Raw genomic sequence first — 72089 nt, forward strand, 5'->3', positions numbered from 1 at the left:
CACGTCCATAAAGAATATTATCTTCAAGAATAGAACATTCATTATTCTCAATAATAAATGAAAAATCCAGCCAAGTCTAACATGGGAATAATATTCGTCACAATCGAGGGAACAAAATAATAATTATTTCAAACAATAGTCTTGCCCGTAGGCATATGTAAATGAAATGATTCTACATCTTCAGCAGCAACTCTTGCTCCATTTCCCATCAGTAGAATCACCTCCTCTTCCTCAAGAGTCCTACTTCTCCTTGGTCCCTGCAATAAATTGCAGATATGAGAACCACAGGCGGTATCTAATACCCAAGTAGAAATGACATATTCACTTCTATCATGAACATACCTGAATCAGAAGCGGTAGTTTCACTACCCTTCTTCTTCTTCAATTCTGCAAGGTAAACCTTGCAGTTCCTCTTCCAGTGCCCCACCTTGTTACAGTGAAAGCAAACAACTTTGCTCTTGGGGTCTTCAGCTTTTGGTGGAACCGGCATTTTCTCACCTACTTTCTTCTTCTTGGAAGAATTCCTCTTCCTTTTCTTAGGATTGGAACCTTCACCAATTAGAAGAACAGAACTCTTCTTAGGGGGGAAATTCGATTCCGCAGTCTTCAACATGTTGTGGAGTTCAGGCAGGCTGACATCCAACTTATTCATGTGAAAGTTCACAACAAACTGCGAGAACGAACTCGGAAGCGATTGCAAGACCAAGTCTTGGCTCAGCTCCCCATCCATGGCAAAACCAAGTTGTCCAAGACGTTCAATCAAATTGATCATCTTAAGTACATGGTCATTCACAGATGATCCCTCAGACATCCTACAACCGAACAACTCCTTTGATATCTCATATCGAGCTGTCCTCCCTGCCACATCATACAACTCTTGTAGATGCATGAGGATAGTGTGAGCATCCATATGCTCATGTTGCTTCTGTAGCTCAATGTTCATGGAAGCTAGCATGATGCATTGAACAACATTTGCATCATCTATCCACTTGCGATACACAACGTGTTCATCATTATGTGCATCACTAGCAGGTTCAGTAGGCTTAGGTGAGTCAATCACGTATTCCAGCTTCTCAATCCTGAGAACAATTCTCAAGTTTCGAAGCCAGTCAGCATAATTAGGACCAGTCAATTTGTGAGCATCTAGTATGCTCCTGAGTGATAGTGCAGAAGACATAACGTACAAAGTAAATCTGTAAATGATAAACACATAACAACACTTAGCAAATATTCGATTTCATTTCAAAACACTATATGAATCGGGTCTTTATTCATAAGTTCTGTATGAAAGTTTAAGTAGGCAATGGACATGTATACAAGTTACATGGAAATAAAAATGTGATTAGGCAAAATATGAGAATCGAACACAGATACCTGAGACGATAAAAGATAAACTGTATCTCATGAAATTTGCAACCGGGCCTTCTTATGGATAAACAAATGTTAATAAAAATGTATAAAATATATAAAGTTGTGAGAGCATCTTCAATTAGCCGACTAAAATGATTAGTTAAAATAATATAAAATAAATATTGACTAAAATTTGCTAAATATGTAAGGTGTTGTTCTCCAATAGAATTAGCTAAATTGGTTGGCTAAATAATATTGTATTATTTTCAATAAAATATTTTTGACAAAAAATAAATTTAAGTAAATTAATATTAACACTAATTAATCTAAAAATGTGGTCATATCAAGAAATTGTAAACCTCAACTTTTAAATTTATTATTGATGACTATAATTGTATTATGAAAAATATATTATTATTATAATATTTTTTTTAAAATTTATTATATATATAAAATTTATTTGTTGGATAAGATATTTTATTTCACTTAAAATAACTACATTACCCCTCATTAATAAATACAAATAATTGTCAAATTTAATATCATGTATTAATAACACCCAAATCATTATTACTCCTTATTAATCAATACCAATAATTATCGTATTTAATAACATATGTTAATTACACCTAACTTATTAATATTAATAATTTTATATATGTTACCATTTATTATTGAATATTAACAACACATAATTAGATATCTAATATTTTCATATATATATATATATATATATATATATATATATAGGGTCTTACTCCATTGAGAACCTTTTTTTGGTGAGATATGAGATCTAATATCAACCACAAAAATTTAAATATATTTTTAATCTAGACCATTCATTTTAAATCTTATCATCTTCTCCAACCATCATATCTTCCATCTTCTTCTTTCTACTTACCACCCACAATTATCTCCAACCACCGACAACCACCATTTCTGGCCACCACCACCACCGGTGACCACCCCTATCTTCGGCGATCACCAGAAAATCACCACCGGAAAATATAAAATCACCACCTTCAAATCAAAGATCACCACCGGACTACAAAAAATCACCACCGAAAGTATAAAATCACCACCTCCACACTAAAAATTACCATCGGAAAACTAAAAATCACCACAAAAAAATAAAAATTGCCACCACAACCACCCCACTGCAACTTTATCCAGCCATGCTCTGACCCCCAGATTAAAAAAAATTCACTAAATCAAACTATCAAAACCACCACACTACAATCACACATGTCTGTCATATACGATTAATCATTGCAATCAATTAGAAAATCACCGAATATCAAACTGAATCACAAAAAATCCTTAAATCTGAACAGTAAATCAGCAAATCGCCTCCGTTTAGAGCTCGAGCAGAGCTTTAAGGGCGTCTCGATCGCTACAGGATTTCTGCACATCAATCTCTTTCGTCCTAAGCATCGTCAACGATTTAATTGGAGCATACCGTCTTGATTTGAAGAAAAGTGTTGATGATGGCGGAGGTGATATAGATGTGTTGCTAAAGCTAAATGTGGTGTAATGGTGATCGATGACAGGGGCGGGCGGAGGGGGGGGAGAGAGAAGATCGTAGATCCGGTGCTTTTTCCGGCGACGGTGGTGACCAGTAGTTGGCGGCGGAGACCGGTGGGGCTGATGAGGTAGGGGTGGGTGAAGAGAGTGTGTTGGATGAGAGAGATTAAAGATAAAAAATAAAGTATAAAATATAAAATGGGTGGTTGAGATTTAATGTTGGGATAAAAATTTTGTGACTGAGATTAGATCCCAGTTCTCATTTTAATTGAGGTTCTCATTTGAGCAACTCCCTATATATATATATATAAATATTAGTATATAACCCGTATGATGCACGGTTGTTTCTATCATATATATTGTAAATTTTAATTTTGATTATACCTCTTAAAGAGTACTATTTTTTATAATTTTAATATGTTGCCGGCAGGATACGAACCTTATTCCTCTTACAAAGTGTGTGAGGTTTAGTTTTGGTACTACAAAAATAGACTAGATCAGTTGGTATCCAATACATTTTTTTTAATTAAAAACCAATGTTCATGTTAAAAATTAAATCTAACTCTAAATTATTTTGAATTACTATTAACCATCTATAATGAAAATTATTATTAGAAATTTTATTTGATATTATAAAGGTAAAATATGAATATTGATATATTCGAAATAATAGTCTGCACAATAATCGTTCTAAAAGGTATGTTGTGTATTTTTTGACGAGGTGAGATTTCACATATGTGAATATAGGCGGATACCATCATTTTGTAAGGTTGGATCATCAAATATGGAAATGTAACATTAGAAAAAAAATATTCAATTGAAACTGTAGGGGTAAACAACCCTTAAAATATATTAAACATCATTATGTATAATAAGAATAAATCTAGCGGTCAACAACGACCAACAACCAAACTTTCAATGTTTCGTCTTTAATATAATAGTATAGATAGGAATATAATATAAGTGTCCTATTTTAAATATAATAAAATTGATAGGTGATTAATTTTAGGTGTCTTGTTTTAAATATAATATTAAGTGTCATAATATAAGTCTCTTATTTTAAGTATAATAGAATTGATAGGCGAGTAATTTTAGGTGTCTTGTTTTAAATATAATATTAAGTGTCCTATTTTAAATATAATAGAACGATCAACAACCAACAACCAAACTTTTAATATTTTATTTTTAATATAATAGTATAGATATGAAACAAATTTATATATTAAATTTATATAAATATGAATTTAATATATATATATATATTAAATTCTTATTTTTTTCTGAAGACTCAATATGAAACAAATTTATTTTCAACAAATAAAATTAATATGTAAGATAATCTGAAAACGACAATGTTAGTGTATCAAATATTAAATCCAAGAATTATAAAAGATATTCTCATTGTAGACTAATAAAAGAGTGGGTTGTGAGGGGATTTTATAATAAAGTTGAGATTCTTATTATATGGCCAAATTGAATATTAACTAATATTGATTTAAAGATTTTAAATATATATATGATGAAATATTAAAATATCAAGTTCATTGCGGTTACAACAATGCTTTACAATAGTAAGATGAATCATATTTCTTATATTATCAGTTTAAAGATTTTTTTCAGATGTATAAATAAAAGATTTATAGGATTACTGCAGTGTTATAAAAATTGGCAATTTTCCCGTCAAAATTTGACGAATCAAGTACATGATTTGAGGCTGTGGAAAAGGAAGAAGAAATATACCTAACCTTGAGTTGATAAAGAGCGGAGATTTTAAATGATGAAACCAGACGATCGCCGATTGAAAACCGGAAAGATAGGGAAGAAGACAAGGAAAATGAAGAGAGAATCGTAAAGATTATTAAGACTCTTATTATTTTAATGAATAATGCACACAAAACAATGTTATAACTTGGTATGGATGTACAAATGACAACGTGACAATTTTACACATCTCAAGTATAATTATTTTACTTATATATTTTAAAAATATATAAAAATATGTCCGATTTTATTCCGATTTAACATTATGATAAATTTCTGATTTTTGATAAATCGCAAATTGATTTTTTAAACCGATTTATTCCAATTTTCAATTTTTATAACCATGAATTACTAACCTAATTATTAATATATTTATCATAGAAAATGAAGTATATTGAAAAATGTATTCATATTGTCAATTGTACAATATTATATATAATATGTTCGTTTTCATATTCAATCATTACATTTTCTGATAAGAAAAGTAAAAATTACCTCATATTCATCGTATTACTAATTGTACCATGTAAACAACTGTAGTAACTCTTTAATTAACTCCGTAATATTTCTTTCTTACGATTTGTCTCTTATGAGTTGTAATTATTTTTATGAGAAATGTGTGCTTTCATTTGTATTATATTTTGATCGTATATTTTGATTTTATTGCCGCACATTCAATTCATTTTAAGAGAAAACACGTTAATTATGTCATCGATCTCAATTCCGAGAAGAGAGATATTTAGTTAATCGATCCATCATGAAGCAACATGAATATATTATTAATAATTTGTTAGATATGAATACAACACAGAGGGGGGTGATTGTGTTTTGGCTTAAATGGTTACTTTTTTATCGACTTTGGTTTTAGCAGTTGGTTGTTATCAATGATTTTGTAGAATAGATGTTAAACATAAATAACAATGCAAATATGTAAAACACATATCTTCAAAACTCACTTAATTTTATATTAAAAATCAAGCAGTGTTTTGCTACAAAATCTCTAAGTTCTTGGTTTAGAACTTAGCTTCTTTCTTGAGAGAGAATACAATTTCTAATCTCAATTCTTACAACTGACTAAGGACCAGTGTTCACTTTATAACTCAGTTAACTGCTGGTTTACATAGTGTGTAATAAGACATGCTATTAGCTTTTCTAAACTATCACTTGTCATTTCTATTTATAGAAAAACAGATCTTCCATTTCTGGCTTAGCATATCTTTAGCATCCCGTGTTCACTTTAATCTTCCTTTGTCAGTTAATCTTTACCATTAATCTTGCACATCTCTCAAACTGCTTTTTGTAGACTTGTCAATCCAGCTGTGTGAATTGTTTGTTGATTTGTAACCTTGGATATTGAACTGTTCTGCAATTCTGTACTTAGAGAAATTTCTTCACTTCGAGATCTCCAATTAAGCTGTAGAGAACTCGACATCTTGATAGGCATGTTGGCTTGTCGATACCTCTGAAACTTCATTGTTGACTTGACTTATCGACAACTCTGAGTTCTCTAGTGAATTTTGGTTTATCGATAACTCAGAGTTCTCTAATGGACTTTGGCTTATTGATAACTCAGATTTCTCTAATGAATGTATACTTGTCGATATCTCTGAGTTCTCGAATGGGTATCTGACTTATCAATATCTCCAATAGCATTTCCTGAGTTCTCGATAGACAATTCCTGAGTTCTTGATTGGTCTTTCTGAGTTCTCGATAGGTCTTTCTAAGTTCTCGAATGACTTCTCTATAACACTAATTCTGTGACTTGTAGAGATCTTGACTTAGAATGTTTTCCACCAAACAGAATTATTCAACTCCAAGCTTCTTCATAATTCTTCTGAGGCATGACCTTCTTGATCTTCTTCCAGATAGAATTCTTAGGCTTGACACTGTTTAGGGAAAAATGCTCCAGTCTGCTCCATTTACATTTTACAGACATTAAGTGTTACAAGTATAAATTACAGATTAAGGTTACAATACAACTTACTTAGGGTTGACCCCAAGCTTAACTGATTGCTAATGACATTGTCAGCATCAGTAATCTTTGACATCATCTATTATATAACTGATTGATAATGACATTGTCAGCATCAGTAATCTTTGACATCATCCATTATATATTACAATCTCCCCCAACTTGTTCATTATGAAATTATGCACAAGTTCTGGTTGATGATGTCAAAACTTTATCTAAATGCAGAACCCAAGAACCCAATTTTCCCATCTGATCTTCTTTTGTGAGTTGCATTTAGATTTATTCTTCCTTCTCCCCCTATCAAGAAAAGAATATTATTATCTGGCAACATCCATTAGCTGTTTTGGCATTTAGATATATTCTCCCCCTTTTTGACATTATCTTCAAGAAGAAAGATCCAGCTAGATGCACATTGTTCAAGCTTTTGTCAATGCTCATGTAGAACACTATCAGCAGCTTCAAGTTTTAGTGAAGTCTGTAGGATGAGTTTACCAAGTAGATTAGAATAGGAAAAACCTAAGCTCTCTGATCTTTTGAATAAGTAGTCTCACTACTTCTCACTGTACTTGTCTCATGACTTTTAAGAGTCAGAGTTACCTCACAAGGATTGCTAAATCCATACACTAATTATACCTCTCCTTTTGCTAGGAAGGATCCTGCCTCTCTTATTCTCTGTTTTTCACTCAATCATTTCTCTTATCCTCACATGAAAGGCTCAAATGTTGTTTGTCCTACATAAATAAGAGGTGGCTGAGAAGAGTTAATCTGTGATCATATGATTAGAGGAAGGCCATATAGGGCTAATCATACTCATTTCACCAGAAAAATGAGTACATAAGCATCTATGACTGGGGTCACAGTTTGACTCACAGATAAATCTGTGATTTTGACAGTTGTTGTTCACCACATGTAGTGGGAACCTCCATTAGAATTGGAGAGGATTTGACTGTGTTACTGTCATGTACAGCAGCCTCAAACCTTTGTGCACCTTGCAGAGCACTGTCACATAAATGTGATGAACTTGTCTCTCCCATAACAGGGTCATTGGCAATTGTACTCCTAGCTTCAACTCCCAAGGCAATTTCAGCTAAGGTTTTGAGGGGAGTTGTTCCTTCTAGAGGAACCTCCAATTGAATTGGAGAGGATTTAGATAGCTCTCCCTCAAGAGTACTACCCTCAAACCTATTCATTTGTGAAGATGATTGTGCACATGAAGGTGCAAGAGTGACCATAGGGTCTTCACTAAAAACTGATGAAACCCCTATATTTTGTATGGTGTCATCAAGATCTACCCCAGCTAGTAGCCTCTCACCATCTAGATGTTGGTTCTGGGTGGTGATCACAGTTTCATGAACCATGTCACTTGAGTGTTGGTGCACTTGAGAATCAGATTCAAGTGCTCTATATGATGAAGAAATTTGAGAAATTAGAGAGGTTTGCTCAGTTATGAGTGCCTTCCTTCGAATAAATGAGCGCTTCAACCAGTTGATCCATATAGAAGAGCTGCAGGGTTGAATGATTTCCTAGTATATCTTTGTACTAAAAATATTAACCTTCTTTTTGTCCTTACCTTAGAATTTTATTGAAGGATTGTGCAGTTCAATTGAAGTTTCTAGGACAATAAATAGAAAATTATACTTTCTAATAATGCACATTGAAACTTAAATCAACAAGTACTTAGAATTTTGTTGTTTTCTAAAGCAGAAAGTCAAGTATAGTAGTTGTTTTCATTTGAGATCACATTGCACGTTGGGAGCCAGTATATAATTTCAAAAGATTTTGAAGTCAAACAATCAGGCAAAAGAACAAATATTAGAAGCAAATGCACAAAGTCTTTATAATTTGACAATATTTAAATTTCACACAAGCAAGGCCTACTGGCATAGTCCACATCTTTACCAGTCTGATATGCAATCTTTGCATAATTGATCATCTGTTTTATTAGCAATTTTCTATTTGCACTGCATCATTGTACACGTTACATGTAAAATAGAAAGCAGACGGTGTAAATCACTTCCCAAAAACAATAATGAACATCAATAAACAAGAATGTGAGCATGGTATTGAGTAGACAGGAGTTACATGCCAGTGTATCTAATTTAGAAAAGAGAATTGCATATTGTTGGGTATGCTGTTATCACCTTCACCGCCTTCTCCAGCATCAATTTACCGGACATGAGGAGGCCTTTGCAATATACGGCTAGATACAACCCGGAACGTTACTCCCCTTCACTCTGCCCAGGGTCCTTCAAGATATAAATTTAGGAAGCTTTATAATAATATCACTGTTACATTCTCAATATATTTAATCTGACATTTTGGAGTTGTGAAAGGAAATTAGTTCTTTATCTCTTTTCAGTATTTCTGAACTTTTTGTAAAAAAAATCTATTCTCAGATGACGAAAAAATCTGCTCATCATCCTGTGCTTTCTGATCGAACACGATTATTTGGTTTGATGAAGAATGCGATGGTTATTACGTTTTATGCGAATTCGTCAAACTGGAACTACGGCCTTCTTGTGAGGAAGGGGAGAGGAGGGGAATGGCCTTTTATCGCCAGGTTATTCCCTAAACCTTAATTTTATGAATTCCAGTTAGACAAATTATTTTTTGAGGTTTCTTTCTAGTAAGACAATATAGCTCAGTGAAAATGGTACTTGGAACTGAGAATGCTTGTGCACTTGTAAATGAGATTGCATTTCCATTAAATTTCGGGAAAAAACAGATCACATGACAAGCTCAAAGGCTATTACATTAGACATGATGTTTCATTGTGGACATGAGCATTGTCACTGCCTCTCCCACGGTCAAGAATAGAGTATCTGGTTTCATTAGGTCACTGGTGTCATCGGATCGTTGTAATTTCTCCATCACCTCACCGATTGGATTGACTAATACAAGCTGTAGCACACAAAAGTTTTTAAGAAGAAAAATGGTATTAGTAAATACTTTGAGCAAGAATTTTTTCTAAAGAACAGAAAAAATAATCATTGAAGAGAAAAAACTTGATGACTTGCCTCCAGGTTTTTCTTGTCGAATACCCTCCTTAAATCCTTGAAGAATGAGACTCCACTAGTATCAATGGCACTTACAGCTGAAAGTAAACTTATCAGAACAATGCATTCTAGAAGAAAATGAAAATATTCTGAAGATGCTGGATTGTAGGATCGCAGATAAGTATTACAGAAAGTAATGTAAGAAGCCATATGGTAACTTGGACGTACCAGACAGATCTAATATCACAAACCGGAGTTCACAATGTTTCTGAGTTTCATCTTCTTCTTCGCAATCCTCTATCCACCGTGAAATCCTACAATATAAGAAAGTAATGTCAGTTTCAAAGTTACATGACATTTGAAATTAATTTAAAATAAATATATCTTGAACATGACATGACTAAGTAGTATTGAAATATTCCATGAAAAATTCTAACCTATCATTTAGATAGGTTATGTTGGCAAAGTTAATTGGAGCTTCAATGCTTAAAATCAGAAATCCAGGGATTTTGACTGCTTCTTTGTACTGGTGTATGTTCCGGAAAATATCTGAACCCGGAATGTTGCCAAACATCACTATTTTAGGTCTAGTAATTTGCAAGAGCACCTTTAGTACAGAAATTCCTACCTGATATTCATCAAGACATTTTAGTACTATTTCATGTAAAGCTCATTAGGAATGTAATGCCAGAAAAATGTCTACAAATAAGGTGTATATAACTAAAAAAGGCACTTACAGCAATTGCTAATCCGTCCTGAACAGAAATAAGAATAACACCTAAAAATGCACATAGCATCACAATAAAATCATATTTGTCGATCTTCCATATTTGGTATGCAGCTGGAATATCAATGAGGCCGATAACTGCAGTGACTATAATTGCTCCCAACACAACATTTGGTGTGTAACGGAATAGTGGCATCAAAAAGAGGAGTGTCACCATAACTGTAACTGACATAACTATGTTTGAGAATGCAGATTTTGCTCCGGCATTGTGATTAACTGCTGATCTAGAAAATGCCCCTGAAATAAAATTTGAAGTCCATTAAAAATTTAGGAACCTTATGCTAAGTTCATTTCTCTGTGACAGTGATCACATTCTTTTTTGCACTATCGCTGACTGATGGGCTTATATGAAGTAACTATCAAGATACCTGTTGTAACATAGCAGGAAGTGGAGGATCCAACCACATTCATAAGGCCAATTGCAATCATTTCTTTGTTACCATCAACTTGATAGTTCTTTAGAGCTGCAAATGTTCTTCCTACCGCAATACCTTCCTGTTTCACATAGTAATTCAATCGATTTAGACACTTAAGAATATGGCATTCATATTTACAAACTTATTTATGGTGATAAACATGTTTGCATGATATTTAAAAGATAAAACTCACAGTAAGAGAAAGAATCCCAGTGATAAGACCAGTTTTCATGACCAAACCAAGGTGGCTTCCATGAAATTGCAGCATGTTCCATGATGGAGGGTTTAATCCTTTTTCTAAATTTCCAATCTGAAAGAAAAAACAAAGAATATATATAAATTTTTTTATCAAATTTCAGCAACACAACAAAATGAAATAGTGGAAGGTCTGAGAAACTTACTATGCTGACGCCATGATTTTGAGCTTTGAATGCAAAAACAAAGAGGGTGGAGAGGATAACTGATAGAAGAGGTGCTCCAGCAGAAATCCAAAATAATTTTGGCTTTTTTATACTCTGCATTCACAAGCTCTGTCATCATCATCTTACCATTCATTAAAAAAAACAGTCACTTACTTATTTGTGTTGTGTTTTTCATCTGTAATCATCATCCTATCAAATATTGCATCAACTCCAAATCTTGTTATTTTTACCTCAACGTCCTGAGTATATAATCTATCTAAAACAGAAAAGGATATTACTAATTTTACTACAAGTTTTTACTATTGGAGGCTGGATCTAGGAAGAGACGCGAAGATAAATATCCTCGCTAATAATTGAACCTAACCTAAGAAATAGTATGGAATATGTCCTTCTCAATACAAGGAACCTTGAGAAGTTAACATCAAACCTAGTAACAACTTAATTTATAGAACCTCTGCAAAATTAGTAGTGAAGAGAATAATCATGGTTGATGTTGTGGTGGAAAAGGCTGTTTCTGTAAGTTTTCTTTCTCTTTCAGATAATTAAGTATGCATATTAACGTAAAGGATGAATTGAAGTACATGAAGTATAATACGTAATCAAAGCTTGACTAATCATGTGACTTTATGAGAACAGGAGAGCTTGCAGATGATGTACGTATTTATTACTTGAGATGGCAAAACTGATCATCATATTCTTGTATGAGCTATATTGTGTAATGTAGACAAATATCAATATGAGCTCTATTTAAGATGACAAGATATATTTAACAAGAACATAATAAAAAAAAGTATATAGATCATTCATGTGTTTATTTTACCATGATCAATATGTGTTTATTTAACAAAATGAATAATTTATTTTGGGTGCAATGACAAAATAAATAATGCACGGCAGTGATAAGAATATGTGTGAAGAATAATTTAAAGAATAGGAAAATTACAAACAAAAAAGAGATGAATAAAGGAGAGGATAACATACAATGTGTCTGGTTACTATAAGAAACACCAAGAAACAAAATCCCATCAGTATGGTTTGCCATGACCACTGCACACATTCCAATACAAATAAATGTTTGAAACATTATTTCAACTAATTAATCATATAAAGTCAGAATAATTGAATCCATTTGTTAAAGGTGTCTTTTTCCACTTGTAACAGTTTTAGATTGTACTGTAAGTGATCATTTGAGGTTAAAAAATAGTCAACAGATGTGATTAATTGGTCCAAAACTGTCAAACAATGGACTTGTACTGATACTAACCTCGTCTGTTTCACGGAAAACAGAAGATAAAACAGGAACCAAACCCATTTTTTTGGTAAAATGTGTTATCCCAAGAAGGCTTTTCAGCTGCTGGAGAGACACTATTATAGCAGCTCCAGCCATGAATCCGATTAGAGTAGCCTTTGACAGAAAGTCTATTATGAATCCAAGCCTGCATCAAATTTATGTAAACGTAAACATACGAGTCTTGTGTACTGGTACGACAACTTTTACATCTATGATAATTTGATCAGGAGTGAAAAATGATCTTGGTTATTATTAACCTTAAGAATCCTAAAGAGGCTTGGAAGAGACCAGCAAAGAAAGTTGATGTGAATGCTAATTGAAGAAATAGAACTTGATCTGTGACAGGGTTAACTTGTTGTCTAAGCATTGATCCCATTACCAGTGAAGCTATTGAAACAGGGCCTACTGCAAGATCTCTTGAGCTCCCAAGGACAGCATATATAAGAGGCGGCACAAAGCTTGAATCTACAAATATTTTTAACTCATCATACTAATTTAATGAAAAACACAATAAAATTTTACTTTGGAAATCAAATACTTGCATAGGCACTTACATAGACCAACAATGGGAGGTAGATTAGCAAGCTTTGCATAACTTATTCCCTGAAATACACGACAAAAAAATCAGTAACAATCATAAAAATCTATGTCGGAAAAATTTATGGTGTAGTTTGGTATAGGTAGCTAGGGACCTGAGGAATGGCCAAGCTAGCAATAGTGAGGCCAGCAACAATATCTGATTTGAAACTTTTGAGAGTATATTCAGGACCCCATTTGAGGATGGGGAAAGCATATTGAGCTCCAAGAATCCACTTGTTTTTCACAGACTGGCCCTTGAATTGGCGAAGAGGGTCATCAGGAAAGAAGGTTTCTTTGAGCCTAGTGTTTAGCTTTCTCAAGCTACTTATTTGAGGTGGTGCCTCTACTTTGTGCACCTCCATGCCTATCTCTACACTTATCATGGTGGTGTTATTGTTTTTGCCATTTGCTACCTCCATTCAAGTCAACAAATTTGATGATCACTATATATATGAAAATTTTGTTTTGATAATAGAGTAAATTGTAGTATGTGTATTCTCTTTTACAATATGCATGTGTATATATAGTGTGGCTGTTCTAGAGTAAATGAGAGAATCAGGGTCCTATGCAGCCAACCCTACATCAATCAGTGAGTCACAAAGGCCGCTAGCTACTAAACAAACTAGTACTTGCCACTTTCTACGAAATAGGAAAATAAAGTTGGAAAAGCAATAGATACAACTTCTCTAAATAATCTTTATGATCATATGGGCTTATCTCAAGCAATTGTTGTTGTTTGTCTGTGAGCCCGACTTCCTTTATCAATTGTTCTATGGAAAGATAGACAAGTTGCTTCAGCTTTCAAAAACACAAACCAAAAGTTACAAGAAATAAACATTCATTTGTCCAAAAAAAAGTGCAAGAATTGAGAAGAATTACTAAAGGCTGTAAGAAAATTGTTTTGATTATACACTCTATTTAGTGAGACATTGATGTTGGTCTAGTTTTTTCCTTCTTTGTTACAGACAATTCTATTACAGTACGTACTGAGATCCCAAAATACGTTAATTATGCCTCATCAAACTGTGTCAAAGAGTTAATCAAGCTTGGCATTCGATAAAGAAATTTTTGGGCATAAGCAAACAAGTAAGAGGTCGGGTCAGGGGCAATCGATTGCTATAATAATAAAAACTTTGTGCAATATGTGTACACCATAGAGTTTTTAGTGTGAATATAGGGAGACCTAACATCTTCACATACCACGTAAACCGTCTGCCGGTTATGGTGGATCATCTGTCAATAAGTAACAGGTGAACACGTAAGTATATAAAAGCACTTGTTTTAGAATTTGTTTTGGCCATAACACAGCATTGAGATGTCTTACAGATATTTTTCCCTACTTTACCTATTTGAAAATTAGGAATTTATTGCAGGTGATTTGGTACTTTTTGGCCAAAAAGCATCCTCAACTGATTTTTTTTACCTCCCATATAAAATAATGTTGGAAAATATGGGTATAAGTCTCATATTGATAAGTCATATTTTGAGTATTATGACTAAAAGATGTGTGAGATATTATGATATTCTCTTAATAATGTAAATTATTATTTTCCATTAGAATTTGGCTCAAATATTATGGCATAAATTAATTTGATTTTGTTTCAGATTAATTGATATGGTGTATGTCTTGATATATTTAATCTGATTCTGTTTCAGATTATTTATGGAATAGAGTAGCTTGCAAGTATTACACCGATTCCATAATTAATGATATTTAATTATGGAAAAGAGTAGCGCACAAGTCTATGTACACCTATATAAACACCTCTAAGGCGTTAGGGTTAGACACACCAAAAACATATTCGCCTTTAAACACAAAACTCTCTCTCTCGGTGATAGTTTCGTACCCGTTCAAGCTCGCTGAAGGTGCTCGTTATCCGTAACGCCGCCGCTACCTCGTTTTATCCTGGGAGGCTATCGACTCGCACATACGGTGAGAGGCGAAATAGCTTTAAGGAGACAGTTTCAACTGGACTTGAGGATCTCTCTTCTGTTTATATCTTTTCTTCCTCCGTTTGATTTTGTTTACTCACGCACACATTTGTTTGATTATATGTATTAATCGCAGATTGTATTCACAATCTTAAAGCTATTTATTTTATATACATCTGTGACTGATACATCTGTATCTGCTTGTTTTGTTGAGTAACAGATCGATGGAGAACCAAACTGTGAATGATTCGATGAACATGACGGCTGATCCCAACGCACAGATCACTGGATCTGATGGGGTTCACCAGCAGCCGATTAACCCTAACGCACGGATCGTACGATCTGATGGGGGTCAAACGCCTGTTGGACATGTGCATGTGGGACACACTGTCATTGGACAGTTTAGTGTTCCTCTTGGACAGATATCGGCAGGATTCACTCCTCCGATCATACCTGCGGTGCCTACTGGTGTGCATACACCTATAGTACAGACGCACGTACCATCTGTTCCACCTGTGGTGCCTGCTGCACCTGTTATGCAAACTGTGTCTGCTGCACATGCTGAAAAACCTGAGAAGTTCAACGGAACGAACTTCAAACGTTGGCAACAAAAGATGCACTTTTATCTGACCACGTTGCATATGGATCGCTTCCTTAAGGAAGAACCACCGTTGCTCACTGCTGAGAGTAACATGCAGACTGTGTATGCTGCTGATGCTTGGAAGCACTCCGACTACATCTGTCGGAACTATGTGTTAAATTGTTTGTCTGACTCGTTCTATAACGTATACAGCGCTAAGCCAACAGCTAAGGTCTTATGGGAGTCACTTGACCATAATTATAAAACCGAGGACGCTGGGGCAAAGAAGTGGATTGTTGGCCGCTTTCTTGATTATAAGATGGCAGACTCTAAGACTGTGGTTAGTCAGGTGCCGGAACTGTAGGTGATCATTCATGCTGAGGGAATGGTCATAAGTGAGTCTTTCCAAGTTGCTGCTGTTATTGAAAAGCTTCCACCTGGATGGAAAGATTTCAAGAACTACCTTAAGCACAAGCGAAAGGAGATGTCTATGGAGGATCTTATCGTTAGACTTCGTATTGAAGAAGACAACAGAGGGTCCGAGAAGAAAGTTAATGTTGCCACTGAGAAGGCAAACATGGTGGAGCATGCTCAAAGCTCCAAGCCCAAGAAGACTAATTCTAGTAAAGGGGCAAAGCTGGCACCCAAAGGAGGGATTTCGAAGTCGAAATTTCAGGGGAAGTGCTATAACTGTGATAAAGTTGGTCATAGGTCTTCTGACTGCAAGAAGCCCAAGAAGCCCAACAAGAAGAAAGAAGCAAACATGGTAGAGAATATCTCCAAGGATATGGGTGATATAGACCTCTGTGCTACGGTCTCTGAAGTGAACCTGGTCGGTTCTAATCCACGTGAATGATGGATTGATACTGGTGCTACTAGGCATGTTTGCTCAGACAAGGCGATTTTCTCTAGCCTCAAAGCTTCTGATGCTGGTGAGAAGCTCTACATGGGGAATTCATCAACTTCTACCATTGAGGGTGAAGGCACAGTGATCCTGAAGATGACCTATGGGAAGAATCTGACTTTGAAGAATGTACTTTATGTGCCTGATATTCGCAAGAACCTTGTGTCTGGTTCTCTGTTGAGTAAGCATGGCTTTCGCATTGTAATAGAGTCAGATAAAGTAATTTTGTCTAAGAGTGGTATATTTGTAGGCAAGGGTTATTTAACCGATGGGCTTTTTAAGCTCAATGTAATGTCCGTTAAGGACGATAATGAAATGAAGAATTCTTCTGCTTACTTGCTTGAGTCTCCTAATTTATGGCATGCTAGATTAGGACATGTAAATTATGACACTTTACAACGTTTAAGTGCAAAAGAATACATACCTAAATTACTATCGATTCAAAACATAAGTGTGAGACTTAAGTTGAGGCAAAATTAACGAGATCATCATTTAAACGTGTGGAAAGGAACACCAAAGTGCTAGACCTAATACATAGTGACATATGTGATTTAAAATTCGCTCCAACAAGAGGAGGAAACAAGTATTTTATTACATTCATTGATGATTGTACAAAATACTGCTATGTATATTTGTTGAAAAGCAAAGACGAAGCTATTGATAAATTTAAAATCTATAAGGAAGAAGTTGAGACACAACAGACTGAGAAAATCAAAGCGATACGAAGTGATCGTGGAGGTGAATATGTTGAACCATTTGGAGAATTCTGTTCACAACATAGTATAATCCATGAGGTCACTGCACCATACTCCCCTCAGTCAAATGGTGTGGCTGAAAGGAAGAATCGCACTCTGAAAGAAATGATGAATGCGATGTTGTTAAGCTCTGGGCTTCCACAATCGATGTGGGGAGAAGCCATCTTAAGCGCAAATAATATTTTAAATATTACGATGCGCAAGAATAAGGATGTAAGTCCTTATGAAATGTGGAAGAAAAAGAAACCAAGTTACCAACACCTGAAAGTGTGGGGGTGCCTTGCAAAGGTACTGATCCCTACACCGAAGAAGGTGAAGATAGGTCCTAAGACTGTGGATTGTATCTTCATCGGATATCCTCCACACAGCATTGCATATCGTTTTCTTGTTCATGAATCCAAGATTCCTGATATTCAAAAGAATACCATTATGGAATCAAGGAATGCCTCATTGTTTGAGACGATGTTTCCCTGTAATCCAGGAAACCAACAACCTACGACGTCTAAACGATCTCATGAGTCTGTAGATGACGATAATGAGAGTGACGAAAGTGAAGACGAAAATGTGGGGGTAGTGAGAAGGAGCAAAAGATAACGAACGGAGAAATCATATGGGTCTGATTTTATGACCTATTTGCTCGAAGAAGGTGACCCAAAAACTTATAAGGAGGCGGTTACCTCACCTGATGGGCCTATGTGGAAAGAGGCCATCAAGAATGAAGTTGATTCAATTATGCAAAATCATACTTGGGAATTAGTGGACTTGCCAACTGGTTGCAAACCATTAGGTAGCAAGTGGGTTTTCAAGAAGAAGTTGAAAACTGATGGCACTATTGATAAGTATAAGGCCAAACTTGTGATTAAAGGATACAAGCAACAAAAAGGTCTTGATTATTTTGATACATATTCTCCTGTAACGAGAATAACGTCCATAAGAATGATGTTTGCTATTGCTGCAATGCGTAATCTAACTGTACATCAAATGGATGTGAAAACAGCCTTCCTAAATGGGGACATATATGAGGAAATCTATATGGAACAACCCGAAGGGTTTGTTGTCCCAGGACAAGAAAGGAAAGTTTGTAGATTGGTGAAATCATTGTATGGTTTGAAAGAAGCGCCTATGAAATGGCATGAAAAATTTGATGAGGTCGTGCTGGCCAATGGCTTCAAAATCAATGAATGTGATAGCTGTGCCTATTACAAGGATAACGAGAACAGCTATGTCAAGGAGAATGACAATGGTTATGTCATGATGACGCTATATGTAGATGATCTACTTATTTCCGGAAGCAATGATAAAGTGATCAAATCTACCAAGGACATGTTGAAATCAAGATTCGACATGAAAGACATGGGACTAGCAAATGTAATTCTGGGAATTCAAATTTCTAGAACATCAGAGGGTCTCGCATTAAGTCAACCATATTATGTTGACAAGATCCTTGAGAAGTTTCTTAAGGATGACTTTGAGAAAGCTAGGACACATGTGGATATGACTTTGCACCTATCCAAGAACAAAGGTGTAGCTGTTTCCCAATTGGAATACTCGAGGATAATTGGTAGTCTGATGTACCTCATGAGTTGTACAAGACCATACATTGCATACTCAATTAGCAAGTTGAGTAGGTTTACGAGTAATCCGGGAGCTGATCACTGGAAAGCGATCATAAGGGTACTAAGGTACTTGAGGGGAACTCGAGACTATGGACTGCACTATGGCGGATACCCAGCAATATTAGAAGGATATACTGACGCAAATTGGATATATAGCAAGAAAGCACTTAAGTCTACGAGTGGCTATGTGTTTACATTAGCTGGAGCGGCAATATCATGGAAATCCTCAAAACAAACGGTGATAACTCATTCCACGATGGAAGCTGAGTTTGTGGCACTAGATAAATGCGCCGAAGAGGCTGAATATCTACGTCAATTTCTGGAGGATATTCCAAGATGGCCAAAGCCTGTAACTGCAATAGGGATTCACTGTGATAGTCAATCCGCTATTGGCAGAGCACATATCACGATGTATAATGGAAAGTCTCGTCATATACGACGACGACACAGTTCCATTAGACAATTGATCTCAACCGGAATTATCACTGTTGACTATATACCGTCAAAAGATAATATCGTGGATCCACTAACCAAAGGGTTATCAAGAGAAGTGGTTGAGAAATCATCGAGAGGAATGGGCCTTAAGCCTTTTGCTTAACGGCATCATGGTGGACACCCAACCATTGTTGACTGGAGATCCCAAGAACTTGGTTCAATGGGACAACTAAATCATGATGACCAAATCACTGTGGGGGTAACCCCTGGCCTGTTCCTATGATGAGGAAACAGTGAGACCCGTAAGGTACGAGGTTAAGCTTTGAGCTTTTAATGATCTTTGATGAATACATGGAGCTCAGGAGTGAACGCATGGAATTCAGTTGAGTAAACGCGGGTTACTCTATAAGATAAAGATCACCTATGTGGGAGAGAAGTGGGGCCGCTTCAAAGGAGAATTGCGAGGCACAATTCTTTAGAAACTTCTGCAGAACCAGGACGATGTTCCATGGCCAAAATGGACATACTCATGAGAGCTGAACGAGTCAGAAACGATATAGTGATAAGTATATCATCATTTACACAAACGGTCAAACAGTTCAAGGACAAGCACGTCTACTGTCTACCAGTAAAGTCGGTATGCTTACTCGAGCGAAGGTTCAAGGAGCATTCTCTACCTATCGTATGCTATATCTGATCGAAGAAACTATCACCAAGTCAAACTCCGTGTCTGTCTGTTTGTCTGGTGTGTGCTACTAAGATCACCAATCTCACCCATGTGGGGGATTGTTGGAAAATATGGGTATAAGTCTCATATTGGTAAGTCATATTTTGAGCATTATGACTAAAAGATGTGTGAGATATGATGATATTTTTTATTAATAATGGAAATTATTATTTTCCATTAGAATTTGGCTCAAATATTATGGCATAAATTAATTTGATTTTGTTTCACATTAATTGATATGGTATATGTCTTGATATATTTAATCTGATTATGTTTCAGATTATTTATGGAATAGAGTAGCTTGCAAGTATTACACCGATTCCATAATTAATGATATTTAATTATGGAAAAGAGTAGCGCACAAGTTTATCTACACCTATATAAACACCTCTAAGGCGTTAGGGTTAAACACACCAAAAATATATTCGCCTTTAAACACAAAACTCTCTCTCTCTCGGTGATAGTTTCGTACCCGTTCAAGCTCGTTGAAGGTGCTCGTTATCCGTAACGCCGCCGCTACCTCGTTTTATCCTGGAAGGGTATCGACTCGCACATACGGTGAGAGGCGAAATAGCTTTAAGGAGACAGTTTCAACTGGACTCGAGGATCTCTCTTCTGTTTATATCTTTTCTTCCTCCGTTTGATTTCGTTTACTCACGCACACATTTATTTAATTATATGTATTAATCGCAGATTGTATTCACAAATAATCACAAATAATGAGGCTAACATTTTATCAGTGGGCAAAATCTAGTAGTACAGAGTTAAACAGAGTAAATGTATTATCAACTGTCCCTGCTCTTCTCGGTCTTGTAAACCAGTAAACATGGTGCCAGTGTTGTTAGAAATTAATGCAAATTTTGGAAACGAAGATTGAAGTTTGGCAAGAATATTCCGGCAAATATGCCTTCATTGAGCACTGGTACATTTCCCTAACATAATAATGAACATATCATATTTAACGCCAATGTCAGGGATGAACAAATCTAAAAGTGCACTGCTAGAAGTAAAAGCCTACTCTGCTTATTACTAACGCACTGCTACCACCTGCTTCCTAGTTTTTATAAGAGTAAGAAACACCACGGGCGGCACTCGGTTTAAGTCAATTTTGACTTAAAACCCGCAACAACTTATTATTCGATGAGCATCTGTTTACCCAACTTATAAGTAGAATTTATACAAGTCCAACACCCTCTTAATAGATTCTTTATAAATATTATAAAATATTAATTATTACTGATTAAAGACATAATTTTGAATTTGAACTCCAACAGTAAATTATAATAATAATAATAATAAACTAGTTGATAACCCGTGGGAAGCACGGACCCAGAATTAAAAAATAATAGTATCACATTATTATTTGCATAAAACTGAACTCATAACTCGTGCAAAATATAGATCTAAATATAATAGATAAAATAATGTTAAAATATGTAGTTAAAAAAATCGAAGTTATGTGTAATTCTAAAATTTCACCGTATAGTTATAGTTATACATGCACCTAATTATTTACTTATAAAATCTGACATGTTAACTTACTAATACAAATTTTAAAGTAAACCGATGACTGGATATTCAACAACAAATAAAAATTGAAGGAAAATAAAATTTACAGAGAGTAAAAGTTAATTTTTGTCGGTTAAAATTTTATTACATAAAATTTTAAAAATAGTTATATATTTTTTTAGTGAGTACGAAGATTTGGGACCTAAACATGGTTTCATAGTTGATAGTTGATAACCCGTGCGAAACACGGGCCGAGACTAAAAATATCGAATTAATATTTGTAGAGAATTATTCATAATTTGTGCGAAATATGAATTAAAATTAATATATTAATATCAAATATTAAGATGGTACTTGTAAAAAATAGTTATTTGGTTAAAAATAATCGAATCAGTTATGAAATTTTTCACTATAATTCTAGTTTTGCATTGTTTTACTTGATAGAGAAATCTAACATATTAGTTTTATTTTTGTAAAACGAATTGTAGCTCTATCTTACGAACCAAATATATATGTTCTTTAGATAATTTAATATTAATAAATATTATTTGATAATTATCTTATAATTAGTTTTTTCAATATAGTTTATTTAATATTACCTAATTATCGATAAACATTAATTTACAAATTAAAAGTAAATAGATGTTATTAAACTTAATTTAATATTACTTAATATAATCTAAATACAACCCATAAATTTGTTATTGTTATATGTTTTTTAATTTTATGTAAATAAATGTTGTGATGGACAGTAACAAATACGATCCTTAAATAAATAATTTTCAGTTTAAAAGTTAATAACTATTACTAAAGTCATTTGATATTACTTAATTATTTTTAAAATAATATTATCCAATTTAAAAGTAAACTAACACTATGATTGACACAAACTAATAGAAAATATAGTTTACAGAGAATAGAAGTTAATTCGTGTTAATAGTTTACTTTGCAGTTAGTAGTTTTTCAAAATAAAAGTAAATATATGTTATTTTACTTAATTTCACGTAATTTAATAAATTTTTAATATAATTTATAAATAAATAAAGTTTACAGAGAATATAAGCAGTAATTTACTTGGTAGTTTGCAAAGAAAATAAGGTTTACAAAGAATGTAAGTCGATTTGTGTTAAAAACAAAGTTTATAGAGAATGGAAGTCAACTTATGTCAGGTAAGTACCAAAATTTGGTACTTTGGTACATTTAACACCAAATTATATATTGTTTCACTTATTAATAAAGAGTATAGATTTGAATGAGATATGAAAGGAAGAGAGAGAGAAATCAAATTTTTATTAAAAAAATGAAATAAGAGATGACTCGTGGTTCCTTAAAGATAACGCATGAGAGAAGTGTAAGACCTGTTGTAGTACAATTTTTTGTCATATTTCTTATATTCGGAGTTAAGAGCAACTTTAAGGGAGCTGTTAGGACTATGTTCATAAGTTATATGTTAGCAACGAACGACATATTTTTTCTGAAATTATTTTGATTTTTCGTTTTTTATTAACTTTAGTTTTAAAAAATATGTTTTCGAATGTTAATCTAATTTAAAATTCATGAATTAAGATAATTATATCTAAAATTTATTGATTTTAGTCAGTTAAGTAAAATAAATTCTGACTTATAAATAAAATTATTTAAACACTTATATAACTTATAAGTATTTATTTATTTATTACTTATAAATCACTTATTCATTTTAAATTTTAAGTTATTTATTTTAAAAGTTCCTAAACCAGCACTACATACCATGAAATGTAATAAATATTAGTGACATAATTTGCACTACAATATTAGTTCCATAATTTGCCCCCTTGGGCGCAAGCAGAAGATGTATCTGACACACGTTATTAACACATCTAGACAATACTGTAATTTATAAAGCACCGGAAACCTATTTTTCGCTACAACGTAGTTGTAGAACTTATGATTTCATATTTAACATTTTCACTCTTGAAGTACTAATTTTACATTTTCAAATCTCATTTATCCATTAATTATTTGTAGTGATTTAAAATGAATTGAAATTTTTTATGGAGGAGGTGTTTCAAGTATCACTCTTTAAGCACATACAATTACGGGTAAAAAATAACTTGAGAATGCAGGGCTAAATACTCCTATTTTCCAACATTTTATTCTGTTTTCACAAATCTCTATGCAAACTAATCATTTTAGTAGAAGAACTGGGAACGAAAATGATAAAGAAGCTGCACTTTAATCGCATATATATATTTTACATTTACTAGTTGGTAACCCGTATGAAGAACGGACCCGAAATTTAAAATAATAGAATCACATTATTATTTGTATAAAACTGAAACTAATAATCCGTGCAAAATACAAATCTAAATATAATATATAAAATGCTGTTAAAATATAAAGTTAAAAAAATCGAAATTAAGTGTAACTCTAAAATTTCACCGTACTTATGCATTCATTTAATTATTTACTTATATAAATATGACATGTTAACTTACTAATACGATTATTTTAAAGTAAACCGACGCTTGGAAGTTGAATAACAAATAAAATTGAAGAAAATAAAATTTACAGAGAGTAGAAGTTAATTTTTGTCAGTTGAGATTTTATTACATAAAATTTTAAAAATAATTGTATAATTTTCTGGTGAGTACTAAGATTTAGGACATAAACATGGTTTACTTATTAGTATAGATAATTGATAACCCGTTCTAAATATGACCATAGATAGTTGATAACCCGTGCTATACACGAGCATGAGATTAAAAATATTGAATTAATATTTTTGGAGAATTATTCATAATCCGTGCGAAACACGAATAAATTTTTAATATAATTTCTAAATAAATAAAGTTTACACAGAATATAGGTCAATTCGTACTAGTAGTTTACTTGGTAGTTTGTAGTTTTTCTAAAATTTAAAATAAATATAAGTTATTTTATTTAATTTAACGCAACTTAGTAAATTTTTAATATAATTTACAAATCGTTTAAAAAATATTTTTGTTTTATAAAGTAAATAGACAATTGGATGAATACTAAATAAAAAGAAAATAAAATTTACAAAGAATATAAATAGATTTGTATTAAAAATAAAATTTATTGAGAATATAACTCAACTTATATCAGGTTGGTACGTTTAGTACCAAATTATAGAGAATTTCGCTTATTTAATAAATAATATTGATACTAAAAAATACCCAGGATCACAGCAAGCTAAATCTTTCAATTTAGTTTGGGTTCTGGCTTAATCTTTTCTTCGTCCAAGTATAGCCTTACGCCGAGTAAAATAATTACTCTCTAGTCTGTATGAGATCGTTTACTGTTGCAATTTTATGAATGAATAATATATGTAAATAAAAATATTCGATTGCTCCAAACTAAAAAACAAATTTGGCAACGTGGAACATGGCGCTATGTCTGCTGTAACTACATGTACATTGGTGTTGTTTAGCTACAGCCTACAAGCCTACAAGTGGATTTATACACTCCGCATTTCAGTATGCTAGCCTTTAGAGTCAACTACATATTTGTCTTTGTTGATTTTCATTACTGTATGTATAATCTAACAGAATCAATGCAATGTCTAAATTGACCTCACTAAATATTATGAAATACTAGCTATGCCCTTATGCAATTAACACTACTCTTCACACTCCCCCTCAAGCTGAGCTTCTGGTGGCACCAAAGCTCCAAACTTGCTCATCAAAAACTAATGCTGCTTGACAGGAAGAGACTTAGTAAGCACATCAGCCAGCTGAAGATGAGATGGAACGTGTTGAGCAACCAGAGAACCAGACTTGAGCTTGTCACGCACATAGTGACAATCAACCTCGATATGCTTAGTACGTTCGTAAAGTACTGGGTTTGCAGCAAGAGAGATAGCAGCCTGATTATCACAATGCAACACAGCAGGTGGCAAGTTGTTAAGACCCATGTCTTTAAGAAGTGCAGTAAGCCACGTAACTTCACACGCTGTGAGGGCCATAGCTCGATATTCGGCTTCAGCCGTAGACCGAGCAACAACTGATTGTTTTTTACTCTTCCAAGTAATAGGTGACTGTCCCAATAGAACACAAAAACCGGTTGTAGAACGTCGTGACATGGGGCAACTAGCCCAGTCACTATCGCAGTATGCACACAATTGAGCAGCAGATGATGCAGCCAGCAAAATACCTTGATCAGCTGTGCCTCGAAGATATCTCAATAATTGCTTGGCAGCTTGCATATGAGAGCTAGTTGGCTGATGCATAAATTGACTTAGAATGTGCACAGCAAATATAATATCCGGGCGAGTCACTGTGAGATAAATCAGCTTTCCCAACAATTTTTGGTATGGTTGTGGATCATCAAGTACAACACCTGTCTGAGGAGTCAGCTTCAAATGACTGTCCAGTGGAATCTTTAGAGGTGTGGCTTTCTCAAGATGATACTCCTTAAGCAGGTCCATTACATATTTCTTCTGGGAAACAAAGAACCCAGAAGCATCTCTATTTATTTCTAACCCCAGAAAGTAACTGACATTGCCCAGATCCTTCATGTGGAAAGAATGAGACAACATGACTTTGAGTTTAGTGATATCATCGATGCAATTTCCAGCCAACAACAAGTCATCCACATAGATCAAAATCATAGTGATAGCAAGAGGAAAAGTATGCGTGAACAAGCTGTAATCACTTTTAGATTGTGTATAACCACCATCCAATAGTTTCTCGGTCAGCTTATTAAACCACTGTCGTGGAGCTTGACGCAAACCATACAACGACTTTTTAAGTTTGCAGACTAGAGTAGTGAGCACACGACGATCAGAATTAACACTAACTCGAGAGCCAAAGCCACTGTAACCTTGAGGGAAAGTCATATAGACATCTTCAAGTAAATCACCATGAAGAAAGGCATTAGTAACGTCCATTTGAAACACAAACCAATCATATATGGCTGAGATAGCTAACAAGGCACGAACAGTTGACATTTTTGCCACAGGAGCAAATGTCTCTGAAAAATCCACCCCATATTGTTGCTTGCAACCAAGAATGACCAGCCTGCTCTTATATCTCTCAACCGAACCATCAGGTTTATACTTAGTTTTATAAAGCCATTTACAGCCTATGCCAGTTTTACCCGATGGAAGGGGCACTATATCCCACGTACCATTCTGTTCAAGAGCATCCAGTTCCGCATTCATAGCCTGAACCCAGTGGGAATGCTGAACAGCATGTTTAAAATATACAGGATCCGGACTAGCTGTCAAGACAGCTTGGAAGCAATGAAAATCAGACGAGGTGAAAACATTAGCAGTATTAACAATATGTGTAGAATGAGCTAGATTAGCACTGTAATCAGCAAGCCACACTGGAGGTTTACTATGCCTGGAGGAACGACGAGGCAAAGATTCATCATGCCTAAAGGTGTCATGAACCTGTTCGTCTGGAGCTACAGGTTCTGAAAAATCAGCAATACCTGGGCTAGACGGAAAAGTAGTGTCATCATCAAGAACAACAAGTGTAAGAAGGGTATTAGGTAGAGACACAGGTAGAGGTTTGCTATATGTTTGGAAAGAAGCAGAGTTTAATGGGAAAATATGCTCGTGAAACTGAGCATCTCGAGACACAAAAATAAGTCGTGTAGATAAGTCCAAAACTCTGTAACCTTTTTGTGTAGGAGCATACCCCACGAAGACACCAGCAACAGCCCGTGGAGCAAACTTAATAGTGGTAGGAGTTAAAGGAGCAGTAAATGTAAGACAACCCAAGGATTTTAACTCATCATAGTTGACTGGTTCATTCATCAATACCTCATAAGGCGTTTTGAAACCAAGAGCAATGATGGGCAGCCTATTGAGAATATAAACAGCAGTCATAACAAACTCCCCCCAGAAACCAAGCTCCAAACCAGATTGAAACTTTAAAGCTCGAGCAATTTCCAGAATTTGACGATGCTTCCTTTCGACCCGTGAATTTTTTTGAGGCCTGTGAGGACACGAGGTTTGATGTGTGATCCCATATTTAGAGTAAAAATGTTTACAATACTGATCATCAAACTCAGGTGCATTGTCCGAACGGATCACTTGAATGGACTTTTGAAACTTAGTATGAATAAACTTATAAAAGGTTTTGAACTTGCTCAAAAAATCTGATTTATGCTCCATTAAGAACAACCAAGACATTCGTGTACAATCATCAACTAGAGTTAAAAAATAACGATAGTTACCTCGAGTACTAACACGATATGGACCCCATGTATCCAAGTGAACCAACTCAAATGCAGTTGAAGCATGACTGTCACTATTAGAATAAGGCAGCTTAGTAAACTTGGCAAGAGGAGAGGTAACACATACTGAAGATGGCTCACTAATCTGAGACTTAAGTGTAGATTTATGTTTCATAGTTGAATGAGAGGCATGCCCAAGACGGTTATGCCATAGCTGAAAAGAAGACTGCATACTAGCATTATAACAGCTAGTAGACCCCTGTCCTGAGAGAACTTGATAGAATCTTGTACATCAGAGGACAAATCTTGAAGATAATACAAACCTTGATCAAGATGTCCAGTTGTAATGAGCTCAGCAGTAGTATTATCAATGATATCACAGGTCAGAGGTGTAAATCGAATGTGACAATTGTTGTCTTGAGACAATTTGTGAATGGACAATAAATTATGCTTGAATCTAGGTACAAACAAGACATTACGAAGCCACAACTTGTTTTTCAGTTGCAATTCTCCAATATGACTGATAGAAGCAGATTCACCAGTAGGAAGTTTGATAACACAGTTTGCAGGTGCACAACGAACATTAGTAAGATGCGAGATAGTGGAAACTATATGATCAGAGGCGTCAGAATCCATTATCCACTTATCTGAGACTTGACTTATTACTCCACAGAAAGCCATGCCAGAAAAGCTTAAATCCAACTCATCATCCGTGTCAGATTTAGAAACAGACTTAGATGCATTAGGAAGAAGTTGAAGAAGTTGCTGCAACTGTGATTCAGTAATAGTCACTTCATTTTGATTAGGATCAGGTTCTGTATTCTGCATCACAACATTATTACTCATCCTAGAAGGAACAGTCTTATTAGACCACTTAGTTTGTGAATTGGACGATTTTAATCCTGGTTTTGATTTGTAATTACTGTGCCATTTCGGATAACCAATAACCGTCCATCACCTATCAGCAGTATGACCTTTACCATGACAAATCGTGCACTCATAAACACGAGTGTTCTTGCTGTACATAGCAGATACATCAAAATCCTGAGAAATTGACTCATATTTAAGCAACTGACGTTGTGATTCTTCCTGCTGAATTGCAGAACAAGCACTCTCAACTGTTGGCAACGGTTGCATCATAAGCAATTGACTACGTTGAGAGGCATAACAGTCATTCAGGCCATTGAGAAACTGAAATAGCTTAGCTTCTTCCTTCATTGTATGAATCGAGTCTAACAACTTAGTAATCTCAGGTGTAATGACAGTGATAGAAGGTAAGACTTTTAAAGCCTCAATTTCTTCCCAAATTTCGCTTAAAGCAGTGAAATAATTAGCTACAGTCAATTTGTTTTGCTTCGTAGCAAATAGATCACAATTCAATTTATATTTTCGTGATCCATTAGTCAATGAAAATCGCTTTTCTAATTGAGTCCAAATTTCAGATGCAGATTCAACAAACAGAATAGATTTACGAATAGAATCAGACACATTATTGTGTAACCAGGAGATTACCAGATTGTTACACGTGTCCCATTGAACAACATTCACCTCATCGGTTGTTCGCAACACCGCACCAGTCACAAACCCTAGCTTTCGTTTAGCAGCCAATTGAATCTCCATAGATCGCTTCCATGACCTATAATCAGCTGAGCCTTGAAGTTTCGAGACACTCACTGATAAAGGTCCATCAGAAGGATATAAAAATAACGGATTCTGAATATCCGCAAACGTGATTCGCGTTCCAGTCGCCATTATCAAACATCAACAAGCAACAATTACACAACGATACCAATACAACGAAGAGATCTATACACACAGCTCTGATACCATGTTGATTTTCATTACTGTATGTATAGACTCACAAACAATTTATTTCATTTTCTGTAAAATGAGAGTACACTGTTGAGTTTATACACCATGCTCTGTAACTGAATCTAACAGAATCAATGCAATGTCTAAATTGACCTCACTAAACATTGTGAAATACCAGCTATGCCCTTATGCAATTAACACTACTCTTCACAGTCTTCTCATCAGGCGAGTGTTCTTATATGCTTGACCGTTTTCTCAGATCAAACAGATCATCTTTGTACCTGGCCTGGGTGGTTATAAATTAAACTATCTCACCATGATGATAAATTCAGTTTTTCTTCTTCAAGTTGGTGTTTCGTGATTTATTGCATGGACGAACCAGGAATACAGTTTAGAGAGGACCGAATAATATTCCTCAATCGTACTATATGTTTCGCTACGATTGATAACAACAAATCCAACCAATTCCAATACCCATACCAATAACAAATATTTAAATTAAATAATGGGGGCGAGAGAACTTGAACCCGAATCCCTTCCTAAACCGAGTTCTGATACCATGTTAAGTAACCAGTACGTCTAAAATTTTAAGGTGATAAAGGAAGTTCCGAACAAGATCTTATACTTTTTAACGGTAAAACAAAAAGTTGAAAATATTCGTGAATGCATTGGTCAATGTCTCAAACATGGGTACATGACTTCTCCCAACGCGTTCACATCCTTTAAACAACACACGTGTAAAAGACTTGCATTTTCCAACGGAATTTCATAAACTTGATAGTTATAGAATCTATCTATAGTTACGATAAGTTACAATCCACTTGCCCCTTGTTATGCACTTCTTTGTTCATTGTTCAATGTAGAGACCACACAAGCATGAAAAGGAAAAGAGAATATGGATGAGGATGAGCGAAATGACATGGCTTTTATTTTTTAGTTTCCTTCAAGGCCCAAATAACTTGATGGCCCACTCTCGCGGAACAGCAGAAAAACAATTTGTCCATCATGTGCTTTGGGTGCCCATCACAATGTATATTATGATTGCCCACTCAAACTTACATTTTAATTTTAACCATCAGTTACATCTTCGAGTTGAAACTTAAACATCGTGCGAAATGAAGGCAACCACATTTTTAAACCATCAAGCATGATTGGTTTCAAATTTTCCTACTAATATTATTTTTTGTAACATCTGCGTATTTAACAACAGATTACGCAATTTTAAGTAATTCATAATTTACTATCAGAATTCGAAATAACTAAACAATTACTTCTGAATTTTGACGAGTCCTTGGACAAATATTATCAAGGAACTTGTAGAATAGACCGCGTAGTTAATAAATTTTTACATTTTTTTATTATTTAAACTAGCTTAAAACCCGTGTGATGCACGAATCGCACAGTTTTTTTAATATTATATAATTTTTTTAAAAAGTTTTGAAGTCAATTTTTAGTCTTTTCATTTAAAATTTTAAATGATACTAACTTAAAACCCGTGTGATACATGAATTTTTTTAAAAAAATATTTTGAATTAAATTCTTAATTTTGTTCATTAAAAATTTTAAATGATATGATTTCATGATATTATATTAATACACATATATGTTCATAATTTTTAAGAATATTTAAACCTAGTTAAAGTAATAATCCTGTATCGGAAAAAATATTATTGCGATACGTGAAAAAGACATTATTACTGGTTGAACGATAGAGTTTTATTGATAATTCTACGTATGTTTTAAAAAATAATATTTAAATTTTTATGAAAGTTGATTTTTAGTTCAGATCAATAGGGTATACTTAGTCTAATATTAATTTTATTAATCCCGGATCAGTGATTTACATTATTTTATTTTAGCCCAGTAGCTAATACCCCGACCAAATCAAACTAATTATTTTGATTTAATTTCAATTTTTAAGTCCGGATAAATAAAATAATTATATTTTAACTAGTCAAATAATTTTTTATTTTAGTTTTGTGTTAGTCTGGATCAAAAACGCATAATATTTTTAATCTTGGATAATTATTATATATTATTTTGTTATCTTATTTCAACAATATATTTTTTTATTGATATTTATTATTTTGTCTTAGTTTGTGTTAGACCAATGCACGTTATATCAACCAAATTCAACTAATTATATTTAGTATGTTTAAATTTATTATAGGATGTAATAACAATTAGAATAATTTTCAGTATTAATTATAATGATATAAAGTTCGATATAAAATAGAATTAAAATTATTAAAGTCGTAAAGAAGGAAGTTGACTTCCTTATCAATTAAAATTATAATTTATCGTCCGACCAATCAATCGACAAATTAGAATTAGAATAATTAAGTAAGGATAAATAAGTAATTTCAGCAAGTAACGATCGACCAGCTACCAAATTTTTAATGTTTGACTTATTATAATATAATATTGGTCGACCGATTAAACTAACTAATCAAAATTTTAATATTTCGTCTATTATAATATAATATAGATAAATATATATTATACTATAGATGTATAAGATAAATTTGTAAGGTAACAATGTTACTTTTCATTCCCTTAAAAGAAAATTTTAATATATACTTGTAACATTTTTTGCAGTAAAATATATTAATATTATATTTAGCCAAATGTTTTGCGTGAGCAAGCAGAAGGAAACATGATGGACCCTTTTTTAATTTATGGAAGAAGTATAATAGAAGTCTAACTCCCATATTGGTTAGTTTAATATCAAATTAACAAAAAAGGTAATTAAGTAATTTCAGCAAGTACTGACCGACCGACTACCAAACTTTTAATATTTTGTCTATTATAATATATAGTATAGAAATATAGATTTTTGAAAATATAGTATATAAAAATATCCACCATAATTCAAATATATAAGAATATCCCCGAAATTTAATTCATACCTCCACCACGATAATGTACGTTCATTGAAAAGTATGTGGGCAAGCAATTTCAAATCGAAATAATAGAGTTATCCGGCAAACCCATCTACTTTGTGGGAATGTTTTAGTTGATTTGATTTTGTAAAATGTAATGCATGTGGAGCCCAAAGGATAATTGTGGTAGAATCTTGATTTGAATCTTCAGTTCTGTCAAAAGAAGAAGATGGTTTCAAGATCTCCAGTCGCACTACAGCGACTCTTGCCCACTTGAAGCAGCGTAATAATCACCATAGAGTATTATTAACCACAAAAGTGACCATAGCTTGAGATTGTTAAATTCGTTTTCTTTTCATGAAGATGGTTCAGACCAATTTTTTTAGGCTAAGGAATATGGACATCTAAAAAAATTGATTTTTTTGTGAGCATATTTTTTTATATACATGAAGGAATAAAATGAAGAAATTAAAAAAAAGGCTAAAATATATATAGAAGCATGTATTTTGAAATTTTTATTCTAAAAAATATCAAAAAAGATATTTTCACATTTAATTGAAACCGATATAAAATTATCAATGCATCATTTCTTGTACATCATTCAATTTATTATTGGACAAAAACTATGAAATTCGCTTGATGTTTTGTATATTTCAGGACAGCCGCCTTGACTGTTTAACTCACTTCAACGGGGAGAAGAGGTGGCTAATGGAAGTGGTATGCATACATCAAATATATAACATGAAATGTTATGCTGTTGTGCGGGTTACTTAAGATTATAACTTATAATGAATAAGTAATTATAGGTAAATTTGTACTTACATTAATATAAGAAACAAATTTTAAATTGATCGAGATTTAATCGAAAGTTATTGGTCAAGAGCTAAACCTGACTGTTATATGTAATAATCAATTTTACGATTAAATCGACAAAAAAAGCTGATTAAAACTTGATTTTGGACGAATAAGTTTGACTTCTGCTACGTCAACTGAAACCGTCCGATTATTCTGACCAATAAACTCGACCGCTGTAAATCGACCGTTTTACAGAACGAAACCGACCGTGTCTTCTATCGGGCCCGCTTTTATAAATTATATAAGCGTTGAAAAGATTTATTTATAAGTTAGTGAAATTTACTAAATTAAATTTAATAAATAATTATTAAATAAAATAATTTTAGTTTATGAATTCTAAATTATAACAGTACTTTACACAAATATATATATATATATATATATATATATATGAAATTAAAATTAATTAAAAACATAAAACTAAAAAAGGTTTTAAAAAAAATACATCATTACCAAATTTCAATTTTTTTTTGCTGTCAAGGTTATCAAATTTCCACTTAATAATTTATAAATTATCGGTTTTCCTTATAAATTAGGTTCGACAAAAAACCTATAACTGATAAGGCCCTTGTACTAGATAAATAAAATCAAACTATAAATATAAAAAATAGAAGGAGTATTTGTCCCCAAATTTGTCTCTTTTCCCCTCTTAATATTTTTACATTTGAAGTGATCTTTGCATAGGCCAAAATATGTTTGTATCAACTTAGTTTATCATGATTGAGCATATTTTTTTATTAACTTTATTAGCACTGCTCCGTAGAAGTCACAGAAAAATTACAAATGACAAACGGACAATTTGAATCGAATTTTTAATCCATCGTCAAACCCTTTATAAACTTACTAGGTTTTGAACATTAGCAATAGCAGTTTAAAAGAGATTATTATTTAGTTGTCAATACCAGATAATATATATATATATATATATAGTAAAATTCTATGGAGTCCACCTTTAATTGGAGTCCTCGGAGTCCATATATGTTCTGCAAGTAAAATATAGCTTAAAATATTGCAAAACATATTATTTTTCGACAAACATCACTATTCTATCAAAAATCTTGTAGATTGCATACATTTTACAAGCAGAACATTGCAAAAATATATATTCTACAAAACATGTTTAGTTTGCAGAACATAAATGTTCATGTTGCAGAATATATTGCAGAACATACATATTGTACCGTAAATATATGAGATTTGCATGATTTTGTTGAAGTTATGCTATTTGTGTAACATGTTTTGCAAAATAACACGTTTTACAATATATTTTATTTGCAGAACGTAGATGGACTCCGAGGACTCCGATAAAAAGGTGGACTCCATAGAACTCAGCCTATATATATATATATATATATATATATATATATATATATATATATATATATATATATATGACGAAGCTGTCCCAACGGGGACATTTCATATTCAACGACAACCATTATTATCACCCCTTTCACTAATCAACTTTTACTTTCAAATTAGTAATTCAACCAAAAAATATTACTAGTATCACTAATTAAAGCCAAAAGTAAAAAGATAAAAGTTCATGTAGAGGGATTCAATAATGTGCAAAAGATGGAAGGTCCTCACAATGGAAAAGTGTTGTATATTTGTTCGGAAGATGCCATTTTTTTAGGAACCATTCTTTTTGCACATAATAGCTTGTGGTGGATGGTCCAAAAGTAAGATTTAACCTCTTCCGTTTGGGAGCATCACGCACAACCATATGCTCTTGGTATGGTAACAAGCAATGGAGAAGATGGAAATTGAATTGGCTACTTCAACATGTGGTCCAACTAATATGATCTATACCATATATAAAAGTTAGATAGACAAGAATAAAATGACTTCCATATTACCCCAGTCCTCTGCATGTTACATGGATGTAAGCTAACCAGGTGGGTTATTTGCAGAGAAAGAGAATGTGTTCTCTAATTCGTATGTGGGGAATGATGATCTTTGCTTTCATCTCTAGTGATTCTTTACCAGAAAATTTTATGGTTTCTAATAATTTGCCGTGCCTTGCGCTTTCAAAACTTTAACTAGCTGCTAACTAGCTAGGTTGCTTTTTCAAACTAATAACTGTACATTAGGGTTTTGTTTGGCACATGAAAACGTAATCCTTCTTACAGTTCATGCTTGTTTGCGTAGCTACTGCGACCTATATATACTGTTTTGGTTGCATGACGGATACATTTTAGGTTAAAAAGTAAACTAACTTTGCAATAATCTTGGTGCTTGATAATCCCTACTTTCTACTATATCTAACTTGTTTGGTTGAGTGCAAGAAACTTGATTATTTGTTCACCACTTCAACTTTAACTCTAACCTTCTTTTAACTTTCTCACCACTTTCGAGAAAGAACAGTTTAGGTTACAACTTTTACCAAGTGTAACAATAAATAAATTGAATTATATAGATTAATAATCAAATTTCAAAATAATGAATAATGCTGATCCAAAAAGAAGAAAGAGCAACATTTGTTAGATTGGGTATGATTGACCCCACAGCATACAGGTGCACTAGGTACGACTCCGAGTGCCGACCATGATCATAAGGATTATTCATACAACGAAATCATGCTAAATCCAATTTATGTAGGCCAGTAGTATATATATAATGGAGATCAGTTCAAGGTCAAATCTGACCGATTTGAATCCGCCCCATCCAAATGGATCGTTGTTTTGACTTGTTCTGCAGTTTATACTCTACTTTAAATTTAAATGTTTATTTTAGTTTTTATTTAGGGTGTGTATCTATTTCTCACAATATCCTAAGGGGTTTTTTCAAAAATAAAGTATTTTTTTAAAAAAACATTTTGAAAATACTATTATTTTAATACTTATTTTTTAAAATATAACTTTTTAAATTTTATTTTAAAAAATACGATTTGCAAACTCTGCAACCTATTACGCAACTTAATCACCTCTATCAAAATTACAGTTTACCGTAACCTATTATGCAACTTAATTTTAAATTTTCAAAAAATTAATTTTAAGGTTATATTAATTGCGTTTCAAGTTTTGCTACCAAATCAACTTTAGTTGATTTCAACAAAAGGAACCAACATTTACAAAGATTTATAAACAATTGATAAAGTTGCATATATTAACTTCGACGTCAAATGCAACTCTATTTTAAACAAAAAATTAAAAAAATCCGATTTGCAACCTTGCAACCACAAATGCAACTCTACTTTAAAAACAAATCAAATTTGATATTTTCGATCTGCAACCACAGCAACCACAGCAACCACAAATACAACGCTATTTCATCAAAATCAACCAAAAATAAATGTATAAGTAACTAAATCAACTAAATCTAAAATTTTGAAAAAAGTCATTAATTTATTTATTACAGGAATCTCCAAATACCGCTATGTTACTCTAAAACCGAGGATGCTCCTTTTTGAATAAATCATTTTTATTTAATATAATCTTATAATTACTAAAAACTCCTACTTTAATGCCAATTGATTGTAATTATAATTACGGATTTACCAGTGTTTATATCTTCCGGCTATTTGATTAAAACCATATTGGAGTTAATTTGTTGTGCAATATAATGGATTCGAGTTAAAATAAAATAAAATATATTATTTAACCGCGTAGAAAAAATTATAAAATTGAATGGGCTAAAATAATTAAAATCAAAATACGCAGTACAATACAAAATAATATACATTATTTGTAGGGACTGGAAATTTTGCGATGTAATAAAAAGAATAAAGTATAGTTTTGTGCTATAATTATGGTTTATGTGGATTTATGTGAATAAATTAAACTTTAAATGATTTTGTGGTTAATTGTCATTGTTGTATATTAGTAATTGGGAACGTAAAGTAACTCATTCCAGTTTGATGAGTCAGCTAAGGGATTAAGCTGTGTCATCCGGCTGTCAAGTTGAACGGAACCCGTATTAAAAGGAATGAAAGTGTTTAAGAGTGCGAATATGAAATATATTTGATGATTTTGTGAGTTTGCTTGTAATTTGATGTATGCGTGTTCAAATCTGTGATATGTGGAATTTTAAATATTTTTAAAAGGATTTATAGAAATTTGATCGAGGTGTGAGATTGGTTTTATTGTCTTTAAAATAGTCCAAGGACTTTTTTAAAAAAAAGTTGGATTTATGTTGACGTTTTGATGTTTTAAATTGATTTTATGAAATGTATTCCTATTATTGGTAATTTGTTTTTAAAATCCATTTTAAATAATCTATTTGTGCAATATTTTATTTAAAAATAAAAGAGAAGAGCTAGATTTATGTTTTATTTTATAAAAATAAAAGTTTAGTTATTTGTGAATAGTGTGGAGAGAAAATATATTATTTTAATTAGTTTTGTAAGTCAAAAATAGAAAAAGGAAAAAAGATTTTTTTTAATTACCAAAGTGCCCCTGGAATGTTTTATTTATACTCCCTCCTCCCCCCCTTTTCTTTCTTTACATCGTCTCTCTTCATCTCTCTCTCGAACTCCCTCTTCTCTCTCTTCGGTAAAACTCTCTCTCTCTCTCTCTCTCTCTCTCTCTCTCTCTCTCTCTCTCTCTCTCTCCTCTCGGTTCTTGGTTTCTCCATGGACAAATTTTAATTTTTAGCCCATATCTATTCTCCTCTAGTTATATATGTATGTATATGTGTTTGCATGTGAGAGCGTGGCTTTGGTTCGAAAAAGATGAACCCCTTTCGGGTTCTTGCTTGATTCGATTTGTTCTCCTAATCTCTTTCCATAAAATGACTGATTGATTGCTTGCATGTTGATTTTTTCTATGTTTTTAAGTTGTATCGGTGAGGTTTTGAGTTAGGGGCGAAAATCCGGCAACCCCGAACCCTGGCCGTCACCGGTGATGAACTCTGGTGAACCGGTGGTGAGCCATGATATAATAACCGAGCTCTAATAGTCCATAAACTCGATTTTTAGTATTGTATGTATAGATTTTTAAAGTACGAATGTTATTTTCGGTTTTTAAAGAAATTAGTTCGAAAATTTATTGTTAAACTTAGAAAATTTGTTGAATGTTTGAAGTTTGATTTGGGTTTAGAATAAATCGTGATTTAGAGAGTGTGTATGTTGAGAATTATGAATGCATGCTAGGTTTTGTTCAAAAAATGTGTTTGGCTTCTGTTTTCATAAAAAGAAATGGTTCAAAAGGTTGTTTATGGTTAGAATTTGATTTACAACAAGTTTGATTTGTGGAAATTGACTTTGCATGTTGATTTAATAGTTGCATATTATTTTGATGGATTAAGGCCGATTGATGCTTTGGTTTTTAAGAAAGAATTGGATAAAATTACTTGGGTTCGTAATTTTGATAACTCGGTGAATGTAATTCGATTTTAGTGATTGTGGATAACTTGTTTGAGTCGAATAACGTGATATATACGAATGTTATGATTTTGCTCATCAAGTTTAAGTCGAAATAAGATTGAGTGTAATTTAGAAGTATGCATGATAACGATAAGTGGTTGCATGATGATTTTGATTGGTTTGGTTATATTAATATGGTTCAAATTTATATAATAAAAGGGAGATACGTTGTATTGTGTCGAGCTATGCGAATTAGTGATATTTGTTAAAAGTATAAGAGTATGTGTTATTATGTGTTATGTATGATAAATGTGCTTATAAGGTAAGTTGCGATTGGGGTAAATGTTAGACGTTCTGAGAAACGTCGAGAGTGCTCGAGTATCTAATTAGGGTTTTATGTTGGATTGTAGATTCGAATAGCAGAGGCATTCAGGTTAGTAAAAGAAAAGAGGTTTTAGGTGGCAGTAGCTCGTATACCGTAAAACATGAAAGCTATTTGAGGCAAGTAACTCTGCCTTCTCTTATGATTTGAATATAGAGAAGATATTGTCAATGCCATGATAAAGTAGTGATTCTTTAAAACACTTGTGATAAACCTGTTGTTGATTTTTGAGAAACCCTGATATTATTCTTTGTAACAACTTGTTATCAATCCCTATTGATCCTTTATAGTAACCCTATTAATCCTGAAATTTATTACCTTACTCCATTACTTTGTTATCTTTTGATCTCGTGAACCTAAGAGAACGTTATGAACCTCCTTACGTAATGTCTTGATTAACCTGGATTCTTCGATAACCCCTATACCTTGCCTTTAGAACTATTCTTATCCCAAACTAGTATACCTTGTTTAACATTTTGATCAAGATCTTTAGTATTGATCCCTGTTTACTTTCGATTCGTTCACTTTCCTTGAAATCTTGAATTGAACTTAAGAAAGATTTTCGACTTGAATGAGTCCAATTGATTTCATATTCTTGGTAATGATAAAATGAACTTAGTCAACTTTTCCTACTTTCAAACCAAAGGTTTTCCAAACAAATTTCTGATAGATTAGATAGAGATGTAAGAGACTAGTGGGACTAGTCCAGTCACATAAGAGGCTAGCGGGGCTAGTCCAATATAAGGCTAAAACAATGTGTTAGGTCACACAACACTGTAGAAGGGGGTTGAATACAATGTTTAATACAATCAAATCGATTTTAAACACAAGTAACAGTAAACAGATATATTTAATAAGATAAACTCTGTTACAATGGAACTGTTCTCTCTCAGTGATGAACAAATATCACTAAGAGCTGCTAGGTTATAATGTATAATCTTCTCGATAATGATAACACATATAGTGTAAACCCTAAGTCTGTGTTTATATAGTACACAATTACAAGATAACTTCTAATTGATATGGAATATAATTTTGTCTCCTAAAATATATCAATCAGATATCTTCTACAAGTCTTCCAGTCTTCTAACTCTTTCCATGCATATCTTTTTTTATTTCGATCTCGATCTTCTACTGTAAATCAACTTCCTCTCTTATATGAAAGTCTTTTCGCACTTAAGTTCTGATATGACCTTAAGTTCTGATATTAAGTTTTGACTTCCAGTAAGTCCTGATATGTCCTGTTTGTTAAGATCTGAAAACTAAACATGAATCATATTGGACATGACATCTCAAATATATCTAACAATCTCCCCCAACTTGTAAATTATGCAAAATATACAAGATAATAGATTTGATGATGTTAAAAATATTTAAGTACAAATGCAATAAGAGTTTAACTAAATAACTAACTACAACTTACAGTCCTTGTAGCTTTTACCAATCTCACTGAGTCAATCTGAATTCATAATGATTCTTGACAAAGCTTGATATCAGCTTTTCTTCTTTAATTCTCAGGACTTGAGAGGGTATGGTCTTGACTTGCTTCATCTATTCATTCTGACTTTCAATCTGATAGATTACAGTCCTTAAGGCATAGATATGGTTTCTTTATAAACCATCATTCAGTCTTATTACCCTAGGATGAGAAGAATCTTCATTATAACATAGACATTTCTCATTCAGTAACACTTCAAGCTTAGCAGAATTCTTCTTCATTGGAATTTCACTTCCATCATTTTCAACAATATTAGGAATAAATTCTGTAACTCTTGAACCCGAAATTCTTGTTTTATCTCTGATGGTCTTCAATATGAAGTTTGACCATCTCCTGGTAATATCAGACTTTACCTCTAAAAGGTAATGAAAGAATTGAAGTTCTTTCAGTGATTTGTTCAGCACATCTGATTCTGACATCCGATATGTCCTTCCATCTTTAAGAAATAGAATCAGATTTTCCTTAACATTGTGCTTGTCATGAGGATCCAATACCACTTGAACAGAGATAACCTTATCAAGATGTTTCTATGTAACATCTTCAAGCGGTCTGTCAGCCAATAAAAAAGGATCTCTAGTAGCAACTTTAACTCTTGTTTTAATCTTTGCTTCATCAGAACCTAGTCCAACCCTGTCTCTTGGTTCTCTAGCATTTAACCCAATAGTCATGAAAGTAGACAACATTTGGCTTTTCTTTGGATCTGATGGTTTGACATTTTTCCACAGAAGTTTCTTTTTATCAGCTACTTCCATCTTGTCTAAATCAACTTCAGCACTGTCAGAGGTTGACTTGATGACTTTATCAGAAATTGCTGTTTCAATTATAGCTTGTTGTTCTTCACTCTGAACAACTTGAGCCTTGTCAGAGGTTGTCTTTGATTCTTCAGAAATATTCTTTCTTTTCAGAGTTTGAACATCTTTATCTTCAGCAAGAATATCATCAGTACTTTGAACCATTTTGCACACTGGCTTTATCAGAATTTGAGGAATTTTCATCTCCAATAGCTTGGTTGGTTCATCAAATTTTCCTTTCCCTTTGTCTTTGGGATCAACCTCAGATTGTGATCTTGTTTTGGGCTTTAATGCCTCAGTTTGTGACTTCTCCTTGATCACAATGCCTTTTACCTTAGGCCTTAAAGGTTTCTTTGCAACAGAAGCTTTTGGCTTTAGATTTTTCTTTTCAGCTTTGAATCTAGCTTCTTCCTCGAGATTTTCAAAATCCATTCCTGGATTATGCTTCAGAAATAATCTTCTAGCAATTTCTTCATCAAGTGTCCGAATCTTGGGATCCTTGTAGTAGACAGTAGTCTACTTTCCCTTGAGCTTCAGAGTTTGCATGAACTTTTGAGAATCTTGACTTCCACCTTGTATCAGAACATCAGGCTTTGTCATTAGACTTTGCTCATCAGAAATTGATATCAGATTTTGAGTTTCAGTACTTGCTATCAAATTTTGAGTTTGAGCAGCTTCAGAACTTGTCTTCTTTTGAGTAGAAGATTTGCTTGCATCAGTACTTAGTTTCCTTGAAGAAACCTTGTTGCTCTGCCCTTTTTCTTGAACTTGACCTCTGCCCTTGCTAGGGTTTCCCTGGTCATCAGTTTCATCATCTTTCTTCTTCAGTATTTGATCATTAGAGCATTTGGACTTAACTATCTTCTCCCCCTTTTGGTATCATCTCATAATAGGAGAGAGAGAAGAAGTTCTACTGAAGATTGAATATCATTCAATTGAGCCTGTTGAAAAGCTTGATTTGCCAGAATCTCAGATATTTGGGCCTGTTGCTTCTCTTGAGCTTTCTCAAATGCTTCTACCTTTTCAGACATAGGTCTGATAAACCTTTTTTTGTCAAGCTTAGTCTCCATATCCAGCTTTTCAGCCTTTTCTAGAAGTTTGTCAACCTTTTCTTGAGTAGAATAGTGTAGACCTTGAAGATTTTTGGTAGACAGTGCTGTGACTTTGAGTTGTGTCTTGAAATCAGCATTAGTGAGCAACTCATCAGCTTTACCAGTATGCTCTGTCAGAACTTTAGATCTTGGAATGAAATCAGTTTCATTCCACTTCTTGGTCCACTCCACACCTCTGTGAGTATCTTCCCAAGGAATAGGAGCAGCTTTCTTAACAAACTTCTCAATTAGTGCCTCCTTTTCTAGAATGGGAGCATGAGTATCAACAGAACCACTGTCTTCTAAACTTGAGGAAGACTCATTATCTCCTGACAGTACTAGAGTGTGTGAAGCAACTGGAGATTCAGGAACAATTTCTTCTAAATTCTGAGCATCAGAATTTATCTCCAGAATAGCGGTTGTTGGAGTAGATGGTATCTCAGCATCAACATTTAAAATTGGAGAATGAGTTGGAGATGACTGAGCTGCTGTTGGAGCTTCCAAATACAGAATTATAGGAGTGTGCAGCCTGTTGATGTCAATTTCAGGACTTAAGTCTGAATCTTCAATTATAACATCTTCATGAAGAGGAGAGACTGGAGGTGTAGCTGTAATATCCGGGATACATCGTGTAATTATTTTTGCTAATAAATAATTAATATATGTGTTTAGTATCCATTTTGTGAATTAATTATTAAGTTTTAAATGTGTTTGGATGTTTAAAAATATTATTAATTGAGTATTTTAATTTTTATATGTCCAAAATAAAATATAGATAATTGTCATATCTTCCTAATTATTTTTATGTTGATTTATGGATTTATAAGGATCATATGAAATTTATAAAATCTTTTTCCGAGTATTTAAAATCTATTTTATAAAAACGGGAACCAACCGACGTCATCCGTTGTTACGTTTTTGGAACCCGAAACTCTTCCGAGAACTCCTTCCTAACCCAATTGTAATATTCCGAGCATATTCCATGTTTCGACTTTTTCGATCCGGCGTACGGTTTGTCCTGCGCGGGTCCCGACGCAACATTTTCGATACAATATTCGTTTCGGTAAATCAATAAAACTCGTATTTTTGATAAACGGGAGCTTTTTATTAAACTATCCCAATTATCACCTCGTAGTACGTGTAACCAAGTGCTGAGACCAAGACCGCAGTACAAATTGTACTGATTTTGATAACTGTCCCGAAAACCGATACCGGTTGGATCAGTTTTTATAAATAAACGTACCGTTTTATATCCGGAATGATCCAACGGGATACTAATTTTACGTAATTATAAATAGCCTTTTCCCGTATTTTATTTCGTATCAAAATCATTTGCAGACAGATAATTATATATTTTTCAGAGAAAATCTTTATATTCATAAACCTTTCTGAAAATCAAACCACAAATTGAAGGTGTTATTGATCTCCGTTTGGAATGCTCGAGTAACCAAAACAGAGGTTTTAAGCTGTTCTTTCAGTTTCTTCAAGTTTCAGAACTGCAGAAATCAAGGTTATTTTTCTATATTTTTATTTAATTTCGAATTATTTTTATTAAAAATATGAATTTTTGTTCGGATGATTGTTTGTATGATTTGATGATTGCATGTTGTAGAGCTTGTTTTCCTGATGATTTTCATATGTCATACGTCTGATTTGGAGTTCAATAACATGCTCAAAAGTGGGTTTAATTCTCGAATTTCAAAATTAGGGTTTATAACCCGTATGAATGTTTTCAATTGAAATTTGGGGATTTTTGATTTAGGGGATATTAGCAGTTGATTTATAGTGGATTATGTTCCTTATGAAATTTGCAATCGATTGGTATATAGCTCGTTAACAGAGGATGCTTGAATCGTAGGGAGTTGTCGTTTTAAATTTTCGATGTTTCGCCGGAAACCGGCGATGTTCTTGGCCAATTTCCGGCCAAGTCTGGGGTTATTGATGTGTTTTGATTGCATGAATCGATTCCTGGTTGTCTGTAGATGTGATCTGGAGCAGATGGTGAGGTGAGGGTGCCAGAATCGAATTCTCCGGCCACCCCTGTATTTTCCGGCGACGGGGGGGGGGGGGGGGTGTAAATTGCAGTTTGGTACCTGGACTTTTGGGGACGATGAAGTTTGGTCCCTGAAGTTTCCAGAGTTTGCAAATTTAGGATTTCTGTTTTAAAATTTTTCAAAAATCATATTTCCTATTTATTTTATTATGAAAATTCGATTTTAATTTTCCAAAATTCCAAAAATTATTATTTTAATTCCAAAAATTATTTTTAATTCAAAAATAAATCTGAATTAATTAGTTAATTAATTTCAGTTAATTTTTAATCGATTAATTGATCAATTAATTCGAAAATTAATTGATTTAATTAATTATTAATTGATTTTAATTAATTATTTAATTAGATTTAATTATTTAAAAATGATTTAAAAATTCCGAAAAATAGTTTCCAGCTTTAAAATATTATTTTAAATTGTTTTCAAGGCTCGATAATTATTATGAAATTGTTTTGAAGCCAGAATTGGCCAACTGAACCCGGTTTATTATTCCGAAATTGATCCAATGATCTGTTTTAATTCCGAAAAATGTTTTAAAAATCATTTGAAGTACTCGAAAGCCTGTTTATGACCCGAGACTTCTTTATAAATAATATTTTATTGATTATGTGACGTGCTATGTGTTATATGTGACTTGTTGGTGGACTGTCGGTCTGTGTATTCGATATTTACTTGTTTATTGCGTAACTTTCAATCCGTTAATCGGATTTGGGTGAAACGAAGGGTAGATAGAAGCATGTGTCGAATAGAATCGTATGAGTTAAATATTGGTAGATGCTTATGATATGTGAGCAGAAGAGGCAAGGCGTAGGAAAGGGAAACAGATAGTCAAGGAGTAAGACAATGGTGATTGAGAGCAAGTGCAGTGTTGTAAGCTAGTACCAGGCAAGTGTTCTGAACTTTCTCGAGATATTGTCGTGATTGATATTCCTGTTTTATATTGCAAGTGCTTTGAAGCACTGAACCCTAAACCTTGATTCCAAGTTATTGATCTTGAGCCGTAAATCTGATTCTTTTTAGACCATCAATTGTTGTATACCGAAATATGAACCTCAAATACACGATGCTACTCCACAAATATATACAAACTATATATCAAACACTGAACCATATTGCTTACACATTCAAACCATTGTATTTTATGCTTTGAAAGACCAAATCCTTGAAACCCTGAAACATTGATTCATTGTTATCCAATTCTTTCATTACCTAGCATCCAAACTTTGAAAATGCTCTTTTGATCCTTATGCAGATTAAAACCATTTCGTTATTGAACGTCAAATATTGTTAATAATTCTGGTTATTGTTTATTATTGTTTATTCTGTTATTATGTTAGAATTGGATTGTTTTTATAAAATTGTAGACCAGATTCGTGGTCAGACCATATAATGGTCAAGTTAGGCCAATGTGTGCCTTGGATCCAGTAGTTAGAGCAGTGCTCTGTGCTTTGCTCGGGGTTAGTGCGTGACTGATTAGCAGCCTAACCTTGGTTTTTAACATGAAAATATAATATCCAATTCTAAATCATAATCCATTGTTCACTTGATATCATAATCATATTTACCTGATGATCATTATTCTCAGTTTTGTCATCATGACTTGCTGAGCTAGTTAGCTCATTTGTGCGATATTGTTTATATTCTTTTCCAGTTAAAAAGGAACCGGTTGGTACCGAGGATCCGCAGTCCAACGCGAGAGCTAGGGGTTCAGGTTGATCGAGCTAAGCTAGTAGGCTTCTTTTGGGATAATTTGAGTTTGTAAAAGTTTGTAATAATGTTTAATACTCAGTTATGAGTTTGGAATAGTTGGGATTTGAACGTTTGTAATATAAGTATGTGTGTTGGCTTGTGTGCATACTTTAACCTGTTGCGATCCGTGGTAGTTGGTAAGTAGGGTCACTGCATATTATTATTATCTTTATTATTGTTATAAGCAGGTTATAAATAAGGTGTGTGTGTGGACCCCAAACTTCTGACCCGGGTTTGGAGGGAGCCATAGGTTTGGTATCAGAGCTACAGGTTATAAGTCACTGACACAAGCCTAGGTTGACGGGAATGGGTAGAGGGTTAGGATTAGAAGTAAGGAATAGAAAGATAGAACCTCGAGAGGTTGAGTGCTTCGGCATAACAGGTATTAGTGTAATTCGCGTTATGGTTCAAGATTCTTATATTGCGATATGATTTCAGATATCAGCGATGGCCGACTCTTTCATTCCTGTATCAGCTGATCACTCAGAGCCTTCAGTTGGAGTACCGTCTTCGGATCCACGTCCTGTTGTTCCACCAGTGTTGGCTATACTACCTCCACCTGTGTTGCAGCCCGTACCACTGCAGGCTATTCCACCCCCAGGCATGAGGCCACCTGTCAGAGGACCCCCATATGTTGATTTAGGCTTTACTAGTCACTCAGTTACTGGAGTACCTTTCCAGTTCTCTTCCTATCCTGTCCCTATATCATCAGTTTGAGGCTTGCCTTATGGAGCAGTGATTCCTACAGGGTTAGATTCAGGAGTTACTACATATTATGCGTACCTGAGAAGTTGGGAGTGGTGAGAGGCGACTCAGAGAGAGGCTCCAGGCGTTTCATAGAGCAGCTGCAGTGCAGATTGCTAAGGCTATACATGAGGACATCACCCCTGATTTCCTAGTGGAGTGGGCTAAGTGGGTTCTAGAGGAGCTTGAGGAGATTGGAGGTCCAGACTTGCCATGAGTTAGAGATCCAGAGGTACTGAGCAGTATTGTGATGGTTGTATAGTATGTACAGTAGTGTGTAGTGTGTATCAGTAGACTTTTGAGTTGTATTTATAGACTAGTTATGCTGACTAGTGAGTAGGTTGTTGTACCCTTTTGCTTTTACTTCCAAAGCGTCTTATGCTTGTACTACCTAAAACTTTTGATCTATATATATCAGTACATTTTTCCTTTCCAGCACTGTCATTTACTTTATTGCACCTGTTTTACTTTACCTTATTTATTGCACCAGTTATACCCCTGTGATACCATGTACCCTATTTTTCATAACTGTTTTTATTCTGTAAAGAAGCATGCAATTTACTTAGTTATAACTATTTTCAAAAAGGAGATATTTCTGTTTTACAAAACTTTTATTTTCTACAAAGAATTTGGTTTAAAAGCTAAATAAGTTGTTTGATTCTTTACAGAAAAATGCCTCCTAGAAGAAATACCCGCACCAACACCCAGAATGAAGAAACCAACAACAATAACAACCAAGATGATACAAATCCAAATGTGAACCCAGGATCCATGGACCCAGCAATAGCCCAGATTCTCCAAATTTTGGCCCAACAAATAGTTCACCTGGCACAACAACAACAAAGACAGACCAATCCCCAGGTAACTTTCAATACTTTTCAAGCAATAAACCCACCAGAATTCAAGGGATCCCTAGAGCCGATTGAAGCAAATGTTTGGTTAAAGGAAATAGAGAAGGTATTTGCCTTAGTGAAAGTAAAGGAATAACAAAAGGTTGAGTTTGCAAGTTACTATCTGAAGAATGAGGCCACCTATTGGTGGGAGATGGTGAAGACATTGGAAGGTACATATGTTATTACTTGGGAGAGGTTTAAGGAATTATTTTTAGAAAAGTATTTTCCTCAGTTTGTCCAAGATCAGATGGAGCTAAAGTTTTTAGAATTAAAGCAAGGGAATATGTCGGTGGCAGATTATGAGAGTAAGTTTGAAGAATTATCATGTATGTGCCGTCGTATGTGGATACTGGCAGGAAGAAAGCTAAAAGATTCCAGCAAGGTTTGAAACCATGGATCAGAGGGAAGGTAGCCATTTTTGAATTGGATACCTATGCAGGAGTGGTATAGAAGGCTATGATCGCGGAGACAGAGAGTGAGATGTCACAGAAGGTGAAGGAAAGCAAGAAAAGGAGATTTGAAGGGAATGAGGGTCAGTCACAACCAGGGAAGTTTCCAAATTTTAAGAAGGGCAAATTTTAGCCAGGAAGAAATTTTAATTTCAAGAGACAGAATGCAGGCGACGGAGGCCAGGGCAACCGTCCAGTTAATGTGAATCAGCCGAATCAGTTGAGATTAACTTTTCCAGATTGTCAAGTATGTGGAAAGAAGCATTGGGGAGTTTGTAATAAGTTGAATGTAGTTTGTTTCAAGTGCAATCAGAAAGGGCACTATTCAAGAGAGTGCCGAAATCAGCCAGCAAGAGAGCCAGCAAATAAGGATCAGCCTATCCGAAATCCAGCAGTGAAGGTTCCAGCCATTGGATTTACGTGCTTTAAATGTGGGAAACCAGGACATATAGCCAAGGATTGCAAGACACCAGCCCCAGTAAGTAATGTATTGAGGATTATGGGATCTACCCCAGCAGTGAATGAGACTCCAAGGGCTAGAGTTTTTGACATGTCTGTGAAGGATGCTATCCAGGATACGGATGTCATGACAAGTACGCTTAATGTGAATTCTTTATGTGCCAAAGTGTTAATAGACTCGGGAGCAACTCGATCGTTTATTTCCCAAGATTTTGTTAGTAAGTTAAATTGTCCAGTTGAGTATTTAGATGAAATAATGTCTGTGGAATTGGCAAATCAAGAACGAATATCTGTTAATCAAGTTTGTGGGAATTGTGAGATTGAGATTTCAGGTAGTAAGTTTTTTGTAGATTTGATACCATTTAAGTTAGGGAAATTTGATGTTATATTAATGATGGATTGGTTATCTAAGCACGATGCTCAGATAGATTGTCGAAATTAGAAGGTAATGGTGAAAACGCCAGAAGAAAGAATAGTAACGTTCAAGGGTCAGAAACAAGTAAAGAAGTTCTTAACGATGATTCAAGCCAAGAAGTTATTACGACAAGGATGCGAGCATTTCGTAGAATATGTGGTTGACAGAAGTCAGGAGCCAACAAAACTTGAAGATATTCCAGTAGTGAATGAATTTCCAGACGTGTTTCCCGACGAGTTACCAGGACTTCCTCCAGATAGAGAAATTGAGTTTGCAATCGACTTAGCACCTGGAACAGAACCAGTATCCAAGGCCCCATATAGGATGGCGCCTGTTGAGATGAAAGAGCTAGCGAAACAATTGCAAGAGCTGTTAGAGAAAGGAGTAATCAGACCCAGTGTATCCCCGTGGGGAGCCCCGGTATTATTTGTCAAGAAGAAAGATGGAAGCATGAGACTGTGTATCGACTATAGGGAACTCAACAAGCTTACAATCAAGAACAAGTATCCGTTACCCAGAATTGACGATTTATTTGATCAATTGAAGGGAGCCAAGTTTTTCTCCAAAATTGATTTAAGATCGGGATATCATCAACTGAAGCTCAATCCAGAAGATATACCAAAGACAGCTTTCAGAACAAGGTATGGACATTATGAATTTTTAGTGATGTCTTTTGGATTGACCAATGCCCCGACAACATTTATGGACCTGATGAACAGAATTTTTAAGGATTATTTGGACAAGTTCGTTATTGTGTTTATAGACGATATTTTAATTTGTTCAAAAATGGAAGAGGATCATGCGGAACATTTGAGAACAACTTTGGAAATTTTAAGGAAAAAGAAGTTATATGCTAAATTCTCAAAGTGTGAGTTTTGGCTACAGGATGTTCAGTTCTTAGGACACATAGTCAGTAATGAAGGGATCAAAGTGGACCCAGCAAAGATCGAGGCAATTACAAATTGGGAAAGACCGAGAATACCCACCGAGGTAAGAAGTTTTTTGGGATTAGCCGGATATTATCGTCGATTCATTCAAAATTTTTCAAGGATTGCAACATCATTGACAAAGCTTACACGGAAGAATGAAAAGTATACATGGAACGACAAGTACGAAGAAAGTTTTCAGAAATTGAAGCAACGATTAATCACAGCACCTGTTTTGTCACTTCCAGACGATCAAGGGAATTTCGTAATTTATAGCGATGCTTCTCACAAAGGACTAGGATGTGTTTTAATGCAACACGATAAGGTGATTGCGTATGCGTCAAGGCAATTGAAATCACACGAACAGAAATATCCTACTCATGATTTAGAGCTAGCAGCCATAGTTTTTGCTTTGAAAATTTGGAGACATTATCTGTATGGAGAAAAGTGCGAGATTTTCACGGATCACAAAAGCTTAAAGTACATATTCACACAGAAGGAACTAAATATGAGGCAAAGGAGATGGTTAGAATTGATCAAGGATTATGACTGCTCGATTAATTATCATCCCGGTAAAGCGAACGTTGTAGCAGACGCGTTAAGTCGGAAGGAAAAGTTAAATGTGTTATCAGTACCTGAAGAGATATATAAGGAATTTCAGAAACTGGAATTGGAGATTAATGTTTGCAGGCCTAATGAATTAAAAATGTACAGTGTGACTTTTCAGCCGGAGTTGCTAGAGAAAATAAAGAAGTGTCAGGAAGATGTAATGGATCAAGATATGAATCATTTGGTAGGTGAGGAATTGTGCATGCAGAAGGATGATCAAGGTATTTTTAGGTTTTCTTCAAGAATTTGGATTCCACCGGTGACGGAGCTGAAGAATGAAATTTTACAGGAAGCTCATAATTCAAGGTATTCAATCCATCTAGGGAGTACCAAAATGTACAGAGATTTAAAGGAAAATTATTGGTGGCCAGATATGAAGAGAGAAATTGCGGAATGGGTTAGCAGATGTTATACATGTCAGAGAGTTAAAACCGAACATCAAAGACCAAGTGGATTGCTACAACCATTGGAGATTCCAGAGTGGAAGTGGGAACATATTGCCATGGATTTCATAGTGTATTACCAAGGACAAGGGCTAATCATGATGCCATTTGGGTTATAGTGGATAGACTTACCAAGTCAGCTCATTTTCTGCCTATAAATGAAAGATTTTCGCTCGACAAGTTGGTCCATATGTACCTGAAGGAAATTGTAGTTCGTCATGGAGTTCCTGTGTCTATCGTATCTGATCGAGACCCGAGGTTTAATTCAAGATTTTGGAAAAGTTTTCAAGAATGTTTGGGAAAAAAATTGAATATGAGTACGGCTTATCACCCCCAGACGGACGGCCAAAGTGAAAGAACGATCCAGACAATCGAGGACATGTTGCGTGTTTGTGCTATTGATTTTCAAGGAAGTTGGGACGGGCATTTACCTCTGGTAGATTTTGCTTATAACAACAGTTATCATGCAGTATTGAGATGCCACCCTATGAAGCCCTTTATGGACGCAAATGCAGATCTCCAGTGCATTGGGACGAAGTAGGAGAACGCAAAATACTTGGACCTGAATTGGTGCAGCAGACAAAGGAAGTTATTGAAGTAATCCAGAAAAGATTGATAGCAGCACAAGACCGTCAAAGGAAATATGCAGACCAGTCAAGGAAAGACATGGAATTTGAAGAAGGAAACTTGGTATTACTGAAAGTATCACCGTGGAAATGACTAACGAGGTTTGGAAAGAAAGGAAAGCTGAGTCCAAGATATGTCGGACCTTTTGAGATTCTAAAGCACGTTGGCAAAGTAGCGTACGAGTTGGCGTTACCTCCGCACATGGAAGACATTCACAATGTTTTTCACGTATCAATGCTTAAGAAATATAATCCAGAATCCAGGCATGTAATAGAATATGAGCCAATAGAGCTTCAGGCAGATTTGTCATATGTAGAGAGTCCGATAGAGATCTTAGAGAAAAGAGAGAAGGTATTGAGAAATAAAGTGGTAAAGCTAGTAAGAGTATTATGGAGAAACCCAAAGGTTGAAGAGTCAACCTGGGAGTTAGAAAGTAATATGAGAGAAAAGTACCCTCATTTGTTTTCTTAGGAGATTCTGAGGACAAAATCCTTTTAAGGGGGGAAGGATGTAATATCCGGGATATATCGTGTAATTATTTTTGCTAATAAATAATTAATATATGTGTTTAGTATCCATTTTGTGAATTAATTGTTATGTGTTAAATGTGTTTGGATGTTTAAAAATATTATTAATTGAGTATTTTAATTTTTATATGTCCAAAATAAAATATAGATAATTGTCATATCTTCCTAATTATTTTTATGTTGATTTATGGATTTATAAGGATCATATGAAATTTATAAAATCTTTTTCCGAGTATTTAAAATCTATTTTATAAAAACGGGAACCAACCGACGTCATCCGTTGTTACGTTTTTGGAACCCGAAACTCTTCCGAGAACTCCTTCCTAACCTAATTATAATATTCCGAGCATATTCCATGTTTCGACTTTTTCGATCCGGCGTACGGTTTGTCCTGCGCGGGTCCCGGCGCAACATTTTCGATACAATATTCGTTTCGGTAAATCAATAAAACTCGTATTTTTGATAAATGGGAGCTTTTTATTAAACTATCCCAATTATCACCTCGTAGTACGTGTAACCAGGCGCTGAGACCAAGACCGCAGTACAAATTGTACTGATTTGGATAACTATCCCGAAAACCGATACCGGTTAGATCAGTTTTTATAAAGAAACGTACCGTTTTATATCCGGAATGATCCAACGGGATACTAATTTTCCGTAATTATAAATAGCCTTTTCCCGTATTTTATTTCGTATCAAAATCATTTACAGACAGATAATTATATAATTTTCAGAGAAAATCCTTATATTCATAAACCCTTCTGAAAATCAAACCACAAATTGAAGGTGTTATTGATCTCCGTTTGGAACGCTCGAGTAACCAAAACAGAGGTTTTAAGGTGTTCTTTCAGTTTCTTCAAGTTTCAGAACTGCAGAAATCAAGGTTATTTTTCTATATTTTTATTTAATTTTGAATTATTTTTATTAAAAATATGAATTTTTGTTCGGATGATTGTTTGTATGATTTGATGATTGCATGTTGTAGAGCTTGTTTTCCTGATGATTTTCATATGTCATATATCTGATTTGGAGTTCAATAACATTCTCAAAAGTGGGTTTAATTCTCGAATTTCAAAATTAGGGTTTATAACCCGTATGAATATTTTCAATTGAAATTTGGGGCTTTTTGATTTAGGGGATATTAGCTGTTGATTTATAGTGGATTATGTTCCTTATGAAATTTGCAATCGATTGGTATATAGCTCGTTAACAGAGGATGCTTGAATCGTAGGGAGTTGTCTTTTTAAATTTTCGATGTTTCGCCGGAAACCGGCAATATTCTTGGCCAATTTCCGGCCAAGTCTGGGGTTATTGATGTGTTTTGATTGCATGAATCGATTCCTGGTTGTCTGTAGATGTGATCTGGAGCAGATGGTGAGGTGAGGGTGCCGGAATCGAATTCTCTGACCACCCCTGTATTTTCCGGCGACCGGGGGGGGGGGGGTGTAAATTGCAGTTTGGTACCTGGACTTTTGAGGACGATGAAGTTTGGTCCCTGAAGTTTCCAGAGTTTGCAAATTTAGGATTCCTGTTTTAAATTTTTTCTAAAATCATATTTCCTATTTATTTTATTATGAAAATTCGATATTAATTTCTGAAAATTTCAAAAATTATTATTTTAATTCCAAAAATTATTTTTAATTCAAAAATAAATCTGAATTAATTAGTTAATTAATTTCAGTTAATTTTTAATCGATTAATTGATCAATTATTTCGAAAATTAATTGATTAATTGATTTAATTAATTATTAATTGATTTTAATTAATTATTTAATTAGATTTATTTATTTAAAAATGATTTAAAAATTCTGAAAAATAGTTTCGAGCTTTAAAATATTATTTTAAATTATTTTCAAGGCTCGATAATTATTATGAAATTGTTTTGAAGCCAGAATTGGCCAACCGAACCCTGTTTATTATTCCAAAATTGATCCAACGATCCGTTTTAATTCCGAAAAATGTTTTAAAAATCATTTTAAGTACCCGAAAGCCTGTTTATGACCCGAGACTTCTTTATAAATAATATATTATTGATTATGTGACGTGCTATGTGTTATATGTGACTTGTTGGTGGACTCTCGGTCCATGTATTCGATATTTACTTGTTTATTGCGTAACTTTCAATCCGTTAATCGGATTTGGGTGAAACGAAGGGTAGATAGAAGTATGTGTCGAATAGAATAGTATGAGTTAAATATTGATAGATGCTTATGATATGTGAGTAGAAGAGGTAAGGCGTAGGAAAGGGAAACAGATAGTCAATGAGTAAGACAATGGTGATTGAGAGCAAGTGCAGTGTAGTAAGCTAGTACCAGGCAAGTGTTCTGAACTTTCTCGAGATATTGTCGTGATTGATATTCCTGTTTTATATTGCAAGTGCTTTGAAGCACTGAACCCTAAACCTTGATTCCAAGTTATTGATCTTGAGCCGTAAATCTGATTTTTTTTAGACCATCAATTGTTGTATACCCAAATATGAACCTCAAATACACGATGCTACTCCACAAATATATACAAACTACATATCAAACACTGAATCAGATTGCTTACACATTCAAACCATTGTATATTATGCTTTGAAAGACCAAATCGTTGAAAACCTGAAACATTGATTCATTGTTATCCAATTCTTTCATTACCTAGCATCCAAACTTTGAAAATGCTCTTTTGATCCTTATGCAGATTAAAACCATTTCGTTATTGAACGTCAAATGTTGTTAATAATTCTGGTTATTGTTTATTATTGCTTATTATGTTATTATGTTAGAATTGGATTGTTTTTATAAAATTATGGACCAGATTCGTGGTCAGACCATATAATGGTCAAGTTAGGCCAATGTGTGCCTTGGATCCAGTAGTTAGAGCAGTGTTGTGTGCTTTGCTCGGGGTTAGTGCGTGACTGATCAGCAGCCTAATCTTGGTTTTTAACATGAAAATATAATATCCAATTCTAAATCATAATCCATTGTTCACTTGATATCATAATCATATTTACCTGATGATCATTATTCTCAGTTTTGTCATCATGACTTGCTGAGCTAGTTAGCTCATTTGTGCGATATTGTTTATGTTCTTTTCCAGTTAAGAAGGAACCGGTTGGTACCGAGGATCCCCAATCTAGCGCGAGAGCTAGGGGTTCAGGTTGATCTAGCTAAGCTAGTAGGCTTCTTTTGGGATAATTTGAGTTTGTAAAAGTTTGTAATAATATTTAATACTCAGTTATGAGTTTGGAATATTTGGGATTTGAACGTTTGTAATATAAGTAGGTGTGTTGGCTTGTGTGCATACCTTAACCTGTTGCGGTCCGTGGTAGTTGGTAAGTAGGGTCACTACATATTATTATTATCTTTATTATTGTTATAAGCAGGTTATAAATAAGGTGTGTGTGTGGACCCCAAACTTCTGACCCGGGTTTGAAGGGCGTCACAGTAGCCACTGTATCAGGAACAGTGTCTTGGTCTTTAGCTGGAGGTGGCAGAGATTCAATGATAATTGGCTCTTTTGAGATCAGAGATTCCTGATATCCTTTCTCAGCTTCTTCAGTATCTTCTGATGAAGGCTTAGCATTATACCTCTTTGCCTTTACTTTCTTCAATCTCCTTGCCAATGAAGGAGTTTCTCTAGTAGCATCAGAGTTTACAGTTCTCTTTCTTTTCAAGGAATCGGAATCTTGAGCTGCAGTTTCTATCTGAGAAATGACATTCTCAGCTTCGACTGTCACAGGTTCTGATGCATGAACTTGTGCTTCCTCATCACTATCGGATTCATCCCTGAGAATCATTTTCCTTCTCTTTTGTGGAGGCTGAGGAACATACTTTGTCATTTTTAGCCTCGAAGGTGAAGGTCTGATAATATGCTGATGATTGAGATTGAGATGACTGTGTTGGTTTAAAATATGTCCTGATGGTAAGTTGTGGTTGTGGTTGAGAAGTTGTTAGTTGTGTAGTGGTTGGAGGTTCTGATGGAGGTTGGGATGGTTGGACATCATGATATAAGGTAGTGTAGGTGGCTGGAACAGAATTTACCAAAAATTGTTTGACTAATATGGGAATTTGGAGGGGTCTCAAAACAGTTTTCTTATTATCAGCAGGTAATAAGTCAGCAAAAGCTCTCTTAGCTAGCTTAAATGGTTCAATTAACTCACTAGCTAATTGGGGTGCATCAGAGTTACAAGAACTGTAAATAAGTTGACAGAATCTAGCAAAATATACAGTGTTTCTATCTTCAATCATCCTATCCCCAATAAAGCCTAAAACATCATTTGCATAATCAAAATGAGTTTGATTTATGAGACCATACCCGATTTATTGACTGAGAATTGGGATTGCATCAAAATTGGAGCACTTGTTTGCAAAAGTCCTGGTGATGCAGTCGAGGAAAGAAACTCCATTCCCTCCTTATGTGAGGTCTCTTCAACTGTCCCAGCTTCGCTAGAGTCTTCTCATAGCCCAGATTGGCCATTAGCTGTTGAAGAACTGGATCTTCAACTGTTGAATATGTGCAGTTTTCTGGCAGATGGAGTGCTTGTCTAACTGTGGCCAAAGTCACCACATGGGCATCCTCCCCTGTAGTAAAGATACTACTTGGGGACCCATTGGCACCACCATCATCATACACGCCTGACCTCCAGAACCCTAACACTTGAGTTCCTGAGAATGTGTCTGGTTGGGTCAATGCATAACCTATCTCAGAGTTATCGAGAAAGTCCTGAACGAAATGAAGATCTGATGGTCTTCACTCTTGCTAAGAATAGCCAAGTAATTGTTGGGGACAAACTTCGCTCCATTGAAAATAATATCTTTTGGTGCCATTTCTGTAAGAAATAAGTGAGAAAATATATTGTGCATAAGGTGTTTGATAAAAGTCCTGTATGAAAAAACTTCAGAGAATATTAGAGAGAGAGAGAGAATAAGAGAGAATAAGAATAGAAAAGTAGGTAAAAGATTAGAAAATCTTTTAACTCCCATATATATACTCTCTCCACTCAACAGTCCTTTTTAGAAGTAAAACAAATACTTGTACACCTGTCAGCCAATAAATAGTTAAATCAGAGTTAGTGGGCACAAGAAATAAATAATAATTAACGTGCACATGCAGTTTTTCAGGACAAGCATGTTTACCACTAACCCAAATGATTATGACTGTTTTTATCCCACCTAATTATATTCTGATAAATATGACCGTTACAGTATTTACCACAAATAAGTCAAGTAAAGAATAATGCCATGTAAGCATCAGAGTTTTCATCATGATTTTAATATCAGAACTTGACTATTATCAAATTTTAACAGTCATCAGAACATGGCTTCTTTACTCAAAAAGTGAATGTTTGTATTTGTGATTCTTCATACAAATACTAACTTGTTTCTTCAGAGTTTAATTATCAGAACTTCCATCAGAACTTGTCCTCATAATTTATGCATATAACACTTAACTGTTTATCTGAAACAACTTGATCACCACAGTAATTTTCACCATTCATATGGAGTGAGAGTGTGTGCATTTGCAAAATATCAGATAAAGATTAAAGTCTGATATACTTCAGTACATCTTAGAAATAAGGCATAACTAAGAAAAGTGTTTAAAATCTGTCATTAATAATGAAGTCTACTATAGGATAAATTTGTGCATGAGTCCACCTCAACAGTTTGTGCTCATTTTATGCATCTTTATCTAACCAGTTAGTAATATCTACTGATAAACCAGTATCTTTATCTAACTTGGTTGCAGTGGCCATGGGAGTGAATGTAGTTGAACTGTCTTGCATTCCAAATTTATTGAGTAAATTTCTGGTGTACTTGGATTGACAGATAAAAGTACCTTCTTCATTTTGCTTGACTTGAAGTCCCATAAAATAACTAATTCTCCCATCATACTCATTTGATATCTTGACTGCATTAGCTTTGCAAATCTTTCACAGAGCTTGGCATTTGTAGAACCAAATATGATATCATCAACATAGATTTGTATCAAAAGTAATTCCTTTCCATGGTTGCGGTAGAACAGTGTTTTATCAATTGTGCCTCTGTGAAATCCACTTTCCAGAAGGAATTGAGCTAAAGTCTCATACCATGCTCTTGGAGCTTGCTTAAGGCCATAAAGTGCTTTGTCAAGCATGTAGACATGATTTGTAAATTTTAAATCTATAAAGTCTGGAGGTTTTTCAACATATACCTCTTCTTCTAATTCTCCATTGAGAAAAATACTTTTTACATCCATTTGAAAGACATTAAACTTTTTGTGAGCAGCATAAGCCAAAAAGATTCTTATGGCTTCCAATCTAGCAACTGGTGCAAATGTGTCATCATAATCAATACCCTCCTATTGAGAGTAACCCTTAGCAACCAGCCTTGCTTTGTTCCTTGTAATTATGCCATCACTGTCAGTTTTATTTCTGAACACCCATTTCATGCCAACAATGGATCTGTTCTTTGGTCTTGGTACTAGGGTCCAGACTTTATTTCTTTAAATTCATTTAACTCTTCCTCCATTGCTTGTACCCAATCAGCATCTTGAAGAGCTTCTTCCACTTTCTTTGGTTCAGTCTGAGATATAAAAGAATGATAGAGACATTCATTTGATGTTGTAGTTCTAGTTTTAACACCAGCTTCAGGATCTCCAATTATCAAGTCAGGTGTATGTGATTTAGTCCACTTCCTTGCAGATGGAAGTTGTTCTCTAGAACTGGATCCTCCCCCAAGATCCCCTATCTCCATCAGCATTTTCTGGTGCTCCCCTGAGACTTCAGAATTTGAGTTAGATCCTTCAGGATTTGAAGAATCAGAGTTTCCAGAATCATCAGAATTTGGCTCATCAGAACTTGATGAATCAGAACTTGAAGAGCCAGTGACAGGTTCTGATGCTTCTTGAGAGTCTTGAGTTGTGGTAGGATCTTCAGCTTGCTCTCTCTGGATAGGTGCATTTTCCCTTGGAGTTTTTACCACAGTTTCAATGACATCATAACTTAACCCGTCAGAACTTATAGGATCAAAGTTTAAGTAATCAGAATTTACAGAATCATAATTTAAATCTTCATTTTCAAATCCCAGCTAATCATGATCATTGAAATCTTCAAGTCCATTAATCTTCTTATCATCAAAAGATACATTGATAGATTCCATGACAACCCTTATTCTTAAATTGTAGACTCTGAAGGCTTTTGTGGAAAGTGGATATCCAACAAAAAATCCTTCATCAGCTTTTAGATCAAATTTTGACAGCTGTTCAGGATGAGTCTTAAGAACAAAACACTTACATCCAAATACATGAAAGTATTTCAGATTTGGCTTCTTTTTCTTCACCATCTCATATGGTATTTTTCCATGCTTGTTAATGAGTGTAGCATTCTGTGTAAAACAAGCAGTCTGCACAGCTTCAGCCCAAAAGTAGGTTGATAGCTTTGCTTCATCAAGCATAGTTCGTGCATCTTCAATGAGAGTCCTGTTCTTTCTTTCTACAACTCCATTTTGCTGTGGAGTTCCAGGTGCATAAAATTCCTGTTTGATTCCATGCTCTTTGCAGAACTCTTCCATAATTGAATTCTTGAACTCAGTTCCATTATCACTTCTTATATTTTAACAGAATCTTTGACCAACTTATCCAGCTGTTTGAAATGATCAGTTAGAGTAGATGCAGTTTCATTCTTCTTGTGCAAGAAATACACCCACGTGTACCTTGTGAACTCATCCACTATAACCATAGCATATTTTTTCTTTGCAATAGACATGACATTGACTGGACCAAATAGATCAACATGCAGTAGGTGATAAGGCTCAAGAATTGAAGATTCAGTTTTGCTCTTGAAAGAAGATTTTCTTTGTTTTGCCTTTTGACAAGAATCACAAAGGCCATCAGGAGCAAATACTGATTTTGGCGGTCCTCTCACAAGATCTTTGTTTACAAGCTCATTTATGTTGTTGAAATTAAAATGAGAGAGTCTTTTATGCCAATTCCAGCTTTCTTCAATTGATGCTCTACTCAAGAGACAGATTGCAGAACCATCAGAACTTGTTGAAAAACTGGCTTCATAAATGTTACCATGCCTGTAACCTTTCAGAATCACTTTGCCTTTAGAATTGCTTACAACTTCACAGTGTTCTTCAAAGAAATCCACATGATAACCTCTGTCACATATTTGACTCACACTTAGCAGATTGTGTTTAAGTCCTGAGACAAGAGCTACTGTTTCAATGATGACATTCCCAAGATTGATATTGCCATATCCCAGAGTTTTTCCCATGTTGCCATCTCCATAAGAAACTCCTGGGCCAACTTTCTCCACAAAGTATGATAGCAGGGCTTTATTTCCAGTCATATGTCCTGAACATCCACTGTCCAACACTAGGATGCTTTTCCTGTTGCCCTTCAATTCAGCAGTTTCAGGGCTGCTATCAGTATTTTCCATCAAGGCATAGTTCACCTCACTTTCAGAATCTGAAGTGTCTGTCCAGCTTTTCCTTTTTGTGATAAGTGCCTTGCCTTTGTCACTTTTTCCTTTCTTGCAGTCAGGAGATATGTGGCCTCTTTCACCACAATTGTCGTATTTGACATTTGAGTTGTCTCATCTGTCAGACTTTCCTTTACCTTCAAACTTTCCGAACCCTTTCTTATCAGAACTTACACCTTTCCTGGAAAACTTCTTTCCCTTTCTGAATTTCCTGTAGGCTATCTTTTTGATACCCTTCACCATAAGAGCACACAATTTCATTATCTCTTCATCAACATCCATCTCAGGTAAACTTTTAGTTTCTGAATCATCATCATCAGAAAATGATGACTCTGAATCAGACTTTGTGATGAGAGCCTTTCCTTTTCCCCTCTTTGAGGCAACAACTTTAGGAGATTCCTCCTCAGCCTTAAGAGCACCTGTCCTTGACTTTCTTCCATGCCTCTTGTTCCTTTGATCCATCTCAAGTTCATAAGTCTTGAGCATACCATAGATTTCATCAAGAGTAGTTTCAGTAAGGTCATAGTTGTCTCTTATGGTAGTAAACTTCAAATCCCAATTTTCAGGAAGGGATAAAAGGAATTTTAGATTTGAATCTTCAAGATCATATTCCTTTTCCACCAGTGACAAATCATTCAAGAGTTTGACAAACCTGTCATATAAGTCAGTTAATGACTCGTCAGCTTTTGAGTCAAAGTGCTCATACTCTTGAGTGAGTATAGTCCTCTTGTTCTTCTTGATTGCATCAGTTCCCTGGCATCAGTTCCCTAGCATCTTGTCTATCATAATTAAGGGTTATTTTTCAAGAAACTATAGATTACATCCTCGGGACTTTCTGCAGAAATTTAAAGTTACATTTTGTTCGTTTTAACAAGATTACGTTTACGATCGGAGTTTCGTTTACGCCTTAAATCTTTATACTACCACCAACAATCAACATATCATCATCAACACACTAACTCCTCTCAATAAAATCATGTTCTTGAGGCAACAACAATCAACCTTAAATCTACTTAGCTAAACATCAAGATTTCATCAATACCACTACCAAAACTAGGTTTACAACTATATACTAAAAGGATCTTGAACTTAAATCTTAAATAAGTTTGGGTCAAAGATTTTTACCTTTATTGAAAGCTTGTGATGTGTTCTTGAGGATGGTGGAGTCTTGGGAGTGCTTGGTATGGTTTTTGGAACCTAATACCACCATTGAAATCAAGAAACCAAACAAGAGTTACTATTCATGCTATTCATTCTCAACTTTCTTGATTTTATTACATCCATCAAACTTTGATAAAAAGAGATCAAAGAATTATCTTACCTTAGTTTGGTTGTTAGGAAGATTGAGAATTAATGGGAGGATTTATCCATGGCTAGAACTTGAAGAATTGAATTTGATTTCTTGGCTTGGAGATGAAGGACCGAATGGAATGGTTTTGGGAGAGAAGAAGTGTTTTTATGCTTGCTTCCTTGGTTGCTTCTAGGAAAGTATGCTGGTTGCTTCTTGGAAATGAAGTTGTGATAGCTTGTGATATATTATATTGATTGATATCTTCTAGTTTAGGATCCTAGGTTTATTCTTGTTGCCAAATCCATGGACAAGAAAACTAGCTGCCTTTGTAGTTTGTAAGCTAATCTACTTAACTTAGCCCTTTAACTCACTATTTGTTTAGCCTTGGTTGATCATCCTATCTCTAGCTCACTATTTGATAAAGTAACCATGGTTACTTTCTTACCATGGTTAGTTAGTGCGTTACGTTTATTTAATCGTTTGCGCGTTCGCTCGGTCGCTTAAATGTTTTCATAATACTTTCTCATAAATGGTTCGCGACGTAATTCCTTTTGTATTTATTCCTTATGTTTTGAATTATCATAGTTGGATATAAATCGGTAGGGTTTTAAATTCATAATTATATTATAATTCCCGTAATCCTCGATGATTCGTAAATATGGTCATTTTTCAAAGTTCGTTTTTCTTCGAAAACTAATAGCGTTTACATACACTCATTTGGTACGTATAATCAAGTTATTAATTCCGAAACTCATTTTCTCATGCACAACAGAGTGTGGGCTAAAAAGTTTTTCCCCGTCCGTCAGGGTTACTATTCATTAAACGTTTTACAAGATCTAAAAAATTCAAGTTATTATATTACTATTCATAAGGTCTTTTACCGATGTCAAAAATTTGGGTTCTTATATTGACGAATGCGCCAACTGCATTTATGGATATTATGAATATAGTGTTCAAGCAATATCTAAATAAGTTCCTAATAGTGTTTATTAATGATATCTCGATATACTCCAAGTCAGAGGCAGAACATATGGAACATTTGAAGATTTCTTTGGAGATTTTAAGGAAAGAGAAGTTATATGCAAAGTTTTCTAAATGTGAATTTTGGTTTAAAGAAGTTCAGTTTCTCGGACATGTAGTCAATAGTGAAGTATCAAAGTAGATCCCACAAAGATAGAAGCTGTGATGAATTGGGATAGGCCAAAGACTCCCAAGGAGGTAGAGAGGTAAGAAGTTTTCTCGGATTAGCATGATATTATAGAAGATTCGTACAAGATTTTTCTAAGATTGTTGTTCCACTGACTAAGTTGACAAGGAAGAATGAGAAGTTTGTTTGGACGGATAAATGTGAGGAAAGTTTTTAAGAGCTAAAGAAAAGGTTAGTAACCGCACCAATGTTGGTTCTACCCGATGAGAAGGGTGAGTTTGTAATCTACAACGATGCTTTGTATAAAGGACTAGGTTATGTGTTAGTGCAACACGGAAAGGTAATAATATATGGGTCCAGGCAATTAAAGCCGCATGAATAGAAGTATCCTATGCATGATTTGGAATTGGCAGCAATTGTATTTGCTCTTAAGATTTGGAGACACTATTTATACGGAGAGAAGTGTGAGATTTATACGGATCACAAGAGCCTAAAGTATATCTTTACGCAGAAAGAATTGAACATGAGGCAAAGGAAATGGTTGGAGTTAATTAAAGACTATGACCTTATGATAAGTTATCATCACGGAAAGGCAAACGTGTAGCGGATGCGCTAAGCCGCAAGGAAAGATTGAATGTGTTAACTTCATCCGAAGAGTTGGTCAATAAATTTGAGAAGTTGGAAATAGAGGTACAAGTTCCAGAACTTGTAAATGAAGTAACGTATGCGATGACTTTTCAGCCAGAAATTTTGGAAAAGATTCGATATTGTCAAGATTAAGTGATGAACCATGGGAAGGATAAATTGACAGGAGAAGAGGTTAGAGCTAAAAAGGATGAGAAAGTGTTGTCCAAAAGACATTGCTGTGCCATAACAAGACTAAGTCAAATTGACAGCTCTAAGTAAGTTGTATGATAATCTAAGTTTACATTTTGTATTGTATCACTTAAGTCTGTAAAAATGTAAATAGATTAGACTGGAGTATTTTCTGTAAACAGTCTCAAGCCTAAGAATAAACTCTGGAAGAAGATCATGAAGATCATGCCTCGGAGAAAGTGTGAAGAAGCTTGGAGTTGAATAAATATGTTTTGGGAAAAACATTCTAAGTCAAGAAATCTACAAGTCACAGATTAAATGTTATCAAGAAGTCATTCGAGAACTTCAGAATGACTTATCGAGAAGTCAAGAAAAGCTTATAGAGAAGTCTTGGAGATATCAACAAGTCAAATTATCAATAGAGATCTCTGAGATATCGATAAGTCATTTCTGCACTAGAGAACTCAAAAATATCGACAAGTCAAAATGAAGACATGAAGATTGGAGATATCGATAAGTCAATTCTACATGCAGAAATTTAGAGACCTCGACAAGCCAAATTCTCTTATAGAGAACTCAGAGACTTCGATAAGTCAAAACATCTATAGAGTAATAAGAGATCTCGATAAGTCATTATACTTATTGAGATGTTGAGTTCTCTATATAACAAACAAGAGATCTCGAAGTAAAACTCAAAGTACAAGGTGCAGACCAGTTAAATATCCAAGATTATCAGTCAACAAAAAAATCAATCACTGATTTAAAAAGTCTACAAAAGCACCTTGAAGAGTACAAGATTAAAGGCCAAGATTAACTGATTAAGTAGAAGTCACATACATGCACGATTTGAAAAGATACACTAAGCCAGAAATATAAAGTTTTAGTTAACTTAAAGTAGGGTTTAGTACATGCTATTGCATGCTGTGTAAAACCAATGTTTACTGTTCTATAAAGTAAACACTGGATGCTTTATTTCAGAAGTAACAAGAGAGATAAATAAAATCTTGTAACTCTCAAGAGAGAAGCTGAGTTCTTAACATACCAAGAACCCAGAAATTTGTAGCAAAACACTAGCTTGATTTTATTTAAAATTAAGTGAGTTTTAAATATTGTGTGCACTGTCTTTTGTTCAGTTTACATAATATTATTACATTTGTTATCTGCTTTGTTCATCTAGTTTAAGATAATAAAAAAGCCATTAAAATTGTCCAAAACACATTCACTCCCCTGTGTTGTATTCATTACCTAACAAGTGGTATCAGAGCAAAATCTGAAAGCAAGTAGATTAAAGATCTTGGAAGAATGAATACACAGAAGCTTAGCAGTATCAAAATCCCTACCTTTGACAGATCTAACTACACACTATGGAAAAATAAAATGTTGTTGTTTATCAGGATGGCCAATCCTTTATACATTCAGATCCTCAAGAATGGGCCTTTCACCCCCATGGTAAGAGTTGAGGAATTTACAGATGGACACATGGTCATTCCAGCACATTATGCTCCTAAAGATCCTTCAGAATATAATGAAACTGAAAAAGAAAAAGTCTCTCTGGATAGTGGCTTGCTGTTGATCTTAATAGAGTCACTTGACAATGTAATGTACTACAACATTGTCAACTATGATACAACCAAACGGATCTGGGAGAAAATAGAAATCTTATGTGAAGGAACATAGGAGGTTATGTCAAACCAAAGGAGGATTCTGGTTTCTCAGTATGAGGGGTTTATGGCTAAACCGAAAGAAGGAATTACTGAAGTCTTTGAAATGTTCAATAAATTGATAAATGACTTGTAGCTACATGATAAATATTGTGAAGCTGAGGAGGTTAACCTAAAGTTTCTGCTAGCTCTTCCTGATCATCTTAAACAGAAAATATCAGCCATTAGAGAAGGAAGAGATTTAAGCAGGATTACTTTGGAAGTTCTATATGGAATCTTGAAGACTTATGAACTTGAAATACTGCAAAGAAAGTCATTAAAAGCATACCATGGTCATGTTGTTGATGGTTTAAGTGCTTTGATTGTGAATAATATAGAATAAAGTGAAGATGAGCAAGATGATCAAGTTCCAGTTGTTCAAGCTATGGAACAAAAGAACAAAGGACCTCAGAAGTAAGTTATATTGGAGCTGGAGGAAGATGAGCTTTACACCTTGGATGAGCTAGATGAAATGGACCAACATGGCTTACTTGGCTAGAAAATTCTCCAATATAAGAGTCAAGAAGCCAAGGTTCTTCAAAAGCAAGGGACAATCTTCCAACAATAATAATTGGAAACCAAAAGCTCAGTACAATTCAGTCAGCAAAGGTGGCTAAAAAACAGGATCTGTGGACAGATCAAAGATAAGGTGCTTCAACTGTGATGAGTTGGGTCACTTTGCTACTGAATGCAGAAAGCCTAAAAAGGTGAAGAAAGATAAGACCTATCTTGAACTTGAAGCAAAGTATGAAGCTCTCTTGAAGAAGCAGTCTGAAAAAGCTTATATTACAGAAGGAAGGAGTTGGGATGATACTGATGTTGATGATGAGGATGAAGAGGTTGGAAACTATGCACTCGTGGATTTTGAGCATGGAGAAGCATCCACTTCAAAATCAAAGGTACCAACTCTAACCACTATTGATTTAAATGCTAGTCAATATAAGGAGACTGTGAAAAAGATGAGTATGGAGATGTTTCGTATGCACACAAGCTTAGTGGTAGCTACTGAGGAAGTCAGTAGGCTAACAAAAGCTAATAAGAAGCTTGAGAGTGAGAAGCAAAAGATGGATCTACTGTTGATGGAGCTTGAGTTAGTCAAGCAAGAAAATGAATATTTGAAGAACAAGTTAAAGTGTGCCAATGAGATTGTGACTGTGTTAAGAGAAAAGATTGAGAAGAATGAGGTGAAACTGAAATTATTCAGGAATGCATCTGAGTTGGTTGGTCAGTACCATGAGAAGAACAAGCCATGTGCTAACATAGCTATTGGTCTTGATTATGATTCTTTGAATAGCAACAAGAAAGCTGTAGATGATAAAGGTAAAGCAACATAAAATGAAGATGTCTCAGTTATGTTGAGAAAGGTTGGGTCACCTATGTTCAAAGCATGTGAAGCTGATTTCAGTGAAGAAGAGTTGATCATAAAATAAGAAATTACTGATGAAGATAATGAGATGAAAAATGCTGAAACAACTCCAACTTCAAAAGCTGAAAAGAAGCTCATGGTCAACCAATAATCCAAGACACATGTCAAGGAAATGAAAACTGAAGATGCAAGAAAGAAGAAGAAGAATAGAAATGGAAAGATTGGAATAAACAAAAGCAACAATTTTGCTTATGTTGTAGATGCTCTAAGAAAATATTGTCAAAAATGTGGCTCTGTGAATCATCTAACTCACCTTTGCAAAAAGGTCGTTAGTAAGCCACGAGTAGGATCATGCAAATACAATGAAGCAAAATTGAAGATCCTTACTCATCCTGTGACAAGTTTAATTACATACCTTGCAACATGAAAGTAATGACAAGTTGCCACAAGCTGAGAGTTGATATTAAGGAAATCAATATTGAATCTTCAGCTAAAAAGGACAATGCACATCACTCAATGAACTCTAATCTTTCTGAATCATTAAACTCTGCCTCTATCAAATTTGTTAACAAGAAGAAAGTACCCAACACTGCCTGGGTTACCAAATACACTTAAACTCATTGTGTGTAGGGCAAAAAGAAAAAAGTCATATGGATCATAGACAGTGGATGCTCAAGACATATGACAGGTGATATGGCCCTGCTATCACAGTTTGAGGAGAAGGCTGACCCGTTAGTGACTTTTGGAGACAACAACAAAGGTTTTACAATGGGATATGTCAAATTGATTTCTGGAAATATTGTCATTGATGATGTAGCACTGGTAGCTGGTCTTAAAGTGAATCTTCTCAGTGTCAGCCAATCTGTAGACAAAGGTTTCAAGGTTCTATTTAATAAAGAAGAATACACTTTTATCAGCAAGAAAACTGGTGAAGTTGCTCTGAAAGAAGCAAGGAAAGGAAGCTTATTTGTTACAGACTTGGACTCATCAAATGAGGATGGAATTTGTTGCTTCTACACTAAGGAATCTGTAGGGAAAAAGTAAACTATGGCGTAAGAAACCGTCTCACTTGAATTTCAAGGCAATCAATACTATAGTCAAAAAGGAGTTAGTGAGAGATATTCCTAATCTGGAGTTTGCTCAAGATGAAGTATATGATGCTTGTCAAAAAGGAAAAATGAAGAGATTAAGTCACAAAATTGAAACTGTGAATTCTATAAGTGCACCTTTGCAACTTTTTCACATGGATTTATATGGACTAGTTAATATCCATTCAATATCAAGAAAAAGATATGCACTTGTGATGGTGGATTACTACTCAAGATACACATGTGTAGAATTTATGCACTATAAAGATGAAACTCCAAACATCATAATTGAACATATTAAGAAGATTGTGAAGCAGGCTGAAGATCAGAATTGTGTGAAAAGATTGAGGAGTGACAATGGAACAAAATTCAGAAATGCAACCTTAAATGAAATCTGGAAAGACAAGGATATTTTTCAAGAGTTTTCAGCTGCTAGAACACCTCAGCATAATGGGGTAGTTGAGAGAAAAAATAGAACACTAGTAGAGGCAGCTAGAACAATGCTGCAAGATGCAAAACTGCCAACTAGTTTTTGGAAAGAAGTTGTGAACACTTCATGCTATACTCAAAATAGACATCTCATTAACAAGAATCTTGGCAAGTCACCCTACTCAATATTGTCTAAAAGAAAGCCTATTGTAAAGCATCTTTATGTGTTTGGAAGCAAGTGCTACGTGTTAAAGGACAACTCTGAATATGTGGGAAAATTTGACTCTAAAGTTTTTGAGGCAATTTTTCTGGGATATTCATTGGAAAGGACTGCATACAAAGTCTATGTGATTAAACAAAAGAAGATCATGGAAAACACATATGTTACTTTTGATGATGACAAATGTCCAGGCTTGGAATGCCTTGATGTAAATAAAGCTGAAGCCCTCAAGTTTGAAAATCTCAACATTGATAGTGATTCTGATGATGATGCTGAAGACATCATAAATCACAGAGTTGATGAAGAGTCTACTGAAAAAGTGAATCATGAGAATGGAAGTTCATCTCATGTACCTGAATTTGATAGCACAAACTCAGGGGGAGAAAGAGAGAAAGGTTTTGTAAGTCATGCCAATGATGAAGAAAACTCAAGTCAACAAACTCACACCAGAAAATGGGATATAAATCACACTAGAGAAGAAATTATTGGTGATCCAACTGCTGGAGTGAGGACTAGAAGTGCAACTGCAAAGAAATGCCTTCATGCATGTTTTCTTTCACAGTTTGAGCCAAATAAAACTGAGGAAGCCCTTCTGGATCCTGATTCGATATTTGCTATGCAAGAAGAGCGAAATCAGTTTGAGAGAAACAAAGTTTGGAAACTGGTTCCTGCACCAAAGAACAGAAGTATAATTGGAACAAAGTGGGTGTTCAGGAACAAAATGGATGAAAATGTAATAGTCACCGGAAACAAAGCAAGGTTGGTTGCAAAAGGCTACTCACAGGAAGAAGGAATCGATTATGATAAAAATTTTGCTCCGGTTGCAAGACTTGAAGCAATAAAGATCTTTCTTGCATTTGCTGCATATTCAAACTTTAAGGTATATCAAATGGATGTGAAGAGTGCATTCCTTAATGGTGAGTCGGAAGAAAAGGTTTATGTGCAACAGCCACCTGGCTTTGAAGATCCAGAATTTCCAAATTTTGTATATAGGTTACTGAAGGCTCTCTATGGACTCAAACAAGCACCTAGAGCTTGGTATGACACACTGTCTGAATTTTTGATTAAGCATGGTATCTATTAGATATATTTAAGACGTCATGTCTAATATGATTTGTGTTTAGTTTTCAGAACTTAACAACAGGACTTATCAGGACTTACTGAAATCAGAACTTAATATCAGAACTTAAGGCATCAGAAGATATATATATCAGGACTTTAGTGCAGGAAGACTTCAAATAAGGAATGCGGCTTATTTACAGGAGAAGATCTGGACTAAAATAAAAGAAGATATGCATGAAGAGTTAGAGGACTAGAAGACTTGTAGAAGATATCTTATTGATATATTTTAAGAGACAGTATTATATTCTATATCAATTAGAAGATATCTTGTAGCTGTGTACTATATAAACACAACGTAGGGTTTACACTATATGTGTTGTCATTTTCGAGAATATTATACATTGTAACCTAGCAGCTCTTAGTGATATTGTTCATCACTGAGATAGAACAACAGTTCTATTGTAACAGAGTTTATTTGAATATACTTGATCTTTGTTACATACTTGTGTTGAAATCGATTTGATTGTATAAACACTATATTCACCCCCTTCTATAGTGTTATGTGACCTAACAAGTGGTATCAGAGCTTGTCTGTTAACACACATATAGTAAAGATCCAAACAATCAATCATGTTTGAAGAAACACAAACTCCAACTAAGCCCACCAAAACTAAAGAAACTCAAAACACTCAAACCCATAGTCGGAGACTATTAAGGTTCCCATACTGAGAGCATCTGAGTATCCTATATGGATAGTGAAGATGGCTATATTTCTGGAAGCTACAGATCCAGAGTACCTTGACAAAATTAATGAAGGACCATATAAGCCTACCAAGCTCTCTGTTGCAGTTGCTGATCAACCAGCAAAGACCATACCAAAGGAGAGAGGTGAATACACACCTGAAGATATCTCATCTATTGCCAAGGATGCATGGGTAAGGCATTTGCTGCATAGTGCAATTGATAATGTCATGTCAAACAGGGTAATTGGATGCAAGATTGCAAAGGAGATATGGGATGCTTTGGAGACAAGATGTCAGGGAACTGATGCAATCAAAAAGAACAGGAGGACTATACTCACTCAAGAGTATGAGCACTTTGACTCAAAAGCTGATAAGTCATTAAGTGATTTATATGACAGGTTTGTCAAACTCTTGAATGATCTGTCACTAGTGGACAAGGAATATGATCTTGAAGATTCAAATCTAAATTTCCTTTTAGCTCTTCCTAAAAATTGGGATTTGAAGTCTACTACCATAAGAGACAACTATGACCTTACTGAAACTACTCTTGATGAAATTTATGGTATGCTCAGGACTTATGAACTTGAGATGGATAAAAAGATCAAGAGGCATGGAAGCAAGTCAAGGACAGTTGCTCTTAAAGCCGAGGAGGAGACTCCTAAAGTTGTTTTCTCAAAGAAGGGCAAAGGAAAGGCTCTCATTATAAAGTCTGATTCAGAGTCATCATATTCTGATGATGATGATTCATAAACTGAAAGTTTATCTGAAGTTGATGTTGATGCAGAGATGATGCAACTGTGTTCTCTTATGGTGAAGGGTATCACGAAGATAGCCTACAAGAAATTCAGAAAAGGCAAGAAGATTTTCAGGAAAGGTGGAAGTTCTGATAAGAAAGGGTTCAGAAAGTCTGAAGGCAAAGGAGGAAAGTATGACAGAGGAGATAACTCAAATGTCAAATGCTACAATTATGGTGAAAGAGGCCACATATCTCCTGACTGCAAGAAAGGAAAAAGTGATAAAAGAAAGACACTTGTCACAAAGAAGAAAAGATGGACAGACACTTCAGATTCCGAAGATGAGGTGAACTATGCCTTGATGGCAAATGCTGATAGCAGTATTGACACTGTTGAATTGAAGGTACCTCAAACAACCTTTTCTTTTCATACTGATGATATTACTGAGTTGAGATTATACCTTAAAACCATGTTCATTAGTTTTAGAGATCAGACTTTAACATGTGAAAGATTAACATCTGAAAGTCTTGCTCTTTAAAACAGAAATGACTATTTAGAAAAGGAGTTGGTTTTTCTTCATCAAACTAAGAAAGAAAGAGATGAGGCTTTGTATGTTAGAGATGAAGTGCTAAAATTGAATGAATCTCTAAAAACTGATTTAAAAAAGGAAAGAGAGATCATCAGAACATGGACTAACTCTAGCAGAACAACTCAAAATATACTAAGTAGTGGAAACTGGAAAGAAGTCTTAGGTTTTGGAGATGATAAAAGTGAGAAAGGAACTGTGCAAATTG

The 72089-nt window shown here is 34.4% G+C and overlaps 2 protein-coding genes across 2 annotated transcripts; both read right to left on the reverse strand.

Moving 5' to 3' along the window:
• Nucleotides 1-9280: 9280 nt before the first annotated feature.
• On the reverse strand, nucleotides 9281-13610 carry LOC141703033 (putative sulfate transporter 3.3). The gene is made up of 13 exons (XM_074506652.1): nucleotides 13212-13610; nucleotides 13074-13122; nucleotides 12777-12984; nucleotides 12493-12664; nucleotides 12210-12275; nucleotides 11208-11321; nucleotides 11000-11116; nucleotides 10759-10885; nucleotides 10341-10627; nucleotides 10041-10231; nucleotides 9832-9917; nucleotides 9625-9701; nucleotides 9281-9508 (listed from the first exon to the last, which is right to left on the reverse strand). Exons 1-13 carry the CDS (start codon nucleotides 13515-13517, stop codon nucleotides 9362-9364), a joined length of 1947 nt encoding a protein of 648 aa, XP_074362753.1. The 5' UTR covers nucleotides 13518-13610; the 3' UTR covers nucleotides 9281-9361.
• Nucleotides 13611-27916: 14306 nt separating this feature from the next.
• LOC141703032 (uncharacterized) lies at nucleotides 27917-29497 on the reverse strand. The gene is made up of 2 exons (XM_074506651.1): nucleotides 28704-29497; nucleotides 27917-28592 (listed from the first exon to the last, which is right to left on the reverse strand). The coding sequence occupies exons 1-2, from the start codon at nucleotides 29495-29497 to the stop codon at nucleotides 27917-27919; spliced, it is 1470 nt and encodes a 489-aa protein (XP_074362752.1).
• Between the last annotated feature and the right edge of the window lie 42592 nt (nucleotides 29498-72089).

Source organism: Apium graveolens, unplaced genomic scaffold (assembly GCF_009905375.1).
Source record: "Apium graveolens cultivar Ventura unplaced genomic scaffold, ASM990537v1 ctg6096, whole genome shotgun sequence".
NCBI lineage: Eukaryota > Viridiplantae > Streptophyta > Magnoliopsida > Apiales > Apiaceae > Apium > Apium graveolens.

Excerpts from the sequence above, each read along its gene's own strand:
- LOC141703033 (XM_074506652.1), bottom strand. The coding sequence starts at position 13,517 with ATGGAGGTAGCAAATGGCAAAAACAATAACACCACCATGATAAGTGTA. Across the intron at positions 11,117-11,207 it reads AAAATCATGGCGTCAGCATA|ATTGGAAATTTAGAAAAAGG; the intron begins GTAAGTTTCTCA and ends TTTTTCTTTCAG. Across the intron at positions 9,509-9,624 it reads TCGACAAGAAAAACCTGGAG|CTTGTATTAGTCAATCCAAT; the intron begins GCAAGTCATCAA and ends TGTGTGCTACAG.
- LOC141703032 (XM_074506651.1), bottom strand. The coding sequence starts at position 29,497 with ATGGCGACTGGAACGCGAATCACGTTTGCGGATATTCAGAATCCGTTA. Across the intron at positions 28,593-28,703 it reads AAAGGTCATACTGCTGATAG|GATGAGTAATAATGTTGTGA; the intron begins GTGATGGACGGT and ends TGTTCCTTCTAG.